This window comes from Rhinoraja longicauda, chromosome 8, assembly GCF_053455715.1.
Source record: "Rhinoraja longicauda isolate Sanriku21f chromosome 8, sRhiLon1.1, whole genome shotgun sequence".
Classification (NCBI taxonomy): domain Eukaryota; kingdom Metazoa; phylum Chordata; class Chondrichthyes; order Rajiformes; family Arhynchobatidae; genus Rhinoraja; species Rhinoraja longicauda.
In genome coordinates, this window is record NC_135960.1 from 34,082,461 (window position 1) to 34,144,685 (window position 62,225).

Consider the following 62,225-nt stretch of genomic DNA (forward strand, 5'->3'; position numbering starts at 1 on the left):
GGCCACTATCGACTCCACAGTCAAAAAGGCCCAACAGAGGATGTACTTCCTGCGTCAACTGAGGAAACACAATCTGCCACAGGCAATGATGGTCCAATTCTATATACCGCTATCATTGAGTCCGTCCTCACCTTCTCCATCATGGTCTAGTTTGGCTCAGCCACCAAGCATGACATCCGGAGGCTGCAACGGATCATTCGCACAGCTGAGAAGGTTGTTGGCTGCAACCTTCCCCCCATTGATGAACTATACACTGCAAGGGCCAGGAAGCAAGCGGGCAAGATCATCTCTGAACCCTCTCACCCTGGCCACAAACGTTTTGAAGCACTTCCCTCTGGAAGGCGACTCCGGACTGTCAAAGCAGCCACAGCCAGACGTAAAAACAGCTTTTTTTCCACGAGTGATGGTTCTACTCAATAACCAAAGTCTGTAGTCTCTTTTTTGCTCTGGTTTATTTTCACCCACATGTTTAGACCATAATAATAATAATAATAATATTCATTTATTGTCATTGCAACGAGTACAACGAAATTAAAAAATAGCCAATCCTGACGGTGCGTACAAACATATATGCAATAAATGCAAAAACAAATAAATACATAAATACAATTAAATACAATTATATTAAGTACAAGATTTTTTAACGGTGTTGCCTAGTGCAAAGGTAGTGTTCAGTTCTCGTATGGCCCTGGGGTAAAAACTGTTCTTAAGTCTGTTTGTTCGGGATTTGATCGACCTGAAACGTCGACCAGAGGGCAGATGAACAAACAGACGGTGGCCGGGGTGGGATGGATCTTTTATTATTTTGCCTGCTCTACTGAGGCAGCGTAGGCTGAACAGGTGCTCCAGGGAGGGCAGTGAGCAGCCGATGATCTTCTGGGCCGTCGTGATGACCCTCTGAAGGGCCTTCCTGTCCTTTTCTGAGCAGCTGGCATACCATGTGGTTATACAGTATGCCAGCACACTCTCGATGGAGCAGCGATAGAAGGACAACATGAGCTTCTCCTGCAGGTTGGTTTTCCTGAGGATCCTCAGGAAGTGGAGTCTCTGCTGTGCCTTCTTTACTGTGGTGATGGTGTTGGTAGACCAGGTAAGATCCTCTGCGATGTGCGTACCCAGGAACCTGAAAGCTGGTACCCTTTCCACACAGACCCCATTGATGTAGAGTGGGTCGTAATCTACACTGGTTTTTCTAAAGTCAATTATAAGTTCCTTTGTTTTGGAGGAGTTCAGGACCAGATTGTTCACTGAACACCATGCTGCCAGCCTTTGGATTTCATCCCTATAGGCTGTCTCATCTCCTTCTGAGATGAGTCCAACCACAGTCGTGTCATCCGCGAACTTGATGATGGTGTTGGTGGGATGGGTGGGGGCGCAGTCGTGAGTGTAGAGGGAGTAAAGGATGGGGCTCAACACACAGCCCTGTGGTGAGCCGGTGCTCAGTGTAATGGTGGAGGAGAGGTGAGGGCCTATTTTGACGGTCTGGGGGCGGTTGGTCAGGAAGTCCTTGATCCATTGGCAGATGGTTTGGGAAAATCCAAGGCCGGAAAGTTTGGTGACCAGTCTGCTCGGGATGACCGTGTTAAAGGCAGAGCTGATGGTGTATCCTTATGTTTTGATGTGTTTATGCTTTATTCTTAATTGTTAACTGTATGTTTGTGTTGTCATTTGTGAGTGGAGCACCAAGGCACATTCCTTGTATATGCACATACTTGGCCAATAAACTTATTCCTTCATTCATTCATAAATAGACCGTTTATGAGGAAGGTTGAGAGGAGGCCTGATAGAAGTATATGAAATTATTAGAGACATAGATAGGGTAGGCAGTCAGAACTTTTTGCCCGGGATGAAAATATCAAGTACTAGAGGGCATAGCTTTAAGGTAAGAGAGCAAAATTTAAAAAAGATATGAAGGGCAAGTTTCTTTCCACTCAGGAAACCACTGCGGGGAGTAGCGGTGCAGGAAGATACAATGGTAGCATTTAAGAGTCTATGGATTATGCAGGGAATGGAGGGATATGGATTATCCGCAGGCAGATAAGAGTTGGTCTTGGTAACATATTCGACAGAGACGTTGTGTGCCGATGGGCTTCCTGTGTCGTACTATTCTATGCTCTATGTTGGGGACTATTGGAGGATATAACCTTGCTTCCACCAAAAAAATGACATTGGTAACTGAGGAAATGAAAACATTCATTTACTTCAGGGAGAATATTTTTATGTCTTTCTCTAAGCTAGCTTCAAACTGTATTCTCTTGACACATGATAGTTATCTTCTGTTGCAGAACGTCATGATGCCCTATACGTGGTGGGATCGTTGGATGAGACTCTAGAACTGAGAGGAATGCGTTACCATCCAATTGATATTGAGACCTCGGTGCTCAGGTCACACAAGAGCATTGCTGAATGGTAGGACATAAATATTGTGAATTATCTATGGAACTGGTGGATTGGTAGAAGTTAGCTTGATTCACCAACTGCTTTGCTTGAAAATTCTTGTTTCCAATTTATTTGCAAAGTGTATGCAATGTGGGATAACACTTTTTAGGTTGACGTTAATTTAATGAGTGTGTCATTGTTACAAGAGAGTAATGAATTGGGAAAGATTTGTAGGAAATTAGTATTTAGAAGGAGAAAAATAAAAGATGACACTTATGGTAATGGGGAAAAGTGATGAATTGAAAAGGTTCATCAAAAAGTAGCTGAATCGACCTGCAGAATCCTCGTCACATAGGTGAGACAGATGTTAAGAGAAACATCATGAATGTTTGCAGAATATTTGGAAGAATCTCAGAGGCACTAGGTTGGGAGGTAGTCACCTTGAAGATTGTCACCTTGAAGTAGTCATAAACAAATTTCCAGGTTTGCATTCCTTGTGGACCGGTGGAGGATATTGTCAGGGAACATCGACAAAAGGGGTTCAATGGAACCAGACACCTGTGGAAAAGTGGAAAGTTGATCTTATGCTACCAGAATTTAACCCTACAACAAGGACTCCTAGAAGGAATATGGTCTTTAATGGAGGTGCAACAAGGCCTCCAGGTGTGGGTTCAAATCAATGGATTTGACATCCCCACTCGGGGATGAAACCAACTCTGCAGCTACCTTGTCCAACAGTGAATTAATATTGTCTATTTCAATTAAATCAGTAAGATGGAATCGTTCTGAAGGGAACAAAGTTGAAGCTATGATAAGAGGAAGCAATTGGATTATTGCAAAGCAGAGAAATTAATTGGCGTTGGAGTACAACCTTGTAAAATGGGAACTGACAAAATTGGATGAAAGTAAGCACAACAAAGAATGAAAAGTCTTGAGTGGAGGGGCAAAAATGAGCTTACACAAGCTAACCAGCTGGTGAATTGAATGTTGTCTGAAAAAAGGTAGAATCTCAGTGTTGACAGTAAATAAATTAAATTGGTTTAGAAGATGAGAGAGTTATTTTCCAAGGGTACAAAACAATATCAAAATAAATTGAAATACAGTCAAAAAGATTAATAACAGATATTGTCTTCCAGAATAAATAGTTACATTTGAGGAGATTAAATGCCAGTCAAAATCAGGCATATGAATCCTTCAGCCTAGTTCAGCAAAAGAGCACACTTGTGCCATAGAGGTCTGGGCATGAGATGTGATCTCAATGGATGGCGTGACAGCAGAGAAGTAGTCAATCATGAATTACCTTCTACAAGCCAACATCTTAATTATTTACGATAAATTAAAGAGGTATCATAATGTGATATGGATAATTGGTGTTTAACTCCATGGGCTTAACACAGGGTGGGCAGCACAATGCTTCAATTCCATTTCTAATTGTTTTTGTTTCTTCTTCTGCAGTGCTGTCTTTACATGGACCAATCTGCTCGTTGTTGTGGTTGAATTGGACGGTTCTGAGCAGGAAGCACTGGACTTGGTTGCCTTAGTTACCAATGTTGTTTTAGAAGAACATTATCTGATTGTAGGAGTGGTAGTTGTGGTGGACCCAGGGGTGATTCCCATCAACTCGCGTGGTGAGAAGCAGCGGATGCACCTTCGGGATGGTTTCCTAGCTGACCAGCTTGATCCCATTTATGTGGCCTATAATATGTGAGCCGACTGCTCTGATTGCCTATTGCTACTCTGCCTGAGTGACAGTATTTGCCGGTGCCATGAATGTCCACATCGATCTTGTATGCTGCACTAAGAATGAGAACAAAGAGAAAGCCAGACCATGCTGGGAGGCGGTGCTGCGTGCATTAAAGCCATACATCCAGTATGATCTGTCATCCATTTCTCATGATGATGTGCTCTGCAGAGCTCCAGTGACAGTCGTGTTAAAAGGCAGCAGACTACCCTACTACACCACTGCTGGTGCCATATTAAATGTGAAGTAGTGTTCTAGAAACGCCACTGATTCACAATACATTAAAAAGACTACGCAACTGTAACAGGGACATATCTTCATACATCAGACTTCCTGCAAGACTGGGAGGCAACTGAGTTTTGAGTCACCAATGTTACCGTTTTCATAAATCCCTGCTTTTCTTCGCAGTTTGTGGTATCACGCACACTGTGTGGCTGTGGATTTGGAAATTCTTTTTAAAATCTATTTATTCTGTTAATGAGTGGATATAGATGGATGGATGGATGGGCAGGTAATCTATCCATGAACCGGGGCGGGGTTGGGGCAGGCATTTTAAAGTTGTGCTCATCTTCAAGCTAATCCACTATTCACGTCGCTAAGAAGTAAGGGGAAAATGGTTGAGGATATTGCTTATGTTGAGTTCTAGGTTGTCCTGTGATGTTCGCACTAATGGCTTAGAGTGGAACTCTAGAGGAGTTTTTAATCCTACCATTGTATTGTGATCTGCAGAGCTGGTGAGGATCTTGCCAACTTTTCATTGTTGTAATTGCCCACTAACCATGGTAATCTGGTCCAAGCATCAGAAAGCCGCAATCAGTCCACCTTACCTACATTAGGAGCATTATCTCTCCAGGAAGAATAAATAAGTATCCTGTTGTTTTAATGAATATCCTATTCTGATATTTTTTATAAAATATTTTTCATTCCATGTGTCATTTCATCCATGGAATCCAACTGCAGTACTGCCATCGTAAATTATGGAAGGAAATAGTCAATGTTATGTCAGACCTTGAAATGCTATGGGAGTCGATCCTCTGTCATATGGATATTCAGATCTATTCTTGAGTAGCTTTCCTCAGAAAGTTATAATGGGTTTGAATATGTGTGAAATGAAACCTTACTGTTTGATTATATCCAACATTTGCCAGTTGCTACAATTTGCACCATGTTGCTGGCGTGCACTTGCATACCTGGCTGGCTTTTCTTGCATTCTTGGTCTTGAGATATAACACAACTTGGTGATTGCATAAATAAAGTTATTTCACACATTTCCAGATTTTGCCAAAAACTTTATTTCCAATGGGTTCAAAGGTTTCAAGGAGTCATCTGGTTTATTTGTTTGTCATGAGTAAGACCACCTTAAATTTTTACCCTTGTACTGAAAATCATTTTGTAAATCATATAAATGAATAATCGTCACTGCATGAAATATCGACGCCTCACAATGTTCTGATGTTTGCAATTTGGTCAGAGCATCCTTTCCTTTTAAACCAAGCGATCTATAATTTGAAAAGAAAGGAAAAACAGCAAAGATTCTAACTGCAATATAAAAGTGTTGAAATTCAATGGGTATATCCCAGACAGGCTAACTCAATTGTTTAAGCAGGATTCCTGTGCATGTTTATAGATCAGCTGTCAGATGCAGTCCATTGTTGAAGTTGCTCGGCAACTTGTGCTAACAAAAGGTAGGAACCCTACAACAGGACTTGAAAATGCATCTGCAGTGCAGGCAGTTTAAAAAATGCAACTTAAATTAACAATAACTACTAGCCTTGCCAGAGAATCATCTGTACCACACAGGTGCAGGAAATCAGAAACACAGAATTCTGAATCAGCCAGCTAGGAAGCACCTATTGAGTGGAAAAAGAGTCAACATTTGAGGTCAACGATACAAAACAGAAAATCTTTGAACTACTTAGCAGATCAGGTCATGTCTGTTGGAAGAGGGATAAAGTCAATGTTTCAGGTCAAAGACCAACATTTCTGTTTTTACATGGGATATTTCCAGTATCCGTAGTTTGTTTTTGATTCTCATTTATTTTCTGAGGTCAAAGACCCTAATGTTCACATTTCCTTTGAATCTATTTCCTTCTCTATACACTTCTTAACCTGCTGCAACCTTCCCGATTTTCTGTTTCTATTTCAACAAGTTCAGTTTTAGGTTTGTCATTAAAGGCAATATAAATTTATTTAAAACACATTTTCTGAGTATGGTGGTTTAATTTCAATTCATGGATGATTTGTTTAGCCAGACTTTGTGGTACAGATGATTCTCTAGCAAAGTTAGTATGTATTGTCTCTCTCCCATCAGAACATCAGAACATTGTTGATTACCCTTGAGAAGGTGGGGGTGGGGCGAGGGGGGGCAGTGCCTTAAACTGCTGCATCTCCCTGGTCTTCCTTAACTAGGGTTTAAACTAGATTGGCAGGGAGACTGGATCCAATGCAGGAGTGAGGCAGATGAGGCCAGTTGGGAAGGTGATGAAAGCAGGTTCAGTGGACAGGATAGATACATGTGACTGGGACTTTAAAGCTGTTACAGAAACCTGGCTAAGGGAGGGACAGGACTGCCAGTTTAATATTTCAGGATGCAGATGCTGTAGACATGACAGAGGTGGGGGGTAAAAAAGGGGAGAAAATTGCTTTATTGATTAAGGACAATGTCGTGGCAGTAGCCAAGATAACAATATGGGCGGTCTGTCCACTCAGACTATATGGGTGGAGCTGAGAAATAAAAAGGGATGATCATCTTGTTGGGAGTGTACCATAGACCCCCCCAATAGTCAATGGGAATTAGAAGAACAAATATGTTAGGAGATTGCAGGTAACTGCAAAACTAATGGGTTCTCATGGTTAGGGATTTTAACTTTCCCGATATCGACTGGTACTGCCAGAGTGCCACGGTCTTCGAATGGGGTCGAAAATGTCAAATGCATTCAGGAAAGTTTGCACCAGGCAATATGTAGAGGGCCCTGTAAGGCAGAGGACAAAGCTTGACTTATTCTTATGAAATTGGGAAGGGCAAGTGACTGAAATGTCAGCGGGTGAGCCTGTTGGGACCAGCAACCACAATTCTACTAGCTTGTAAAATAATTATAGATAAGGACAATTTGTGCCCACAAGTTCTGAATTGGGGCAAAGCCAACTTCGATGGTATTTGATGGGAACTTGCTTAAGATGATCGTGGACAAAGGGGAAGTGGGATGCTTTTAAAAGAGTAAGAGTTCAAGGCATGTATATTCCTGTTGGAATAAATGGCAAGGCAGCTGTATGGCAGAGTAAGAAACCCTGGATGACGAGAGAAATTGAAGCATTGGTCATGAGAAAGGAGGCAAGGGCCAGGTATAGGCAGCTGGGATCAGGTGTATTCCTCCGATGACCAGGAGATAGCTCTGGAAGTAAAAAATAAGGAGAATTCAAAGAGATTTCCTAAGTGCATTAAGGGAAAGACAGTAACTAGAGAGAGAGAATAGGGCCCTTCACAAACTAAAGTGGTCATCTGTATGTGGAGCCGCAGGAGATGAGCAAAGTCCTCATTGAGTATTTCCCCTCATTACTGTGGAGAAAAATATGAAGGCGAGCAAAGTTGGGACAGTTAATGGAGATGTCTTGAGGGCAATCCGTATTACAGTCGAGGAGGTTCTGGACATCCAAGGATGTATGAAGGTAGATATATTTTCCGGGCCTGATCAGGTTTATGGGAGGACGCTGTGGGAAGCTAGAGAAGAAATTGCGACGCCCCGGCTGAGATTTATGAATCATTGTTAGACACGGTGAGGTGCTGGATGACAGGAGGGTGGCTAATGTTTTGCCTCTATTAGGGAAGCAATGGTAATTGAGAACTGTAGACCAGTAATGGTAATTGCTTCCTAAAACAATGGTAATTGAGAACTGTAGACCAGTGAGCCTAACATCTGTGGTAGGTAAATTACTGGAGAGGATTCTGAGGAATATGACATTTATGTATTTGGATAGACCTTACCGCTAAAACCTTTTTCAGAAGTTGTCTTAGATTTGATGGATGTAGCCTTGGTGAGTAAATTATACTAAGTTATGTAGATGGTGCATGTTGCAGCAATAGTGTGCAGGGTGGTGAAAGAATGAAATGTTTGCACAAGTGGATTAGGTGCAAATAAAACTACCTATTTTGTCCAGGGTGGTGTCAAGCTGCTTCAATGTCAGAGCTGCAGTTATTTGGGAAAATGGAGAATACAAGATCACACTAGAGATGTGCCTTGTAGGTAGATGGAAATGCCTTATTGAGTCAATTGTCACAGGATATTGGCACTGGCTGCCTCATTATCTAACATGCTGTTCCAGTTTACTTTGTGGTAAATTATAACCATGTTGTTGCGGGACAATGTGTTGCTTCAGAACATTTTGTTGGAGTTACCTAACATCTGGGGCACAATGACTTGTCTCGTAGATGAACTGGTTTAACTGTCCTCAGATTTGGAACATGGGAGAAGCATAAAATATAGAAGAGAACAAGATCAGCTTGGACACGAGGAGGTCTCTGTGCCGAAAACAATCCCACAAGATGTCTTCAGGGAGCACTTCTACCTCAACAATGCATGATCCAACTGGGGCTGGGAGCTTGGATGCTCGCTTGGTTAAAGGATTGAAAAGGATCATTTTCAGCTCGTCTGTTACTGAGATCATTTTTTAAAAAATCTATAATGAAAATGAAAGAATATTTTGCTGATGGTACGAAGGATGACGAAAGTGAGCTATAAGTGCATTTAAAAGTTCCTGCAATGGCCATATTTGAGGGAAACCACAACAGATTGAAGTTCTACAATACTGCTGCATCCAGACATTGGTGGTGTTGGATAATAAAACAACAAAACAGGAGGATTTGTGTCATCCTCTAGAAAGGCCAAACTCAATCTGAAAGGAAAAGGCAAAGCTAAAACATTTGCAAATGCCTTTAACTAAAAGTGCACAGTGAATTACCAGTTTTGGCATTGTCACTGAATCTCATCTTCAGCGAATACAATTCAACCCATGTAATATCAAGAACTATCACACTGCACTGCATACAGTCTGAGCAGCAAGCTCCATGGTTAGCCTAACCCTATATGGTCCAGTTGTTCCAGTACAGATAAACCTCTTGACCTACCCGACAAAGTAGAGATTGCAAAGTTATGTCCTGTCCACAGAAGCAGGCCAAATCTTGTCAGTTGCCACTTCATGAATCAGCTCAATCATCAACTAACTGATGGAAATAATTGACAATGCTATCAAATTACACATCAACAACATATGATGATGGTCCATCTGGGTCTTCCAAGATTTCCTTATAACCACCTAAATATGAACAAAAGTAAGAATTCAATGGTGGTATGATAATCTTCAACAGCAAGGAGCGCATACCAATTGAAGTTAGAGGGGATCTGGCAGAATCCACTTACAATAAAGAATTGATTGTAGTTGTTAAAGGCTAATCATCTCTGCCCATGATTTTCCTCAAAAGATTATTATAGATTGTCATAATCTGCTGCCTCATCTATCATCTTGCATTCGTCACAAGGTAAGAAATGCGGATGCATATTTATGACTACAAAATGTTGCGACTGAAGCAAGTCTGAGACTCGGTATTCAATCGCAACTAACTCACTCCTTGACTCAAGTTCTCACCATCTGTAAGTATCTGGGTGAGTTTTAGTTCAACAACACTCAAGTTGTACCACATTGTGCAAGAAATTGTTGCCTGCTTTGTTGTCACACTATTCAAATTCCTAAACACTTATTCCTTCCAAAAAGGTTGTTCAGTGACAGCACTATATTATCTACAAAAGGCACTGCTGAAACCCATTCAGACTTCTCCAACAGCACATCCTCAATCTCTCAGAGAACCCCATCCTTTTTTAAATAAAGGATTGCCCATTCAAGGTAAAGGCAGCATTTTATTTCTGAGGGTCATTAGTCTTTGGAATTCTCATCCTCAAAGGGTGGTGAAAGAGTTTTAAAAATATTTTCAGGCACAGTAGGCAGATGCCTGATAAGCAGGCGGAATGTGCAGCAAAAAAACTGCAGATGCTGGTTTAAATTGAAGGTAGACACAAAATGTTGGAGTAACTCAGCGGGTCAGGCAGCATCTCAGGAGAGAAGGAATGGGTGACGTTTCGGGTCGAGACCCTTCTTCAGACTGAAGATGACGGATGACAGGCTTGTGCAAGTATAAGAAAATAGGGAGTTGAGGTTGGATTCAGATCTTGTTAAATGACAAACTAGGCTTGGGGAGTTCAATGGCATTATGCTAATAATTCGCATATCCTCAAGCCCGCTTGCAACATGCTGGATATTGAAGCAATATGTGTTCTGATGAAGCAAGCACTGGTATGTTCAATTTGAGCTAATTGGCAAGATTTAATATTCTGATCAAACACGTGACAACTGGCTGCCTCCAACAGAAAAAGTTCCTTCTTCCCATGACATTCAATGGCATTACTTTATTGCCAAATATCTAACCAATATCTTTTAGTACCACTGATTTTAAAAATCAAGTAATGACCAGCCATACAAAATACCGTGGCTTGAGATATTTAACAGGGACTGCCTCATTCCCAGTCTCTGCAAAGTCTGTACAGCCACGAAGAGTTGGCATGGAATAGTCTCTGCTTGTTCAGATGTTTTTGTCAAATAACACTAAAGAATTTCCACAACACCTAAGAGAATTTAGCGTGCTTTACTGAAGCATCATTCAAAACTGGTCATCTCGGGTCATCTTGATCCGTCTGCAGAAGCTGGCAGAACGTGTCTACCCAGAGTTACAGTGCGGTTTCCGAACTGGAAGGTCAACAGTAGACATGGTCTTCTCCCTTCACCAACTCCAGGAGAAGTGCAGAGAACAGTGGATGCCCCTGTATATTGCTTTCAATGTGCTGTTATGTTTGTGTGCTACTGTATGTTTCATTTTTTTCCTTAGTACCTAATCAGATGTACAGCACTTTGGTCAACGTGGGTTGTTTTTAAATGTGCTATACAAATAAAATTGACTTGACTTGACTTGACTCACCAAGGCGTTTGACTTCGTCAGCAGAGATGGCCTATTCAACCAAACAAATCAATATTAACTCTCTCTGACCTTGATTCTTGTCGAGGGGGGAGGGGGCGTGGGGGTGGGTGTGTTATGCCTGCTTCTAATGGGAGGTCGTGTAAGTAACCATCCAGCATAGTTTGAGTGCAATCAGCCACAAAGTTATAGATGTATAATTGCCATATTCTTGAGAGTGATATGCCTCACCTTGGAGCATATAAGGGGGGTTTTACTGGCTAAAAACACGCATAATTGTTCTTTTCCCCCCATTCCAAGCCCCTAATCTTGGTGGTGATTGCTCTGGCTCTGAATTTAACTAACATTCTTATTTGAAAAATGTATTTGAAATTATGTGCTTAAAATTAATTACTGCAATAAGTCACATTTTTTGGATAAATATAAAACATTCTGTTGGGTGGGGGAGAGGGGGAGTGCGGGTGGGGGGGGTGAGTGGGGGGAGGGGAGGGGGTAGTGGGGGTGGTGAAGGGGAGTAGGGGGGAGGGGAGGGGAAGGGGGGACGAGGTGGGGTAGGGGGGCATGGAGTGGGTGAGTGGGGGGAGGAGGGGGGATAAGGGGGATTGAGTGGATGAGTAGGGGGGATGAGGGTGCTAGACAAATACAGGAGAGGCTTTGGGTCCTCGGCTTGCTCTGACCCAGGAGAGGCCCGCGGGGAGGGGGAGAGGAGGGTAGGAGTGGGGGTAGGGGTGGGATGGGGAGTGGGGGGAGGGGGAAATGGGGCGGGTGGGGGTGGGGGGAGGGGAGGAGGGAGTAGGGGTGTGGGGATGAGGGAGATTGAGTGGGTGAGGGGGGCTGAGGGTGCTAAACAAATATAGGAGAGGTTTGGGTCCACAGCTCACTCCGGCTGCAGCGCTGGCGCCATGGGGCCAAGGTGAGTGGCACCCTCTCCCCTTCCATGTCTCCCTCTCCCCTTCCCTGTCCCTCTCTCCCCTTCCCTGTCCCCCTCTCCCCTTCCCTGTCCCCCTCTCCCCTTCCCTGTCCCCCTTTCCCCTTCCCTGTCCCCCCTTCCCTGTCCCCCCCTTCCCTGTCCCCCTCTCCTCTTCCCCCCTCACCCGCCCACAGCCCAGGAGACACTCCCCGCTCGGCAGCCCATTTTTGGAAAAGACCTCGGATCCATCTTGGCCTCTTTATTTTACATAGGATCTCTATTTTATTGATTTTATTTTGAGACAGAGGTTCACCTGCACATCCTCCAACCTCATCTATTGTATCCGCTGTTCCAGATGTCAACTTCTCTACATTGGCGAGACCAAACGCAGGCTCGGCGATTGTTTCGCTCAACACCTTCGCTCAGTCCTCCTTATCGACCTGATCTCCCGGTGGCTGAGCACTTCAACTCCCCCTCCCACTCCCAGTCTGACCTTTCTGTCATGGGCCTCCTCCGGTGTCATAGTGAGGCCCACCGCAAATTGGAGGAACAGCACCTCATATTTCCCTTGGGCAGCTTACAGCCCAGCGGTATGAACATTGCTCCTCTGTCCCTCTCTTCCCCTCCCCCTTCCCAGTTCTCCCATTGTTTTCCTGTCTCCACCTAAATCCTTTCTTTGTCCTGCCCCCCCTCGACCACGAAACGTCACCCATTCCTTCTCTCCTAGGTGCTGCCTGGCCTGCTGAGTTACATTTTGTGATACCTTTTATTGATATTCATTTTTTAAAAGTAATTTATTTTAAAGAAAGGGTGAGGGGTGGGGGCAGAGGGAGGGTGCAAGACCAATACAGGAGAGGCTTTTGTCCGCAGCTCGCTCTGGCTGCAGTGCTGGTGCCATGGGGCCGAGGTCAGTGGCACCCTCTCCCCTTCCCTGTACCCCCTCACCCCTTCCCTGTCCAACCTTGCCCCTTCCCTGTCCCCCCCTTGCCCCTTCCCTGTCTCCCCTCGCCACTTCCCAGTCCCCTCTCATCCCATCCCTGTCCCCCCCTCGCCCGCCTACGGCCACCCATTTTTGGAAAAGACCTTGGATCCATCTCGGGCGCTTTATCTTACATAGGATCTTTATTTCATTGATATTCTTTTTTTTTTTAAAGCTATTTATTTTAAAGAAAGGGTGAGTGGGGGGTCAGGGTGCTAGACCAATACAGGAGAGGCTTTGAGTCGTCCACGGCTCGCTCTAGCTGCAGCGCTGGCACCATGGGGCCGAGGTCAGTGGCACCCTGTCCTCTTCCCTGTCCCCACTCACCCGTCCCCGGCCCTGGGAGACACTCCCCGCCCGACCGCCCATTTTTGGAAAAGACCTCGGATCCATCTCTGCCTCTTAATTTTACGTAGGATCTTCATTTCATTGAGATTTTTTGTTTAAAGCAATTTATTTTAGAAAAAACGTGATTTTCTCAAGTCACAATGGGAACCCAACGAGGAATGGGCGCAACGGGTCCACTTGTCTAATATATATATCTATATACTAAAACTCGTGTTTGTTTGTTCCTGAACTGCATCCAAAACAGTACACGATAGCCCGACAATTTTAGGTCTACCTTACTCACCGTCGTCCCTTTGGTGCTAAGGGGAGGTTGGGGGGATGGAGTGGGTGAGTGGGGGGGGGGGTTTGGGGGAATAGAGTGGGTGAGTAGGTGAGGGGGGGATTGAGGGGGGATGGAGTGGGTGAGTGGCAGGGGAGAGGAAGTGGGGGAGGGGAGGGTGCTACACCAATGCAGGAGAGGTTTGGGCCCAATGGGGTCCACAGCAGCTCGTATGTTAAAATTGATCAAATGTATTTCCAAATAAATGCTACCCAATTAGAGATTGATAACCATCTATAAAGTGAATGCACAATGTTTCCATAAAATTTATATTGAACCTTGGGATGTTGGCATCTCTGAAAAGGTTCCATTATCTATCCTCATTGTCTTGAAAAAAACTGTGTTCCTTCTGCCCGAACAATTGAAGACCTTATGATTATTGTTCCTCTTTCAATTAAGTGGTTTGTTCAGTGTGAATACTTGTAAAACTGAACAAAGGTAGTGTTCAATCCCTCGGTGGTTTGAACCATCTCGCAGTACCTCCCTCCTCCTTTCTCCCAATCTCCTTTTGTCCTACTCTCCGAGGTATCTGTTCTTTTCCTTTCTGGCTTTTTTTTATCACGTTTAAATTTGATTGAAGCAAACCTTGAGTTGCCATAGGCCCGAGTTCTGGAATTTATTTTCCTGTATTTCGCTGTCTCTCATTGCTCATTTAGGCATGCCTCTAAACCACCACCTTTGACCAAGGTTTAGCCACCTGCCCTGTTATGTGAATTTCTGTCAACCTTTATTTGTTGATGCTGCCATGGAGTACCTTGAATTTGTTACATTTTAAGTGCTAGGTAAATTTGTTGTCATTTTAACATGCAAGCCCCAACTTCATACAGTTCTGTGTTCTGAAGGTATCAGTTAAATGCTAAACTGTTGTGATTTAAAGTTGCCTTAAATTCAAAGCTAGTCCTTTGAAAATTGCCCTTGGAAAGGAGTTATGGCTTACATAGTGAAAGGATATGATGGACACCTGTCACCTTCTGATTTTGCACATCTCAACCATGACAACAATGGAAATTACATTTTAAATAATATACATTAGATCATAACTGTTCTATAATTCTGTCTATCTTAGTTACGTGTACCATAAAACCTTTAACGAACAGACATCAATTTGTATTAATTTTGAAATGTTCTACTAATTATAACCTTGACAGCTTTGTGAATGAGGACTTAAAGCAAGAGAATTATTAGCACTGCTTAAAAAATACAATATTGCTGAAGTTATCATAAAAAGGTAATTTGGATCGAGTTTTTGGACAAAAATAAAAGCAGCAGAACACTGGTGTTTTTTAAATCAATATATACCTTGTGAAATTAATCTCAAAAAAAAAATAATTGGCTTTCTTTTTTTCCTATTATTGACAAAGCATAACCTAGTCACGATTTATTTTTAATATTTAATAATGTATCCTACGGAATGTAAAAAAGAATAGCTTCAGAACAGGACTGTGGTTAAAAAACATAAATTAAAATAGCAGTCACAGCAAGATAGGTTAATTAATGGCACCTAAAATAAATGAGTCTAATCAGCTATCCTCAGATGTTAATCAATGAACTTCTCTCCATTATTAGATAAGAAATGAACATTTGCATCTAATTTTGGTTCCTTTTGCACTTCCCCACACATTTTGCAGCTACTCATGCTCAGAGGTGATATAACCAGAAGAATATTCAGGTTAAAACAGTCCACTTATTTCACATCAACTTAACCATTTGCTCCCTTTATCAGTGATTATCAGTGATTTCCATCTAATGTGAATCTTTTTTTACAGCACTCATAATACTGGTCAGAAGACACAGTGGTACAGCCAGTAAAGGAGCTGCCTCAGAACTCCAATGACCCAAGTTCAATCCTAGCCTCCTGTCCGATCTGTGTGGTGTTTGTACATTCTTTTTGTGACCACATAGGTTTCCTCCAGGTGCTCTGGTTTCCTCCCACATCCCCAAAAAAATCAGGTTTGAAATTGGATATTGTAAATTGTTTCAGGTGTAGGTGAATTGTACAGTCTGGAGAGGAGTGGTTGATGGGAAAGTAGGGAGAATAGAAAGTGGACAACGTAGGATTAGTGCAAATGGATGGTCGCTGTTTGGTGTGGACTTGGCAGGCCAAAGGCTTTGTTTCCAACCTGCATCTTTCTTTGACTCCAGCGCCATTAAAACCCAGGACCTTTATCACTTTGTGAAGAAAAAAAGGTTCCCAGGAGCAATATCACAAAAAATTCCACAAGCAATTAAAAATATATTGCTGTATAAATTGGTACAGCTTGATCCATGTCCAGTACAAAAAATCTTCAGTTTAATAGGACAGGACAGCAAGAAACAGGCCCTTCAGCCCACAATATTCATGCCGAACATGATGCTAGCATAAACTAATTTCCTCTGCTTGCTTTGATTCATATACTTAATTCCTTTAATATATTGATGCCTATTTACAAGAAGGGAGATCAAAGCCATTATCTTAACTACCAACTATATTTTCCTTTCCCTAACCAACCATTTTCTGCCCACTACTTGAATCTAATTAGTTTGCCCATAATTTTGATAATTTTGATGTTGCTGCGGTTCTTAACCTGTGTTATTTGCATTGTTAAACAAAAACTGCATCTACCTAGCATTAACCATCTTCATCCTGCCTCAAATGTCTATGTCTACCTCTGGTACCTCTAAACTTGACAATTCCAATGTTCTCTGGCCAATCTCACACCTTGTACCTGTCATAAAATTTAACTTGTCTTGAAGTCTGCTGCCCATATTCTAACTTGCTTCTAAAACCAGCAAGGCTTCCAGTTTTATGTTTATCTGTTTGCATATCCTTCCATGACATTGCCCTTTTCTGTCTCTGTTTGTGCCTTCAGCTGTTCCATAACCAAACCCCTCTAATTATTGTCCCTTGAACCTTCCTGATTTTTACATCAACATTGAACATGCCTTCAGCTGTCCAGGTCCTAAGCTCTGAATCTCCCATTTGAAATCCCTCTGCATCTCTCCCCACTCCTTTAAACAAACTTCTGATTTGGCTTTTGGTAACCCATTCTACTAATATCATCATATATGGTTTCTTTTAATCAAATGTTATTAATCACTTGAAGCACCTGATATGTTATACCATGTTAAAAATGCAAAATAAATACAAGCTAACTTTGTCTTCATCTAGTCATATCATGGTTGCAAATGAGGTTGATATTTTAGCAAACCTGAAAGGGAGCAAATAATTTCAACTCTGCTGACTTGCCCATTTCTCATAACTTTACCCTGTCACAGGTTGGGCAATCGCAATATTTGTGAATAACCAAGAGTGCAAAATTATAAAGATCTTGGGCAAAGACATTCTGATGTTAGATTGTAGCATAAAGGGCCTTTAAAAAAAAAAGTTGAATGTGCTGATATTAGAAAGGCTACAAATATTACACCAGAAACTCTTTTACAATTGATAACATTTTTTGTCATATAATCTGTTAAATGTTTCTTTTCAGTCTCCCCCATCCATTCATGCCATTACTAGAGGCTGTCTGTGTGTCTGTTTTTCTGCATTCCTTAGATCATGTACTCTGTGTCTTGTTTTACATGACAGCTTTGTGCTCACTGAATACAACTGGTGGTTCTATTGGGAAGAATAAACCATTGTTTCGAGCAAAAACAGGCCATTGGCTCACAGTCTCGGTGTAATGCAAGGCTGTCCTCTGAAACTCGAAGCTGCATATGTTACCTTCCATCCACTTACTGATTTACTTACCATTTGGTTCTTAGATAGCAACCAAGGGAATAGGGATAGGAGAGCTAAAATGAACAACCATGGAATCGCAGCAAGAATTGTATTTGATTATTTGTGGTGCAGTCGAAAGAAACATTTAGAGGAGATAAGATAGCCTACCAGATGCCATGCTGTGAATATGTGACTCATTTAAGCAGCATAACTGGATAGTTTAGTAGTTTGTAGATAAGCATGTTTGATACTTAGATTGATAATTTGCCCTATTTTCATCCTCATGTGTCATGGAAACTCCCTCTTATGGCTAGAGAGAGAATAACAGCACTTTCCTTTGACATAACTATCATTGGCTGGGCACTTGTCTAATAAAAACTTGCAGTTTGAAAGTTAGTGGTCAGTCAAAATGGCAGGTTCTCACAACAAATAACAAAGGCAACTGTTGTGCAAAAGGCGTTATTTGGAAATTTGACTACTTTTGTTCTTGGGTCTTGTTGAGAGGTTGAAATGAGACCTCCATTCATAGTGTCTTTCACAACTTCCCAAAAATGCATCCTAACCAATGAAGTTCTGTTGAAATATTACCATTGTCGTTACATAGGGAACACCACTGACAGATCATGCACAGCAATGTGATAATTAACTGCTAATGTTTATCCTATTTAGAGATATGGTCAAGATTTATAATTTTCAGGAATTTATTCTCCGTGGCAATGTCCAGAATTAATCAGCATATGAAATATCAGTATGTAAAATACTCTGCTTGAATCTATAATCCTACCAATATTCTGAATCTAGCCATGCTTGCTCCTTTATGCTCAGCAAACATATTAATTTTCACTTTCATGACCTTCATTTGTGGAAATGTCAAAACAAGGGCTCTCAATTGTATTAATAATAAAGGACTCATGAAGTAATAAATCCTAAATCTTCATGTGCATATTAGAAAGGCCTTGAATTCTCTGTGCATAGTTACCTGATGTTTGCTACAGCAGTGATACCGAACCAGAGTTGGTTTCAGTATCCGCAGCTAAGAAAGAGGAAAAAAAATCATTTGTTCTTAATCATTGTCAGGTGTTTCCACTGAGAATGTTCATATTTGTACATGTTTTATGATAGGTGAATTAATACAATTAATAAATTATAAGATTAGTAAATTTGCAGATGACTTGTGACAGTAGACAGTAGACAGTGACAAAGAAGGTTATTTCAGTTTACAACAAGATTTAGTTCAGTTAGGAAGGTGGGCCAAGGAATGGCAAATAGAATTTAATTCTGACAAGTATGAGGTGTTGTCCTTTAGAATGTAAAACTAGGGCAGGACTTGGGAGTGCTGTAGAGAGTATTGCAGAAGCGATCTGGGAGTACAGATGCATAGTTTCCTAAATGTGGCGAGTCTGGTGTACTTGCATTTGGCGTTTGGCATGTTTGTCTTTATTGGGAAGGGTATTGAGTACAAAAGTGGTGACATTGTGATGCTGCTCTGGAGGCCATTGGTGAGACTACACTTGGAGTACTGTGTGCAATTTTGGTCACCCAGCTGTAGAAAGAATGTCATTAAATTAGAAAGGGTGTAGAAGATAATCACTTGCATCTTTGGAGTTTGGGAAGAAACTGGAGCACCCAGAGAAAACCCATGCGGTCGTAGGGAGAATGTACAAACTCCGTACAGACAACACCTGTTGTCAGGATCAAACCCGGGTCTCTGCGCTGTAAGACTGGAACTCTACCAGTGCACCACTGTGCCGCCCTAGGATAGGCTGGGACTGTTTTCCTTGAAGCATAGGAGGCTGAGCGGTAACCTTATGGAGTTGTGCAAGAGCATGAGGGGCATGGATGAAGTGAATGCTCTGTCTTTTTACCAGGATAGATGATTCAAAACTAGACAGCATATGCTTAAGGTAAGAGGGGAGGGATTTAAGAAGGACCTCTGGCAACTATTTCACAGAGGGTAGACATTTGGGGATATATGTGGATAGGATGGGTTTTAGTGGTATGTGGGCCAAATGCAGGCAAATAGGACGACTAATATGCCAACTTGGTTGCCATTGACAAAGTGGCTGAAGGGCCTGTTTCCATGCTGTGCTGCTCTATGTACAGATGAAGCCATGGTCCTTCTTGCGGTCAAATAGCTTGCTGAATTGCCATGCTGTATCAGCACATGAAGAGCAGGCCCTGTGGTGAGGCAGAGTGAGAGGCGATCCTCATGCACCTGCAGATTGGCATGAGCCACAATCTTTAGATGAGCAAAGAAAAATTGAAATTCATGATCGTCATGTATGGAGCCACCTCACTGTAAGTAGCTGCATTTTTAAATTCTACATCTCTGATGAAAAAAACAAAGATCTGAGAAATCTTAGTGGAAGAATAGCTGAATGATTTATTGTTTCTGATCTCCATTCATCTCTCCTCCCACTAAGCTTTAGCATTGGTTGTCTAATCATATAGAACTGCACAAGGTTTATGTAATTGGACTGGCTATGAAATGTGTTGGTACATTCTGGAGTTCAAAACAATGCTAATAAATGCCCGTGCCCTCCATGCAGTTGTGTTACTGCAATCTCTGTCTCTGCTGAAGCTTTCAAATACATACAGATGCCTTTAGCAGCATGTCTTCTGAAAATACATTTATCGGTAGGGTCTGTAGAGAAGCAGTCAGGCAGTTGCCTGGGCTTAAACCAATGGTGCTCAACATACCAGCCCTTGCTATCTTCATAGCTCTTGAGATATGTGGATCCATTGCAGACCAGCAACCAATTTGTGCATAGGATGTTGGATCCAGCGATGAGGTAACCAAGGACTCCTGGTTTTGGGACCATGTCAGTCCTGTCCAATCTTCTGGACCCTGGAGTGCAGATCCAGTGTAAAAGACAATTCCAGACCTAGGCATTGGTGGCATTGAGTCAGGTGGCATTGAGCATTTGTTAGGTCGACAACAAGCCTAATACTGTAAGATAATGGAATACACATTAGTTGGCACAAGTTAATTACTTTCTAACTAATAATTTGTAATTTTCTTACGAGAGCTCAGAAGGGCACTTGGTCCATTCGGTTCATGCTGGATCCGAGCAAAATGTAATCCGATCAATCCCATTCCCCCTCTGCGTATAGCCAAGAACTATACTGCTGCGCCACCCTGCAGTACTATTTAATTGGACAGCCATGCAAACAAGGTTTTCTCTGTATCTTGGTACATTTGACAATAATAAATCCAAATATAAATCCTGGAAAGTGGTAGGGCTGGATTGTGTTTCAGACATGGGAAGGCAGAAGCTATGGGGGTACTTGAAAACCATGTCGATCTGATAGCTAATTTTTCCAAATAAATTGGTGCAAAAGATGACCACAAATTCCCTGTGCAATTAACATTCGTACTATAAAAGTGTGTAGCAGTAACCATATCCAGCTCTGATAGTCTAATCACCCACCCTTTACAGATATGGGTGATAATGGGTGAGACACCCATTATCAAAACCCCAGGCATCACTATTGGCCAGAAATTCAACTGGACCAGTCATATAAGTACTCTGGCTGCAGAAGTAAGTCAGAGGCTAGTGGCTTCTCTCTTGACAGCCTGAAGCCTTTCTACTGTCTGCAAGGCACAAGTCCTTACAGTAATGAATGTATCCACTGGTCTGGATACATGCAATATTGTTGCCTACTTGATTGGTGCTGCAAATATTTATTCCCTATATCACTGATGCACACTGGCTATGCCATCTATGAAACAGAATGCAGTTACTCATCTAGGCCACTCCAATAGTACTTCCCAAATCTGCAACCTCTGGCAGCAAGAACAAGGACAGCTGATGCATGTAAACACCACCACTTGAGATGCATCTTCATGTATTCTTCTTCGAGGTATATTGCTGTTCCATTGTCGTCACTGGGTGTAAATCCTAGAATTTCCGCTCCAACTGTTCTGTGTGAATATCCCCACCAGAATGTCTGCAATGGTTCAAAAAGCAGCTTACCAGCATCTTCTCCAGGATAGTCAGTGATGTGTAAATGTAGACTTTGGTAGCAAAGAGCAGATCCCAACAAAAATAAAACCATGGCTCGTTATCAGAAATTTATAAACTGTTTGCTGCGAGCAGTTAGCTGTGGCAAGATGTAGAGCCAGGTTTTGCTCACGATTTCTCATTTTTTAGAAAATTGTCCTTGTTAGGGAAAGAAAAGAAATAAGATTAAAAAATTGAGATAGAAAACTTGAATGTCTGGACTGTAGTCATTTTGTATATAGATGTAAAACCTGCACTGAAATAAGTCATTCTTTAGATCAAAATTAGTGATAATCAATCCCCAAGACTAAGACATGACATGCTTACCAGTTTTTACCTTGATTTCTGGAGATGAAATCTGACCTTGTATAAAGCAATTACTAATTAGAATTTTAATGATTTTACATTACTCAAGAGACTATGCTTGCGACATTTAGCACCCATTTATAGTTGGCGGGTCAAAAGCTTTTCCGCCATGCATTGTAAATGAAAAAATAAATGTATATAAATGGCTGCAGATTAGAAACCTGACATAAATTTAATAGCTTCTAAAATTACTCTTAGAGCAATTGGAGGAGTGAGTTGCTGATTTAAAATTATGCTTAATTATTGTTCGTGAAAGCTGTTTTTTTTTATTAGCTCCAGAGGTTCTCTAAGCTCTTGTGAAACTTGCTGGTGAAACTACAGAGCAAGGCAGCATGGGTTAAGAGCTGACACTAAAATCTAGCAAAAAATGCTAGTTCACTCTTGGGAAAACTTTAAGCCTGTCAAATTTTGTTTGTTTTGTTGCTCAGTTTAGATCTATTTGGAAATGTTGAGTTGTATTCTGCAGCAATCAGGGCTCCATGGAAACTGCGTGCAAAAAAACTGATAATCCCGATTCTGATGATTAAGAAATCCTGATTTTCCGGAATGTTAGCCAGTGGTCCAGTGTGCAAATAAGGAGCACAGCTAGGTGGCGTCTGGAAGACCAGGAGTCAGGAATATGGAAGGGTTTGGGGTTAGAGCCAGAGAATCGAATGCTTGTATATTTGGTTAAAGTCTGTGGCATCATTGGAAAATATATAATTCTACCGTGTAACACTTAATAAAAAAGAAAGTGAACTACAAGTATGTTTGAATATTAAAATGAGTTACTGCCAATAGTCTGGAAACTGCTGGTCTGTCGGTCGGCGCTAAAATCCTGAGGGCTGAGAGTTTTATTGCATTGAGTGCTACTCATCCAACAATGCTGAGCACTCAGAGTTCACATGCAGTGTGGAGATCACAAACAGCTCTCTTGTCGGCAATGTCTTGAATTGAGCAATACAATAAACCCTCATTGTACAGACCATAAGGCGGGAATGGTGTCCGTTAATGCTGATTGTAACCGAGTAAGGAATTACCGAGTAATAAAGTATCATTAAATAAATAGAAACAAAGAACCGCAGAGGCCGGTTAATACACAAAAGGACACTTTTGTGGAGTAACAGCAGGTCAGGCAGCATCTCTGGCGAACATGGATAGGTGACGTTTTGGTTCGATGCCCCTTCTCGGTCTGGAACTGGGCCTGGCATCCAGGTGAGTTTACAGCTCCAGCCTGCTGGTGGCCGGGGGAGAGGCGAGGCGAGGCAAGGATCGGTAGAGTTACTGGCACAAGGGTGGCTGGATTGCAGGTAAGACTCAGCGGTGGCGGCGGCAGGCACGGCTTGGAGAAGACGGCAGGGGAAGAGAAAAGACATTCTTGCCTTCCATCACAGCGAGGAGGTGACTGGAGGAGACTCACTGTGATGGATGTTTCTTTTTGTTTGATTGTGTGTGTTATTGCTTATTTGTATTGCTCTTGTTGTTGGACTGTGGGTAATCTTTCATTTCACTGGGCATTTATGTGTATGTGACAAATAAACTTGACTTGACTTGGAAGTGGACAAAGAAGCTGTGTGGGCCAGTGTCTACAGCCCAGCCTGGCGGTGAAGGTCGGTAGGTCTGACCTGGAAGGGGCTGGGGAGGTGGTGCCGGCAGCCAGCCTGGCAGTGAAGGTTGCTAAGTTCGTCCGCTATCACCAAAACCCATTATAAAGAGGTCCGTAATAATGAGGGTTTACTCTGTTCGAACCCAGTGAAGTAGCTGGCTGAATGGCTATCAGTGCTTCAAGAACAGTGACCAGTAACTTCTGACCATTATTTAGTTGCAGACAAAGGAGGCTGGTGATAAAGGTACTGCTTGCAGGAGGTCATTCCTTGCACACAGGATGTAGAGATCGAGTTTCCACCCTGTGCAAGGTAGACCATGCCTGAGGCACTGATTGAATTTTTTTCTGCTTCCTCGAATCTGGTTGGATGTTTTCTGAATTTAATGAATAAGCATTATGGGTGACTATAATCTTAAATTTCCATTCTTCCAGGGAGACCTATGTAAGATTTTGAAGTCAGTCATGCATGAGGCAGATAATACCTTTCTTTCAGGGACTGTCTTATACACATACCGCTAGCCAGATAGAATACGTAAATATAAGAAAATAACTGCAGATGCTGGTACAAATCGATTTATTCACAAAATGCTGGAGTAACTCAGCAGGTCAGGCAGCATCTCGGGAGAGAAGGAATGGGTGACGTTTCGGGTCGAGACCCTTCTGAAGAAGGGTCTCGACCCGAAACGTCACCCATTCCTTCTCTCCCGAGATGCTGCCTGACCTGCTGAGTTACTCCAGCATTTTGTGAATAAATAGAATACGTAAATACCTGGTTTAAATAACGTCTTCCTACTGGCTGGCTCCCGTCACGTGCAAGAGGTTATTGGCTTTCCTCATGGCTATAAAGAATACCCTATGGCGAGTCCGAAACTTGCTAGTTGTAGACGAAGTTTATTGCAGCCGCAATACACGAATACAGAATCAAAACAACAAGTTACAGGACAACCAATATAAACTTACTGTCTTCCTTGAAGACTTCGCCGAACTGGCTAAATCGGGCGCCAAACGCGCACCTGACATCGCTGGCCAATCAGCGATGTCGTTTGCTGGACCAATCCTCATGGTCGCGTTCCCACGTGACCTCGCTGGCCAATCCGAGGGTTCGACGACCTGGACCATTCTCTATGGTCGCTACATGACCCCCCCCAGAACCCGAGGTGCGGAACCTAGCAGGGAGCCGGATTTCGCGACCATAACGAGTACGGAGAGGGACAGCCTGAACCACAGGAGCCGGAGGTTCCGGACTTGGTGGAACAGCCGGAACGGGAGGTTCTGGAGGAACTACCGGAACAGGGGGTCCTGGAGGAACTGTCGGAATGGGGGTTTGTGGACTGGGCGGAACTAACGGAGGTCGGCCTCTTCTAGGGGTTTGACCGACCAGGACTGGTTGATCTGGGTCCAAATGGGCAGGTTTGAGCCGGGACACCGAGACGAGTTCACTCTTGCCGCCCATGTCTAAGGTGAAAGTAGCCGTTCCCTTACGTAAAACCCGAAACGGCCCTTGATAGACCCTCTGCAACGGGGCGCGATGGGCATCTTTACGCAAAAAAACAAACTCACAGTCCTTCAGGGAAGACGGTTCATGTACCATGGGACACCCATGACGTGAAGTCGGCACTGGAGCCAGGGAGCCCACCCGTTCCCGGAGAGCTGCTAACGCTGATGGGACTGTAGGGAGCAGGGCTGAAGTGTCCGGAAACAGATCTCCAGGTACTCGAAGGGTCGAGCCATATACCAGCTCTGCGGACGACGCACCGAGATCTGGCTTAGGAGCCGTCCGGATGCCCAACAGAACCCAAGGGAGTTGGTCTACCCAGTCTGGGCCTTCAAGCCTTGCACAGAGGGACGCCTTAAGTTGGCGGTGGAACCTTTCTACGAGTCCATTTGCCTGGGGGTGATATGCAGTTGTGGGTTGCAATTTGGACCCGTACAGTTCCGCCAGCGCGGCCCAGAGGGACGAAGTGAACTGTGGTCCTCTGTCAGTTGTAATAACTGCCGGGACCCCGAAACGAGCTACCCAGTGAAGGGCCAAAGTCCTAGCACAAGACGCTGACGAGATATCACACAATGGGAAAGCCTCTGGCCACCGGGTGAACCGATCCACCACCGTGAGGAGGTGGGTGTAGCCCCGGGAGGAAGGCAAAGGCCCGACCAAATCCACGTGGATGTGGAAAAAACGAAAAGCCGGGACTTCGAAATCCTGTACGGGGGGCTGGACGTGGCGCTGGACCTTAGCGGTCTGACAGGGCACGCAGGAACGTGCCCATCCCGCTACCTGTTTCCGCAGGCCATGCCAGACAAACCTCGCTGCCACCAAGGCAGAGGTGGAGCGGATGGACGGGTGTGCCAGCCCATGAATGGCATCGAAAACCCGGCGCTGAAGGGAGGGCGGTACTACCGGCCTGGGGCGAGGAAGAGAAACATCGCACCAGACTTTCGTGCCCTCCGACCCACAAGCTACCTGGGCCAACTTCAATCCCGAAGTGGTGGACTGGTACGTCGAAACGGTATCCGCCAGGAGCTGTGCCTCCGCGAGCTCCTGGGGATCCACTTCGCAGTCCACCGCCGAAATAGGGGGAAAAGCAGGTCTGGACAGGGCGTCAGCAACGGCATTCAGCTTACCCGCGATATGACGGACATCTGTGGTAAATTCTGAGATAGCAGTCAGGTGCCGCTGCTGGCGGGCCGACCATGGGTCAGACAATTTCAAAAAAGCAAATGTTAATGGCTTGTGGTCCGTAAATGCCACAAATGGGCGGCCCTCGAGGAAATACCTGAAATGACGGACAGCTAAATGGAGAGCTAGAAGCTCTCGGTCAAATGCGCTATATTTCAGCTCGGCCGAATTTAGTTGCCGGCTGAAAAACGCTAAAGGCTGCCAACGGCCACCAACCTGCTGCTCCAGAACCCCGCCCACCGCCACGTCAGAGGCGTCAACCGTCAGGGCCGTGGGGGCGGAGGGGCTCGGATGGACCAGCATGGTGGCGTCTGCCAAGGCTGCCTTAGCTGCCGTAAAAGCCGACTCTGCGGCCGGGGACCACAACAACTCTACCGGATTACCTGCAAGGCATTGGAAAAGTGGGCGCAGGACTCGCGCCGCTGCCGGAACGAATCTATGGTAGAAATTAACCATGCCTACGAACTCCTGCAGCCCTTTTACTGTGGTAGGCCTGGGGAAAGCCCGGATAGCCTCCACCTTCTCTGGCAAAGGGACAGCGCCGGCAGAGGTAATTCTGTGACCTAGAAAATCGAGAGCAGGCAGGCCGAATTGACATTTGGAGGGTTGAATAATGAGCCCGTGGTCTTGGAGCCGCTGGAACACGGTCCGCAAATGGGCCTGGTGTTCTTGCACTGAGGGGCTGGCTACCAGGATGTCGTCTAAATAAATAAACACAAAGGGTAAACCCCTGCCCACGCGGTCCATCAGTCGCTGGAAAGCCTGTGCCGCGTTCTTTAAACCGAAAGGCATACGCAACCATTCAAACAACCCGAACGGAGTAATAGTTGCAGTTTTTTGTATGTCCTCCGGTCGCACCGGAATCTGATGGTATCCTCGCACCAAATCGATTTTGGAAAACACCACCGCTCCTTCCAGTCCAGATGAAAAGTCCTGTAGGTGCGGTATGGGGTAGCGATCAGCCGTGGTGACAGCATTGAGACGCCGATAATCGCCACATGGCCTCCACCCCCCAGATGCCTTGGAGACCATGTGTAACGGCGAGGCCCACGGGCTGTCAGACTGACGAACAATTCCCATTTCCTCCATCTTCCTGAACTCCGCCCGTGCCACCACCAGTTTGTCTGGCGGTAGTCTCCTGGCCCGAGCGAAAACGGGAGGGCCTTCAGTGCGGATGTGATGGACTACACCGTGCTTAGCTGAAGGTGCGTCAAAACGTTGGACGAGCAGCTCTGGGAACTCTGCCAGAATCGCAGCATACGAGTCGGGGGCCGCGACGACGGCCTGGACAGTAGGGCTGGGCGAGGAGGCGATTGCCGGAGCGACGTGCTCGTCTTCAGCAGCGGGTCGGAGGTCGTTACCGCGGACATCAGGAACCAGTGAAAAAGCCCAGAGAAAATCTGCGCCCAGGATCGCTTGTTTGACGTCGGCTATGATGAATGGCCATTCGTACGTGCGGAGGCCTAAAGCAAGGGACATCTTCCGTGTGCCGAAAGTGCGAATTGGGCTGCCGTTAACCGCGATGAGGGTGGGACCTGTCTTACCCGATCTGGTTTCGAGGTCGGTCGGCGGCACTATGCTGACGATGGCTCCGGTGTCTACCAAAAATTCTGTGTCCGTGAATCGATCATGGACATAGAGGCGCCGGTTCTGGCCAATCGTAACTGCCCCTATGTACGATCGGCCGAGGCATTTCCCGCGAAGGTACAAGGCAAACGACAGTTGCGGGATTCGTTACCCCATCGTAGGTGATAATAGCACCAGCCGCGCTTGTGCGGATCTTTTTGGCGGGCTTTCGGGGAATTGGCGGGAGACGTGGCGCCATCTTTCCGTCGCTGTGGCGTGGTCACCGATGTCGAGACTTTGTTGATGGAATCACTGGCCTTGTTTTTTCCCGCTATGAGCGCGTCCGCTTTCGCTGCATATGCTTCGGGGTCCTTAAAAGAACAATCCGTAAGCAGCAGTCGGACATCCTCGGGAAGTTTCTCGCGGAATGCCTGTTCAAACATCGGGCAATCCGTATGCTCACCGGCTAGCACCATCATTTCAGCCATGCGGACGGAAGGCAGTTGGTCTCCAAGCTCCGGTAGGTGCAGAAGTTTTGCCGCACCACCATGCTTATTTAACCCGAAGGTTCGCAGTAATGCCTTCTTCATGGTTTCGTATTTGTCTTCCGCAGGTGAAGTTATGATAAACCGCATCATGCGCTTGGTTGTGTCCGGCGATAGGGCGCTGACGAGGTAGAAGTACTTCGTGGAATCGTCCGACACCTTCTTTATGTGGAATTGAGCCTCGGCGTGGATAAACCAAGCTTGCGGTGCGTACGTCCAAAATAACGGAAGATGAACGCCTGCCGCGCCTGACTCCGGTGTGCCCTGCTCGGTCATCGTCAACGAGGCGTCGGGTTCCTGCTCAGTTGGTGATCGTCCAGATCACGTTCGGGGTCACCAATATGGCGAGTCCGAAACTTGCTAGTTGTAGACGAAGTTTATTGCAGCCGCAATACACGAATACAGAATCAAAACAACAAGTTACAGGACAACCAATATAAACTTACTGTCTTCCTTGAAGACTTCGCCGAACTGGCTAAATCGGGCGCCAAACGCGCACCTGACATCGCTGGCCAATCAGCGATGTCGTTTGCTGGACCAATCCTCATGGTCGCGTTCCCACGTGACCTCGCTGGCCAATCCGAGGGTTCGACGACCTGGACCATTCTCTATGGTCGCTACAACCCCAGTATTAATTATTAGTTGGAAAGGTTTAATTCGAAGAGCTTGTTGATCTATAATTATTTTATCTAGATATGTGCATGAGATCCAAGCATCATTTATGATTCATTTGTGGGGGGAATGGATAGTCTGAAGAAGGGTTCTGAACTGGAACATCACCTATCTATCCATTCCCTCCACAGATGTTACCTACCTTAAGCCTGACTTCTTGAAGGTGCTGGGGATCTGGTTCGGGGGAGCTGAGGCATGTGACAAGAATTGGCTGAAGCGGATAGCCAAGGTGGAAACTGGAGCTGTGGAACAGGGCTCCCTCTCTATAACAGGGAACAAAATCTGGTCATGAGGTGTAAGGTGCTCTTGGGGCTGTTGTACTTGGCGCAAGTGTGGCCTGTTCCCCCCCCCCCCCCCCTTCTATGCCACAGGGATCACCCGAGCCATCTTCCAGTTAATCTGGGGGTCGAGGATGGACCGGGTATGACGGGCCACAAACCACAAGTCGGCAGGCAATGGGGGTAAAAGCGTGCCCAACATCACCCTCACCCTGATGGCCACCTTCATGTGTGGCTGCATCAGGCTGAGTGTACAGCCAAGGCACGTGAGCACCAAGTGTCACTACTTGCTGAGGTTCTACCTGTCGTGTTGCGAAGGATGGGCCTGGCGCAGATGCCATGCAATGTGCCAGTCAGCTCGACATTGCCGCATCATCTATCGTTCATGGAAAGGTCCATCCAGACCAACACCTGTGACCACTAGTCCGTCAGGCAGTGGTCAGCATGGAACGTCCTGCAGGCACTGCAGGGAAATTACTCCATGGATCCTGTGGCGTGGTTCCCAGAGCAGACTGCCCAGCTTGTCTGGCGAAATGCCTTATCGCCAGAACTCACTCACAAGCACCAAGACCTGGCTTGGCTGGTGGTGAAGGGAGCCCTCCCAGTCAGATCCTTCCTGCACTGTCGGAACCTCACTACCAGCGCATGCTGCCCTCAGGAGCTATGGAGAGGAGACGGTTGCCCACCTCTTCGCAGTGTGGATTGCAAAGAGAGTCTGGAGAGGTTTGTAAGGGTCCCTGTCACGATTTCTTCCGAGCAGCTCCGTCACAGAGGACTCGGTGATTTACGGACTGTTCCCAGGGACGCTTTCAGAGACTGACATCGAGTGCTGCTGGAAGGTCATCAACTCGGTGAAAGATGCTCTTTGGTCTGCCCGAGGTTTGTTGGCCTCCCAGCGGAGCGAGCTGTCCATCGGGGAATGTTGCCGGCTGGCCCGCTGCAGACTGCAGGAGTACGTGCTGGGGGACGCACTGAAGCTTGGTGCAGCCAATGCCAAGGCTCTGTGGGGGAGGACCACAGTCTAGGGTCCTTCCGCTGCTGGACATGGGGGGTAGGATGTGGTGCAGACGCCCCTCAAAATAAGGAAAGAAATTCCACGCCCGTGGGCCATATGAGTGGCAAGGGTGGGGGGTAATTTTGTGTAATTGGTGTATTGAATGTATGTATTGAATGTAGCCTTCGAGAATGTCGGATGGAGTTTAGGAAGGAACATGTTTTGTATATGTTTATTTCTCGAATAAAGTATATTTTGAAATTTAAAAAAAAGTTATTCCAGCACTCTCTGTTTTTGTCAAGATTCCAACATCTGCAGTTCCTTGTTCCTATGTTTCATTTATCCTTGACCTCACACTTAATCTCCCAACAGCGCGTGCATATGTCCAGGGCAGCCTTGGTTCTTGTGACCCTCACTCAGTCCTTGTGGAGACAAAATCCCATTTTCAAGTCCACTAGCAATATAATTTAGTTGTGTTAAATAGAACTGAGTTAGAACCGATCCAAGTGATTTCCAGAGTCAATGCCCCAGCCCTCTATGTTCTCTGCCTGCCGGTGCTCATAAAACACAAAGAAGTGACGAGTGGAAAAGATTGGGCATGTGCAAAAATTGGTGGGGGGGGGGGTGGCTGGGGAGGAGAGTCAGTCTCAGTGTATCCGATAGAAGGGGGAGGAGTTGTACAGTTTGATAGCCACAGGGAAGAAGGATCTCCTGTGGTGTTCTACCCCTCATCTTGGCGGTAGTCCTCTGGTTGACCAGTGTTCTATGGAGGGGGTGAGCTGTATTGTCCAGGATGCTCTGCAGTTTGAGGAGCATCCTCCCCCCCCCCCCCCCAAGACCACCTCCCATGAATCCAACTCTGCCCCAAGGATGGAGTCAGCCTTCCTGATGAGTTTGTTAATCCTAGTGTCATCCATGGCCTTCGCCCTGCTTTCCCAGCACACGGCAGCGAAGAAGATGGCACTGGCTACCACCGGTTGGTAGAACATCTGCAGCATCTTACTGCAGACATTGAAGGAGCGGAGCCTTCTCAAAAATTACAGCCGCTCTGTCCCTTCTTGTACAGGCCCTCAGTCCTGTTTACTGGCCAGGTACACTCCAAGGTATTTGTACTCCATGGTAAACTGCACATCCACACCATTGATGGAGACAGGGGACAGGGGTGTTCCTCTCCTCCTAAAGTCCACCATTAGTCTTGTCGATGTTGAGTTGCAGGTGATTCAGCCCACACCATTCAACAAAGTTGTTGAACACACCTCTGTATTCAGTTTCCCTCACCTCACTGATGCAGCCCACAATTGCAGAGTCATCTGAAAACTTCAGCCTTGTATGCTGATCCATACTGTAGCTGTTATGGTGCCATGGAGCCATACAGCATTGCAACAGGCCCTTCAGCCCAACTTATCCATGATGGCCAGTTCCATTTGCCTGCATTTGGCTCATATGCCTCTAGCCATTTCCTATCCATGTGCCTGTCCAAGGGCCTTTTAAATGCTGTTATAGTGCCTGCTTCAACTACCTCCATTCCATATCCATATATGTTCCATATACTCATCGCACTCATCCAACTATTTATTTTTTGCCCTAAGTTTGGGTACTGGAGCCATCTACTCCAAGTCCCATTTACTTGCCTTTTACCTGTATTTGACATTCTTCCTTTCAATTGCGTATCCAATTCCATATTATAGCTCTTTGTGAAAAACATGAACAATCTACTGGGTGGGAGAAAAGTATAGCTGTAATCTAGAATGTATTCCCCTTTCCCCCTATGTACCAACCTGTTGAGATTAGTGATTCTCTGAAAAGTAATGAAAACATACCTTCCCTCAAAATTCTCTTTCAATTTAAAATTGCTGAAATATTGTAAGTCTCCCAATAGTTGTCTTAAAACCTATAAAATTATCATCATTGTCCCAGAATGTTTTGATCACTGGCAGGCTCATTCTAGTGAATGATGTCCAGTACTGCCCCTTCCCCATGGCAAACTATTTATATATTGTTTAAAGAACCCCTTGGGGAAGCACCGAACAAATTCTGTCCCATATAAGCATTAAGGGAGCCCCAGATATTGACGGAAGTTAAAATCACCCACTACAACAACCATGCTTTCATATCTTCCATGATCTGCCTACATATGTTTTCCTCTGTCGCACTGCTTCACAGTATAACCTCATAAAGACATACAGCACGGAAACAGGCCGTTCGGCCCTACTTGTTCGTGCTGACCTCCAAAGTGACTGCATCTTATTCCTGAGTTGTACCCATATGGTTTGCCAGATGAATCCTTCAAGGTGATCTCTAAATGCAGCATCCCTTTTATTAGCAAACTAAAGATGATCATTGTGGACAAATTATACTTTTGCAAGGTGAATGGAAAAATATCATCACGTTTAAATTTTCTGATGGACAATCTACGTTCACCACTCCTGCAGGTACCCAGTATTGTTCTGCATATTCAACTACCTCTGAGCTCCTTCTGCATCTTACAACATTTGTCTAAATCAGGTTTAGAGTGCAGAATATAGTTCTCAGCATTGTCGCGCATTATAGCGCACCTTTGACAAAGTCCAATGTCTTCAACGGAATAGAGGTTAATCATCGATACCCTTGCCATGCGAGGACCATTCAGAAGCCTGATAATAGAGGGGAAGAAGTTGCTCCTGAGTCTGGTGATGCGCGGTTTCAAGCTTCTGCATCTTCTGCCAGGGACAGTTGCAGGGAAAAGGAGGAATGGTGGAGGTGGGACAGGTCTTTGATTGTATTGGCTGCTTTTCTGAAGTGATGTGAAGTGTTGATGAAGTAAATGGTGGGAAATCTGGTCTGTGTGATGGATTCAGCTGTACCTACAACTCTGCAATTTCTTGTGGTCAGCATGGAACCTGAAGCTCTCAACCATTTCCACATCTGCGCCATTGAAACTGATTGAGGCACGTACTCCACCATGCTTCCTGAATAACAGGCTCCTTTCTCTTGCTGACATTGAGGGAGATTGATTGTCCTTACATCATACCACAAAGTTCTCTAAGTTTAAAGTTTACAGATAGTGTGGAAATAGGCCCTTCGGCCCATGCAGTCTGCACCGACCAGCGATCACCCCATTCACTAGTTCTATCTTACACTCTGGGGACAAGTTCCAGAAGCCATTTAATCTACAAACTTGCAAATTTTTTGGAACATAGGAGTAAACCGGAGCACCCGGAGAATCCCACACGGTCACAGGGAGAATGTCCAAACTCCGTTCAGACAGCACCCGCAGTCAGGATCAAAGTTGGGTCTCTGACACTGTAAGGCAGCAACTCTACCGCTGCGTCACTGTGCCGTCCTTTCTGCAACATCTCCTTGTCGTGTTTTGTTTGACCAGTGAACCAGTGACTTGGCTAACCAAGTCTGCGAACTTGTAGAAAGAGTTAGGGCTGAATTTGGCTGTACAGTTGTGTGTATGGGGAGTATAGTAGGGGACTGAGAATGCATAATTGTAGGGAACTCGTGTTGATAAAATCAATATATTGTCATATACATCAGGATGTAGTGAAATTCCATATTCACATAACGCTGGCAGATTAATCATTATACAAACAATAATGATAAATACATCAATAAATACAACCACAATTGCAAAACTGCAGCATGATGTAAGGTTTTAGTGCAATTTTGATGGTGGTGAATTCGGAAGCCAGGTTGCTTAACATACTTGTAAGCTACTTTTCAACCTTTTTTGTGTAACTGTCTAAACTAAACACACCTCCCCTGGCTCTCAGTCTGAAGAAGGGTCTTGACCCAAAATGTCACCTATTCCTTTTCTCCAGAGATGCTGCCTGACCCACTGAGTTATTCCAGCTTTTTGTGTCTACGGTGTAAATTAGCATCTGTCATTACTTCCACACAGCAAGTTATCCTATAGGCAGGTGCTTCGTCTCGTTATTTTGCAACGCTATGCGTGAGAAATGAACGACTGAGACAGATTTTCAAAAGCTGATGATGTAACCAAAGATACTAGAGGAGCAAAATAGACCACTCGACTCTAAAAACTGTAGTAGGTCATGGGTAAATTTCAACGCCATTCTGTGTAAGCAGATTCTGTGTGCTCGACTGGGTAGTGTTCACAACTCTCTGCGATTTCTTTCTATATAAAATGTTTGCAAACAATTATTTTTGTTCATCTTCTTGGATAACTTGATAGTTGACATTTATAACTATTTCTTGAAGTGTTGCTGCTTCGTGATCTTTAAACTTTGGATGTACCTGATTGAATATTTGCACTGGAGATCCACTGTATCAGGCCAATTGATCATATTTAATGAACTGTTCTTCTTTGCTTTCTCTGTTAATTTTAATTTCACCTCCATGAGCTGTATCTCGTTGTTTTATTTTAAAAAGTCATGGAAGCAGAGATTAGGCATTTGTAATCAATAGAACTCTACTGTATACACAATATAATTGAAAAGACATTTAACTTTATACTTAGAGCCAAGAAAATTTGAATTGGTGAATTGATTAGTTAAAATCCCTCGACAGCCACTAAAATGACCAATGCTGCCTGACGTGGTACAGAAGCATGAATCCAATTCAAATAGACACAGTGGTGGAGTAAATCACCAGGTCAGGCAGCATCTCTGGAGAAAAAGGATGGGTGATGTTTCAGGTTGGTACCCTTCTTCAGACAAGGGGGAAAAGGTGAAGAGCTGGTATAAATCAGGACCTGATCTTTTCATTGGTTAGCTGATATGGGAAACAATGCAACCCTGTATATCTCACACACAAAATGATGCAAATCTTACCATGATTGACAGAAAAAAAGTGTTATCCTTGTTTATGAAGTTCATTTTTGAATGATGTAAAATTGAAGGGGGTTGGTGCAATATACTGCTAACCCACAAATGTGTCGTTATGAGATATTCACAATTGAAAAATCCATAAATCACAAAATGTTCATCCATAAAATCCACAAATCACAAAATCACACTATGTTATTTGACCAACTTATCGGTTGAATATAAATATGAAATTTTTACAGTTTGTAGGGTAGTGGATAAGGATGGTGTTAATGCATGTAACTCATTTTTCACAAAAGTGAGGGTTAACACTGTATTGCACCAGTGTTAATTAAATGTTAAATTCAAAACTAAACTATGGTAGCAATGTACATTATGTATGTCTAAACCTAGCACTTCTGTATCAGTGTAGGTATGTATGCATTACATTTTATTACACTAATATAGAATAAAAGAATGAAAAAATATCTTGACATGTGTTCATAGTTATTTTATTCACAATATTAGGATTTCTGGAAATAAGTTTGATGTCACTGATTGCGAATGTGTATGGGTAGGCCCTAATGAAATCTATGTGAGAGAACAGTGATCATGATAGGGAGAACCATGTACACAAGAAAGAAACTAGAGATACATATATATATATATATATGTGTGTGTATATACATATATATATAAACCATAAAGGTCAAATCGTCTTTATGGTTTATGTACATCATGTGAAAAATAACATAAAGCGAGAAATAGAGCATTGCTTTAAATCAAAGTTGCTTCTGATCCATGAGAAGGAACTTTGAGATCTATTTATAGACAATAGGTGCAGGAGGAGGCCATTCGGCCCTTCGAGCCAGCATTACCATTCAATGTGATCATGGCTGATCATTCTCAATCAGTACCCCATTCCTGCCTTCTCCCCATACCCCCTGACTCCGCTATCCTTAAGAGCTCTATCTAGCTCTCTCTTGAATGCATTCGGAGAACTGGCCTCCACTGCCTTCTGAGGCAGAGAATTCCACAGATTTACAACTCTCTGACTGAAAAAGTTTTTCCTCATCTCCATTCTAAATGGCCCACCCCTTATTCTCAAACTGTGGCCCCTGGTTCTAGACTCCCCCAACATTGGGAACATGTTTCCTGCCTCTAACGTGTCCAACCTCTCAATAATCTTATATGTTTCGATAAGATCTCCTCTCATCCTTCTAAATTCCAGTGTATACAAGCCTAGTCGCTCCAGTCTTTCAACATATGACAGTCCCGCCATTCCAGGAATTAACCTAGTAAACCTACGCTGCACGCCCTCAATAGCAAGAATATCCTTCCTCAAATTTGGAGACCAAAACTGCACACAGTACTCCAGGTGCGATCTCACTAGGGCCCTGTCCAAATGCAGAAGGACCTCTTTGCTCCTATCCTCAACTCCTCTTGTTATGATGGCCAACATTCCATTGGCTTTCTTCACTGCCTGCTGTACCTGCATGCTTCCTTTCAGTGACTGATGCACTAGGACACCCAGATCTCGTTGTACATCCCCTTTTCCTAACTTGGCACCATTCAGATAATAATCTGCCTTCCTATTCTTACCACCAAAGTGGATAACCTCACACTTATCCACATTAAACTGCATCTGCCATGAACCCGCCCACTCACACAACCTGTCCAAGTCATCCTGCAACCTCATAGCATCTTCCTCACAGTTCACACTACCACCCAGCTTTGTATCATCTGCAAATTTGCTAATGGTACTTTTAATCCCTTCATCCAAGTCATTAATGTATATTGTAAATAGCTGCGGTCCCAGCACCGAGCCTTGCGGTACCCCACTAGTCACTGCCTGCCATTCTGAAAGGGATCCATTTATCCCCACTCTTTGCTTTCTGTCTGTCAACCAATTTTCTATCCATGTCAGTACCCTACCCCCAATACCATGTGCTCTAATTTTGCCCACTAATCTCCTATGTGGGACCTTGTCGAAGGCTTTCTGAAAGTCGAGGTACACCACATCCACCGGCTCTCCCCTGTCAATTTTCCTAGTTACATCCTCAAAGAATTCCAGATTAGTCAAGCATGATTTCCCCTTCGTAAATCCATGCTGACTGGGAACGATCCTGTTACTACTATCCAAATGCTCTGCAATTTCGTCTTTATCTCTCTCTCTTGCCTCTCACACACATACACACACACACACACACACATATATATATATACGTGTTAAATTTCTGCAGAGTGTTCGTTTGAGCAATACAAGGGAAACTGCACAAAGGAGGGGGCTTGGGAGGAAGGATGGGCAGAAACAGTAAGGAATAATAAAATAGACAATAGGTGCAGGAGGAGGCCATTCGGCCCTTCGAACCAGCACCACCATTCAATGTGATTATGGCTGATCATTCTCAATCAGTACCCCATTCCTGCCTTCTCCCCATACCCCCTGACTCCGCTATCCTTAAGAGCTCTATCTCGCTCTCTCTTGAATGCATTCAGAGAATTGGCCTCCACTGCCTTCTGAGGCAGAGAATTCCACAAAATCAGGGGAAACATTTAAAAATAATAAATAACAAAAAGATGTGAGTTGATAGATGAGATATATTCTGCATTTTAAAAGGTATCATCACACATACTTTTATTCACAAAATGTTGGAGTAACTCAGCAGGTCAGGCAGCATCTCGGGAGAGAAGGAATGGGTGACGTTTCGGGTCGAGACCCTTCTTCAGACTGACACTGTTCACCCGCAACACTGATTACACTGCGAGAGGCTAAGCGATTGGTGGGTTTTGCCTACTAAAATGGTTCCTTTTGCGTACTGCACCAGTGCACGCGATTTGTCGGAGTTGTCCATCTTGTTCCTCTAGTGTCTCTGATGAGAACGAACCCCTGGCGGTCGCTGCAACTTGTTTGTTCCTCAGTTTGCGCGGCGACGCGGCCAGACCCGCCCTCGGAAAGTCAATGGGAAGGTATTTTTGTGAAATGGCGGTATCGCCCATGGCGGGATGCCTGCTCTTTATTGTTGCATGTCTCCCGACAGGAGCCGAGGGCGGAAAACTGTTGGTGGTGCCTGTGGATGGAAGTCATTGGCTCAACCTCAAGATTCTCATGGACGAACTTGGGAAGAGAGGTCATGAGGTGGTCGTGGTTGTGCCCGAAATCAGTATGAACATGGGTCCATCTCCTCATTACACCACGAAGGTTTACCCCGTCCCCTACAGCAGGGAACTGATGGAAAGCGTGAAGCCAACCATTGTCACCAACACGTCCTTCTTCCAAGAAATCGGGCATATCTTTCGGAAAGCGGGTAGTCTCAGGGATTTCTTCCTGACCACCTGTGAGAGTCTGCTGTACAACTCAGAGTTGATGTCGGAGCTGGCCGAAATGAAATTCAACGCGGTGCTGACTGATCCATTTGTCCCCTGCGGCGCGATCGTTGCAGAGTACCTCTCCCTGCCCACCGTCAATTTGCTGCGAGGACTTCCTTGCGGGTTGGACTATTCAGCCACTCACTGCCCCAGGCCACTCTCCTATGTGCCCAGATTCTTCACAAGAAACACCGATCGAATGACTTTTCTGCAAAGGTTAAAAAACCTGCTGGCCAGTTTATTGGAGCCGTGGCTCTGCCGTTTTCTGTATGCGCCGTTTGAAGAGCTGGCCATCAGGTTTCTGAAGAAGGACGTAACTCTGATTCAGCTACTGAGCCAGACCTCCATCTGGCTGATGCGATACGACTTCATCATGGAGTACCCCAGGCCCCTGATGCCAAACATGATCCTTGTTGGAGGCATCAACTGCAAGGAGAGGAAACCCCTGCCCCAGGTGCGAGCAATTTGATATCCCCCCACCCCGACCCCGAATTTCTTCCCCGCTAGTCACAACAGAAACCGGTAAAAGGGAAACATTGCAATGAATATCTAGACTTGCTGAGCCACATTCACATTAGTCGGTCATACAATACAAAAACAGGCCCTTCGACCCATCACGTCCATGCCGGCCGTTTTGCCCATTGACATTAATCTTATTTAACCGCTTTAAGACGGTATCCTTTCTGTCTTGACTATTTTAGTTTCTAAGTGTCACTTAAACACAGTAATTGTATCCGATTGCATCACCTCTGGCAGCACGTTCCGGATATCACTTTATAAAAAATACAATGTTATAGTGGACGATTTATGATAACATTTTGCTTTGAAGGCACTAGTGATCATTTCATGCCTGAAAATGTTACAGCAGCTGCCAAAATATATGAGACTGCAACTCTTTTTGAACATTATTTGTCAACCAAATCTCAATTTTACAGGAACTGGAAGAATTTGTAACCAATTCAGGAGAGCATGGTGTGGTAATCTTTTCCCTGGGGTCAATGGTGTCGGAAATTCCTCATGTAATAGCCAATCGTATTGCAGATGCATTGGGGCAAATTCCTCAGAAGGTGAGTTGGTAACACTGAATCGAAATACTAATTTCTGAAAATGGGAAGCTTTAAAGACAATTGTACTCATTCTTTACAACCTAATTTAATGTCTCGGTTAATTTACAGTAACATCGTTACTGATTTATTACTAACTAATGTTATTTCTAATGCATCTAATACCATAGAGACATGGGTAGCAGACTCTGACAGTGCAGGGTTGCAGCACCATTGACAATGCTCTGGGAGAATATTCTCACTGCATCTTCCTGTCATGCTCTTTAAGAAACATGCATCTTACAGTGAGATTGTTTTCATTCTTCTAAACCAATGGAACATAGAGCTATTCAATCCCTCTCACAGGACAAACCTAAAATTCAGTCCATTTAACTACCCGTATTACTGTATTCACTCAAAAGCAAGCATAACTATTTTTTAGGTAAATAAACCAAAACTAGTTCCCAAAGTATAATCACTGTAAGCTCCTGGGTAATTTATTTGCATATTTACATTATGCAGAGAAATGGAGCTGTGCAATAGCATCTGAGGCTTGCAACTGTGGTGTGTGGGAGCCCAGACAAAACCTTTTTCCATGCCCACTGCTGGAGGATGGGTTTGTAACCTTGCCGGGCTTCATGGGACAGGTGTGGTACATTGACGGAAGAATACTGAAGAATAGGTTTGCTCCTGAACAGCATGGATGAGGAGGAATGAGAAAGAAGCGATGATGAGAAGAGAAAGGATGGGCAGGGAGAAAGAATGTTGAAAAGAGAAAGGAGATAGAAAGGATGAGGAGAGATGGAAGTTGTGGGGGAGAGGGAGAGAAGTGATGTCGGAGAGAAAGAGGTGGCATGAGAAAAAGGATGAGGAGGGAATATATGGAGGGCTTAAGGAGAAGGTAAGCAGAGGATGATGCACAAGTGAGGTGAGAGGAGGAGATGTGGAAGCAATTCTGTGTTCTAGAAAGATAGAAACATTCTTCTGGAATTCTTTGAGGATGTAATCAGGAAAATTGACAGGGGAGAGCCGATGGATGTGGTGTACCTTGACTTTCAGAAAGACTTTGACAAGGTTCCACATAGGAGATTAGTGGGCAAAATTAGAGAACATGATATTGGAGGTAGGGTACTGACATGGATAGAAAATTGGTTTACAGACAGAAAGCAAAGAGTGGGGATAAATGGGTCCCTTTCAGAATGGCAGGCAGTAACTAGTGGGGTACTGCAAGGCTCGGTGCTGGGACCGTAGCTCTTTACAATATACATTAATGACTTGGATGAAGGGATTAAAAGTACCATTAGCAAATTTGCAGATGATGCAAAGCTGGGTGGTAGTGTGAACTGTGAGGAAGATGCTATGAGGTTGCAGGGTGACTTGGACAGGTTGTGTGAGTGGGCGGATGCATGGCAGATGCAGTTTAATGTGGATAAGTGTGAGGTTATCCACTTTGGTGGTAAGAATAGGAAGGCAGAGTATTATCTGAATGGCGTCAAGTTAGGAACAGGGGACGTACAACGAGATCTGGGTGTCCTAGTGCATCAGTCACTGAAAGGAAGCCTGCAGGTACAGCAGGCAGTGAAGAAAGCCAATGGAATGTTGGCCTTCATAACAAGAGGAATTGAGCATAGGAGCAAAGAGGTCCTTCTGCAGTTGTACAGGGCCCTAGTGAGACCGCACCTGGAGTACTGTGTGCAGTTTTGGTCTCCAAATTTGAGGAAGGATATTCTTGCTATTGAGGGCGTGCAGCGTAGCTTTACTAGGTTAATTCCCGGAATGGCGGGACTATCATATGTTGAAAGACTGGAGCGACTAGGCTTGTATACACTGGAATTTAGAAAGATGAGAGGAGATCTTATCGAAACGTATAACATTATTAAGGGGTTGGACACGTTAGAGGCAGGAAACATGTTCCCAATGTTGGGGGAGTCCAGAACAAAGGGCCACAGTTTAAGAATAAGGGATAGGCCATTTAGATCTGAGATGAGGAAAAACTTTTTCAGTCAGAGAGTTGTGAATCTGTGGAATTCTCTGCCTCAGAAGGCAGTGGAGGCCAATTCTCTGAATGCATTCAAGAGAGAGCTGGATAGAGCTCTTAAGGAGAGCGGAGTCAGGAGGTGTGGGGAGAAGGCAGGAACGGGGTACTGATTGAGAATGATCAGCCATGATCACATTGAATGGCGGTGCTGGCTCGAAGGGCCGAATGGCCTCCTCCTGCACCTATTGTCTATTGTCTATAAAATAGGTGCAGGAGGAAGCCATTTGGCCCTTTGAGCCAGCACCGCCATTCATTGTGATCATGCCTGCTTTCTCCCCATACCCCTTGATTCCGCTTGCCCCATACCCCTTGATTCTGCTCGACCCAAGAGCTCTTTCTTTTGGAGAATGCAAATCAAACTAAAGAGGACCTCTCTGAAAGCTGGTTTACTTTGACTCGCCATCCTCCCACAGGCCAAGGAGAGGCTAAGGTGATATCAGGTCTGTATCTGTCCAAATTCAGTTTGGTTGCAGGGCTGGCTCTCATTCTCAGCACCTTCCAGTGAAAGCAAGGGTGAGAAAATGTAAACAGCTCTAAATCTGCATAACCAGGTTCCTTACCCCACTTATTCCCTCCTTTCAGCTCCCTCCTAATCTCTCTCGTCTTCCCTCTGCTCTCTTCACTATCTTGTGACCCATAACGCCAGTTTGCTGATATCCTGGCACCTCCTCTCCTACACAATGCCACATGCAACTTGGCATTAGTTTATTTGTTTGATAACACTCCTCTAGTGCGCTCTGGCAATGCTTGCTACATACAATCTATCAGATCATTTGAAGTTGCAGATGTTCTTTAATGCTTGTTATTTCCTTTACTACCTTGCCAACAGATATGTTCACTTTTATTGCTCCTTCTTAATTTGCTTTGTCTCTACCTTTATCTTCTCCTTTGTTGGTAAATCAGCATTGTTTTGTTAAAGGTCTCTTTTGTTAAAGGTCCTCTGGAGATATACTGGAGAGATTCCCACTACACTGTCACCAAACACAAAATTAATGAAATGGTTACCACAGAATGATCTACTGGGTAAGATTTTATTTATCTGGATTTAGCAAATTGGTCATATAATTTGGTTAAACATTTTTGATTGGCAAAGGGGAGATTCAGGTTGATCTTGAACGTCCATAGGGTGAAGAACACATGGAGTCAAACAGCACTGAAACAGGCCCTTTGGTCCAACTCATCCATGCTGAAAAAAGTTTCCCCTCTAAACTGGTCCCATTTCTCACTCTACACCCAATCAAGTACCACTGTAGAATACTCAGTGTTATAACATACAAAACTGCAATTTATAACTGCAAGGGCCCACAAACAACAACAACAATCTCATTTGCTCTTAACTTCTTATGACTTAGAGGGAGGCCATTCAGCCAATCGAGTCTCTTTGGGTTTTCAGAGCATACCCATTAGTCATATTACCCATTTATTTCCCATCAATCTATTTTCCCACACGTATCAAGAAACTGCACCTGATTCTATCACCTTCTGCCCTATGTTAGGGGTAATTTAAAGTTGCCAATCACCTGTTAACTTGTCAGTTTGCCAATCAACCAACTCAACCTTGGGATGTAGGACTAAACTGAGTGCCCTGGGGAAACACACACAGTCACGGAGAATGTGCAAATTCCACAGAGACCTGCACCGCAGGTCAGGATTGAACCAGTCAACAGTCCCAACAGCAACAGTTCTGAACATTGCCTTTCTATCATAGATCAGAAACTCAGTCATTTTAACATAACAGGTATAACAGAGCTTTATTTGTCGTTCGGTACCGAAGTACCGAACGAAACTACATAGCAGTCATAGAAAAAAAAGAACACAACACATAACCTCAACACAAACGTCCATCACAGTGACTCCAAACACCCCCTCACTGTGATGGAGGCAACAAAACTTCCCCTCTCTTCCCCACGCCCACGGACAAACAGCTCGACCCCGACCGACCCGCACAGTCCCCGCACCGGGCGCTAAAATGTCTCGCGGCCGAACCGGGCGATGAAAGGCCCGCGACCATTTTTTGATGATGTTCCTTCTACCACCCCCTGCCCCATCAGTGGCCGAATTAGCCATTTCGGAGCACGCAAAGCTAGAGTAGGAATACTACGTTCTCAATTTCAAGGCACTGTCTAAGATCTAAACTGCAAAGTCCAGCTTTATTTTGGCATAACTAAGGTCCAATTTTCTTTTTTCACAATAAAGGGATCGGGTAAAATCCCCAGTGCCTTGAATTAGTGAAGCTGTTGGCTGAGAAAGCTAAACTATTGCCTGTCACTTTTCATAGCCTAGCCTCCTTCTGCAATAGATTTGGTCAATTGTTGATAAATTGCCATGTAGCCAAAATTTAATGGGTCACATTAATCTTTGATGCTATTTGTTTCACTCTTCTATGAACCAGGACATCCTAAAACACGAGCCTTCATCACCCACGGAGGGACCAATGGAATCTATGAAGCCATCTGCAATGGTGTGCCATCTGTCATGCTGCCACTGTTTGGGGATCAGGACTATAACGTGAAACACATGGTGGATCATGGTGCTGGTATCTATTTGGATATAAAGCATATAAGCTCTCATGACCTGGTCAATGCTTTAAATACAGTTATCAACAATACCAGGTCAGTGATGTGAATGATTCTGTTCTACCACTAGAAACGTGAAAGATATGTATATATTTCTTGACTTTCATAATCTCGGGGCATCCCAAATCAACAATCGATGAGGCTCTTTTAATTATCTATATCTATCTATCTATATCTATATCTATATCTATATATACTACTAAAATTCAGATCTTGTAGCGTTGTATATATAATCCACTGATGTCGGCTGAATACGGCAATTCCGGCAAAACGGTGAACTGTAGCGCCACGATTTTTGAACCGCCTTAATCAGCATGCGGTTCGCTGCTGGAAAATGATATTTTTATTTAATTCGGACGCATATTTTTTAAGTTACAGAGGTCTAAAAGTGCTGCCCCCCCTCATTTATCGAAGTTTTGACAGAAGGGGGGCGCTGCGGTCCGGCAGTGCTCAGTACGCATGCGCGGAATCTCCTCACTCTGTACTCAGTACGCATGCGCGGCATCTCCTCACTCGCACCAAAACAATGGACGCCGTTAGCGGCGCCAGCCCGCGATCACCGGCTCACCTCTCCTCTCTCCCCTTGCTTCTCTCCTCTCTCCCACACCCAGGAGAACATCTCCCCGCTATCCCACCCACCCCGGGCATTTGAATGATGAGATCTCCCGAAGCCCCCCACCCACCGGACTTTTCACAGATCCGATCACCCGCACCCCCCCCCCCCCCCCCCCCCCCCCGGGCGTAGGGAGGTGGGGTGGGTGAAGGGGATGGGGAGAGTGGGGGGGGATGGGGGTAGGGAGGGGAGAAGGGTAGGGAGGGGGGAAAGAAGGGGGGAGGGAGAGAGGGGGAGGGTGGTGGAGGGAGGGGTGGAAGGGTGGAGGGGAGAGGGGAAAAAGAGGGAGGGGGAGGGGGAGGAGAAGAGAGGGTGCTGCACCAGTGTAGGAGAGGTTTGGGCCCAACGGGTCCACTTGGTCTAGTTGTTAATATATAGGAAATAGAAAACCATATTAAGGCAACCCAAGTGGCATGGTGGCGCAGGGTTAGAGTTACTACTTTACAGCGTCAAAGACCCAGGTTCAATCCTGACTACGGGTGCTGTCTGTACGGAGTTTGTATGTTCTCCCTGTGACCACATGGGTTTTCCCGGGTGCCCTGGTTTCCCACTATACTTCAAAGGCGTACAGGATTGTAGGTTAATTGGCTTTAGTAAAAATTGTAAATTGTCTCTAGTGTATAGGATAGTGCTAGTGTATGGGGATCGCTGGTTGACATGGACTCAGTGGGCCAGAGGGCCTGGCCTGTTTCCGTGCTGTATCTATAAACTAAACTAAACTTTTTAAAAAGTGTCCTGAAATGACAATGTAATAATGCTCAAGTAATTTTTTTTCATATGTTGCTTGCGGACTATTAGCTTGGGCATTAGGGAAAACCTACTCTTCAAATAATGTCATGGGACTCTTTCTGTTGCAGCAGCTTCCAGTATTGGAGTGGTTGACATTCTGGATTTTTGTTTCTATAACTTTCATTTTAAGTCCATGGCTACTATAAGAATGCTTCCCACTGGGCATTGGGTTTCACGTGAAAAATCTTGGTGATTCACATGTAAATCGAAATATATCTTTGGAATATGACTGATTGATAAAAGCAGCTTTGAATTTACTAGAAGCTGTTTAACTATCGTGGAGTAAGTTATTTATCTTCAAGTGCAAAGTGAGATAGATGTTTCTGCAAATTTCTTTATCTATTTCTCTGAATTAAAATGTGTAAATTAATCCCAAATTTAATTTAATCTATCCTGAGTTTTGCCACTTTTGATTGTTGTAGTTGACTTACGAAAGAAGAAGAGGAATACTATATCAATATAGCAAGAGTATCACTCTGTAGGTTCCTTGGTAGGTATACAGTTATGATATGCAATAATGCTTTTGTTAAATTATCTTTCAATGTCTGCATTGACAAAAAAAGTATTTTTGAACCTTAGCCAGAAGAGAAAGGGACTGAAATGTACTTAATCTATCATTCATCTCCAAAGTATAATCAATGCAACATAATTCTGCTGTGCTACATTACAACAAGATCCCCTGGTCGCCATGGTCCATTTTTGGCTTAAAGTCGTCACTTGTTTGTCAAAAGGAGCTTTATGGTTGCAATCTATTATATCTTTCTTGTGTTTCAAGTACATTCCGTTCTATGCCAATCGTATATACATTGCTTCAAGTTAATATCGATTGTCCTTCTCTATTATAGGTACAAAGAAACAATTATGCAGTTATCTGCAAGGCATAAGGATCGGTTAGTTGAGCCAATGGATCTCTCTATCCATTGGGTGGAATTTGTGATGAAGCACAGAGGGGCAGAACACTTACGTCCTGCAGCTCATGACCTTAACTGGATCCAGTACCACTGTCTAGATGTTGTTGGTGTGTTGCTGGTCTCTGTAGTGACCTTCATATACTTAACAGTTAAATGTTGTTCATTGTGCTGTAAGAGATATTTGTATGGAGGCAGAAATCTGATGAAGAGAAAATCAGATTGAAGTGGACATTAATCATTCCTTTAGTATTTGAAGATTATCTTTATCATTGGTTAAAAGTTAACTAAATCCATGAGAAGCAACATCTGCTTATTCAACTCAGTTCGGGAATGGGAGTTGAGAGGTTAGTAGTGGGAGGAATGGATGGTGCATGGGGAAAGGCAATAGTAGGATGGTGGTAGGAGTGGTGACTGAGAGAGGTTGGTCATTGTTATTTGTACTATTTTAGGCATCAGGATTTGCTTTGTTCTCACTGGATTTTGCTTGTTAAAAAATATTTTCTAATTTTTATTTAAACAAAATATTTTGGGAATGTATGGAATGAACACAAGATATATTTTTGTGGTTGTTAATCTTTGACATATAATTCACAAGATTATTGCAAACAAATAAGTTGAAAAGCAGGTTCATAGTAAAACCATCTTTGAGAGTGAACAAGTTCAGCAAATTCTCATTTTGTAAAATTTATGTTGCATTTGACTTTCATAAGATTTTGTTCTCCCTTTACTTCTTAACTGCACCATTGGAAATGAATTAATCGAGACTCCATAACGCCTCTCTAATGTCCCTGTGAGATGTACTTTCAACATTGTTTGTATATTTTTTTAATGCATTTGGCACTTAAGGCACAAAGGAATGATGGTCTTTTTGTTTAGCTGACCCACTCCTGTTGTACTGTAAATGACGAGGCTGCTTCAGTACGCTTGACTGAGGTAAAATTTAAACTCGAGGCCAAAGTATGAAATTACAGAAATAAATAGAGTTGTAATGGAAAAATCAGAAATGTGTTTATTATTTAATAAGTATAACTTATATCTCTATATCTTTATATAAGATATAAACTTATATCTCTGTTTATTTTTACACCCAGATCATAAATGAAAATGGGTACACGGCTAGGTACAATTCCTTAAAAGCAAATGGGGTAGCGCTTATTAGCTTTATTTTTGAGCAGGGTGCCATATACCTGGTCAACTACTTTCTTTAATATATGTGGTAATGACCTAAATGTCATTGTCAAGGTCAGCATTTCTTTCCTTTCTCTAATTGTTCTTGAGAAGGTGGTAGAATAAGGGGTAAGCCATTTAGAACTGAGATGAGGAAAAACATTTTCAGTCCGAGAGTTGTGAATCTGTGGAATTCTCTGCCTCAGAAGGCAGTGGAGGCCAATTCTCTGAATGCATTCAAGAAAGAGCTAGATAGAGCTCTTAAGGATAGCAGAGTCAGGGGGTATGGGGAGAAGGCAGGAACGGGGTACTGATTGAGAGTGAATGTACTTCCACAGAGGTGATGGGGAGGGGCATCCAAATGCATTGTCTTTTCCCCAGGGTTGAAACTAGAGGGCACGGATTTAAGGTGAGTGGAGAAGGATTTAACACAGAGGATGGTATGTACATGGAATGAACTGGCTGTGACAAGTGGTCGAGGTGGGTACAATTATGACATTAAAAGACACTTGAACAGGTACATGGCTAGGAAAGGTTAGGAGGGCTATCGGAGAGCCGCAGTCAAGTGTGACTAGCTTGGTTAAGCAATGTGGTCAGCATGGACTAATTGTGCTGAAGGCCTGTTTCCATGCTCGATGAATGACAATAGACACTAGGTGCAGGAGGAGGCCATTCGGCCCTTCGAGCCAGCACCGCCATTCAATGTGATCATGGCTGATCATTCTCAATCAGTACCCTGTTCCTGCCTTCTCCCCATACCCCCTGACTCTGCTATCCTTAAGAGCTCTATCTAGCTCTTTCTTGAATGCATTCAGAGAATTGGCCTCCACTGCCTTCTGAGGCAGAGAATTCCACAGATTCACAACTCTCAGACTGAAAAAGTTTTTCCTCATCTCAGTTCTAAATGGCTTACCCCTTATTCTTAAACTGTGGCCCCTTGTTCTGAACTCCCCCAACATTGGGAACATGTTTCCTGCCTCTAACGTGTCCGACCCCTTAATAATCTTATATGTTTCGATAAGATCTCCTCTCATCCTTCTAAATTCCAGTGTATAGAAGCCTAGTCGCTCCAGTCTTTCAACATATGACAGTCCCACCATTCCGGGAATTAACCTAGTAAACCTACGCTGCACGCCCTCAATAGCAAGAATATCCTTACTCAAATTTGGAAACCAAAACTGCACACAATACTCCAGGTGCGGTCTCACTAGGGCCCTGTACAGACATCGTGAAATCATATGTCAGCTTTTGTGAGGACAGTTGCATCTATACACTAAAACTGTTGTTTGTTTGTTTGTTCCTGAACTACAGCCAAGACGGTACACGATAGTGCGACAATTTTAGGCCCACCTTACTCACCATCGTCCCTTTGGTGCTAATGGAAGAAGTTTAATTGAAATCGTTGTTATATTTTTAGTTATTCACATTTTAAAGTTTAAATCTAACTCCTAGGGGGAGAGGGGGGGGGGGGGTTGGAGGGAGGGGGGAGGAGGGAGGATAAGGGCAGTCGAGGGGGATGGAGTTGGGGGGAAAGGGGAGGAGGAGAGGGTGCTGCACCAATGCAGGAGGTTTGGGCCCAACGGGTCCACTTGGACTAGTTCCCACTGGGACCTGGATCAGTTTCAACAATGACAAGCCCTGGTTTACCCCTGACGAGCAGAACTCAGACAGCTCTGCCAGTCTAAAGATGAGGCCTACAGGAGCGGGGATGCAGACCTCTACAGGCAGGCCAAGTATAAGCTGGGAAGAGGAATCAGAGCTGCAAGAAAAGGTACACTGAGAAGTTGAGGAGCAAGTTCTCAGCTAATGACTCATCTTCAGTGTGGAAGGGCTTGCAAGAAATCACCAGCTACAAGAGGAAAATTCCCCGCTCCTTATAGAATCGTCAGCTGACCAATGACCTGAACAAGTTCTACTGCAGGTTCGATAGATAAAACCATAACCCCGGTACCCCCCCCCCATCACCACTTCACACCTACTCATAGCCTGACTCCAGTCTGCAAAGACTGGGCCCTCGTCCACTACCCACCCCCTCCTTACTGCCCAACATCAGTCTGGCCACTTCTCCATCACTAACAATAGAAATTGAGGAGGTGGAGAAGCTATTCAGGAGACAGAAAAGCCGAAAATCTCCAGGACCAGACAATGTTTCCCCCTCTACCCTCAAGCTCTGTGCCGAACAGTTGGAAGCAGTCTACACAGATATTTTTGACCAGTCCCTGCAAACCTGCACTGTCCCTGCCTACTTTAAAGTCTCGACTATTGTTCCTGTACATAAAAAGCAAAGGATTACTGGTCTTAATGACCACAGGCCTGTCACAGTGACCTTTGTAATCATGTAGACCCTGGAAAGATGTGCTGGCCCAGCTGAAAAATATCACAAACCCCATGCTGGACCCCCTGCAGTTTGCATACCTGTCGTATGTTGAAAGTGGAGCGGCTGGGCTTGTATACACTGGAATTTAGAAGGCTGAGAGGGGATCTTATTGAAACATATAAGATTATTAAGGGGTTGGACACGTTAGAGGCAGGAAACATGTTCCCAATGTTGGGGGAGTCCAGAACCAGGGGCCACAGTTTAAGAATAAGGGATAGGCCATTTAGAACGGAGATGAGGAAAAACTTTTTCAGTCAAAAAGTTGTAAATCTGTGGAATACTGCCTCAGAAGGCAGTGGAGGCCAATTCTCTGAATGCTTTCAAGAGAGAGCTAGATAGCGCTGTTAAGAATAGCAGAGTCAGGGGGTATGGGGAGAAAGCAGGAACAGGGTACTGATTGAGAATGATCAGCCATGATCACATTGAATGGTGGTGCTGGCTCGATGGGCCTATTGTCTTTTGTCTATTTAGATCAGTGGATGACGCAGTCAATATAGGCCTGCAATTCATCCTCCAGCACCTAGACCACCAGGGGACCTATGCAAGGATTTTGCTTGTGAATTTTAAAACTGCATTTAACACCATTGTGCCAAGCTACCACACTCCAAACTCTCCCAGTTGACTGTGCATGAACCCCCCTGATTGGACTGATCCAGGATGGGGAGGAATCTGCCCACAGGCAGGAAGTAACACAGCTGGCGTCCTGGTGCCATCACAACAACCTGGAGCTCAATGCTCTTAAGACAGTGGAATTGATTGTAGACTTTACGAGAGCTTTCACCCCACTCACCATCAACAACATCACAGTCACATCTGTGGAGTCATTTAATTTCCACAGTCACATCTGTGGAGTCATTTAGTTTCTACAGTCACATCTGTGGAGTCATTTAATCTGCCACAGGCAATGATGGTCCAGTTTTATACTGCCATCATAGAGCCTGTCCTCGCCTTCTCCATCATGGTCTTATTTGGCTCAGCCACCAAGCATGACATCCGGAGGCTGCAAGCAGGGCCGTCTTAATGCATGGGCCTGATGGGCACTTGCCCGGGGGCCCACGAGCATAGGGGGCCCATGCTGATCTGTGTATGTTAAGTGACTTGCAATAAATAAATACTACTTTAAAAATGTAGGTTCAATAAGTGCTTTTTTCGCAACATTTTCGGTCACTAAGTGCTTCTCACAGCAATCTGTAAGTGCTTTTCGCAACAATGTAGCACCCTAAGTCCATCGCTAAGTGCTTTTCGCCGGCACGACAGGGGGGGGCTGGTAGGGAAAGGGGGGTGGGGGAGAGTAACGGTAGGGCCCCAGTACACTGCTTTGCCCGGGGGTCCATAATGCTGTAAAAACGGCCCTGGCTGCAAGGCATCGTTCGATCAGCCGAGAAGATTGTTGGCTACAACGTCCCCCCCATCGACGAACTGTACACTGCAAGGGCCAGGAAGCGACGGGTAAGATTATCCACAAACTCTTTGAAGCACTTCCCTCTGCAAGGCGACTCCGGACTGTCAAAGCCGCCACAGCCAGACATAAAAACAGCTTTTTTTCCATGAGCAGTAGCTCTACTCAACAACTAAAAGTCTGTAGCCTCCTTTTGCTCTGGTATTTTATTTCATTCTTCACATGTTTCAATTATAATGTTTTATTCTTAATTGTTTACTGTATATCTTGTTGTTACTTGTGAGCAAAGCACCAAGGCAAATCCCTTGTATGTACACATACTTGGCTAATAAAATTTATTAAATTCAATTCAATTATGTTGGAAATTATCAGCAAATCATCCAATATCTGTAAGAGAAATTCTGTGAGAGAAATAGAATAAAGGTTTCACAATGACTTTTTATCTCTCATTTGTTAGATCTCCAGCATATTCATTGTTCCTTTCAATTTGTAATCTTAATGTTTATAAAAACTATTCTTTAAAATCAATGAATAACACACTCATCTTGTGCACAACCTGCGCTGAATTCGTGTTGGAATGAAAGTTAATTACAACTAAATGGGATGCTTGTGATTTTGTCAATGAGGGCCAGTGGATGGTACCACCAAATTTTCAGTCTATTCCTGTATACATCTGCTTCTGCCATCATATATGTTCCACTCACTGCTTCACAGATGCTGACCTAACCAGTGCTGTTCATGAACTTAGTGCAAACCAGAAAGATGGCCGATATACGTCTGAGTGTAACAGTAACAGATAAATGGCAGAACAAACTGTACTTTGTTATTAAATTACTTTTCTGCACAAACAACATATCTGTTTTTACATTACTGGTAGTTTCATTTTTAAAAATGTAAATTTTAATTGAAGTTATTGTAACCCAGATTTTCATTGTTTGTGAGAGCTGCTTTCAATCTGCTGGAGGAATTCAACAAGCACCATTTGTGAGGTGGTGGGTGGGAGAAGGGGGGGGAGGGTGAAACTGATAATTCCTTTCCCCCTCTATAGGTACTGCATAACCCACTGGGTTTAACCAGCAGTTTTTTTTTGCTTTAGATTCTAGCATCTGCTGTCTCTTGCATTCACATACTTAAGGTTAAAAGTACCTTCCCATGAAGGTATCTGAGGTGAGCTGATAATGGCACAGTGAGGGCAAGAGAGCTTAGATAATGATGCCACCAGCCATGTATCACTTAACTATTGAAATTTGTGAATTGAAGAAGGAAAAGGAATAATGAAGAAAGAAATATGATGACTTACAGTCAATTAGAAAGTGAAATAAACGGAAAGAAAAATTGTGAGAAGAAAAAGGAAAAGAAAGATTTTTAAACTTTCAAATCCAAAGCAAGAAAAGAACCTAAAAATATGACATCACTCATTTAATTATTCATTTTCTGTGCAAGAGAAGAGGTTTGACAGGCATTTAAAAAAGATTGTGTACTATTATTTCTATTAACTGAAAATCATGTCCATGCAGGTTCTACGTGAAAGTCCTAAACCTATCCGTGGGTTGTTCAAAACGGGCAGTAATTTCCACTAATTGAAGGGGCATCTATTTCTTTTCAAATTGCTAGTCGGCGTATGTATTAATATGGGGAAGCATTTTTGCAGTGCAATCACTTGACACAATGGTTTCTGTTGTCTTTCTCTGAATCTCAAGCATCAGCCTGAGCTGAGGCTCACCTGGAAAGAGTAAAGAAGGACAAAATCATATGAGTTGCAGCAACTGAAACTTGCTCAGCACGTAACATCGGTGAGGAGTATGAAGCTGTGTGAAGGAGTGTGAAGCTGGAACAATTGTGTCAGTTGAATGAGATTAGCAAGCCTCATTTGGTTATTTATTGGCCTGTCATAAAGGTGAAACAAACTTAATAGGCAACAAAAGTGCCATTTATAACACCCTGTTTCTATTAAAAGGGGGGATTGCTTTGACCACTTTCATTCGATTTGTATTGAGCATTGATAAATAACTACATCAGGTAGGATTTCCTTCGCTTGTGCCTGAGAGCAATAAATTTTCAGCTCCCTTTGTAATGCAATTTGGGATTAAAAAAAAGAAAATACTGTGAGCAATACTCGATCCCATGAATGCAGTGAATAATGGGCGGCCAAACTGATACAGCAAACCCTTCCCAATGTTCAGCCATGGTCGGTGGTGCTGGTGGTGGATAATTATCAGAAAGGGGGGAGTTACTTTCTCCAGCAGATTCTAAAACAACTTTATGGTACAGTGGTATGTAGTGTGCATGTTCTCCCATGGCTCTTTTTTTCCAGTCGCTCCAGTTTCTACCCACATCCCAAAGACATGGGTAGTTGTCAGGTTTGTTGACATCTGTTAATCTCCACTTCGGAGAGTAGTGGGTGAATCCAAGCTAAATTAATGGGCATGTGAAACAGAATAGGTTACAGAGAAATAAGTTGGATAATGAGATTGATGATTTGCTTTGAGAGCCAGCATAGACTTGATGGACTCATATTTCCCAACCATATGGGATATATGAGACATTAGACTAACAGCCCTAGGATAACGATCAGGGAAGAATGAAGAGCACAGTGGCCAGAACTTGGTTGCAAGGCCACAAAAACGACAATCAGAGTTGCTAACATTATAAACACACACTTCTCTGATCCATTTCATAGATGTTTACCACGTGACCTCATACTTGCAACCCAGGGGCGCAGCGGTAGAGTTGCTGCTTTACAGCGAATGCAGCGCCGGAGACTCAGGTTCGATCCTGACTACGGACGGCATCTGTACGAAGTTTGTACGTTCTCCCCGTGACCTGCGTGGGTTTTCTCCGAGATCTTCGGTTTCCTCCCACACTCCAAAGACGTACAGGTATGTGCGTTAATTGGCTGGGCAAATGTAAAAATTGTCCCTAGTGTGTGTAGGATAGTGTTAATGTGCGGGGATCGCTGGGTGGCGCAGACCCGGTGGGCCGAAGGGCCTGTTTCCATGCTATATCTCTAAATCTAAATAAAAAAACCTTATCTTCACCCACAAAAGGGTGTCAGAGTGATGCAGCTTCAGTGCCAGACGACATGGTTCAATCTTGTTCTCGTGCATTGCTGTGTGGATTTTACATGTTCTCCATGCGACTGAGTGAGTTTCGCCCCAGGAGCTCTGATTTCCCCCCGCATCTCAAAGACATGCAGGTCGGTGGATTAATTGACCACAATAAATTACTCTTGGTGTGTTGATGAGTACAAGAACCTGAGAGGAGTTACTGGGAATGTGATCAAAAGTGCAAGTGTAGCAAGTGCAGGCGTAGCATCAGACTGGGGTAGCCAAGGTGAATTCCCACAGTAGATAGTAGTAGGGATAAGTTCATAAGTCAGAGGAGCAGAATTAGGCCATTCAGCTCATCGAGTCTACTCTGCCATTCAATCACGTCTGATCTATCTGGAACTCTCAACCACATACTCCTGCCTTCTCCCCATAAACTTTGACAGTTTCTTGATTAGTAAAGATGTCAATCTCCGTTTTAATAATACTCAATGAGCCTCCAGAACCATATGTGACAATAAATTCCATAGATTCACCAACCTCTTACTAAAGAAATTTCCCCTCATTTCCTTTCTAAAGCTATGTTCATTTATTCTGAGGCTGTGCCCTCTGCTCCTACACTCTCGCTCTGGTGGAAACATCCTCTCCACATCCACTCTATCCAGCGTTTTCACTATTCAGTTAGTTTCAATGAGCTCCCACCCCATCCTCAACTCCTGCAAGTACAGGCTCAGTGGCATCAAACGTTCATCATATGATAACCCAATCATTCCCAGGATCATTCTCATTAACCTCGATGACACTTCACCATAAGGTTTTCCAAGTCTGGGGAGCAAGAGCTCGCCAGTACTGTGACGTTTGAGCGCCATGCGGAGTTAATTGCTCATATTGGAGCAATCTCATCAGTTCCATTCTCCCTCTACTTATTTCCTGGTAATTAACTCTCTCTCACATGCCCGTCAACTCCCCTTTTATTTTTTGGCCATTTTGCTCCACCAAGGGGAAATTTACCGTCTCCACTTGGCCTATGAGCATGTCCTTGGCATATGGGAGGAAGCTGGAGCAACTGTGGAAAAGCCCACTGGTCACAGAGTGAATGTGCAAACTGCACACTGACAGCACCCAATGTCGCAGTCGAACCCAGGTCCCTGGAACTGTGAAAGCAACAATAACTGCATGTTGCAGCTAAGCATTAAATTGATCAGATTAGCGCTTTGCATGCTACCAGATTCCTAAGTATCTTTCTTGGCTGCAATCCAACAGCATGTGCCAGTTTGATCTATTTTTATAATAAATCAGTAAATGTTATGTTTATATCGGCGAAACCAAGCGCAGGCTCGGCGATCGCTTCGCTGAACACCTGCGCTCGGTCCGCATTAACGCAACTGATCTCCCGGTGGCCCAGCACTTTAACTCCCCCTCCCATTCCCAGTCTGACCTCTCTGTCATGGGCCTCCTCCAGTGCCATAGTGAGGCCCGCCGGAAATTGGAGGAGCAGCACCTCATATTTCGCCTGGGCAGTTTGCGGCCCGGTGGTATGAACGTCGACTTCTCCAACTTCAGATAGCTCCTTTGTCCCTCCCTTCCCCTCCTCCTTCCCAGATCTCCCTCTATCTTCCTGTCTCCACCTATATCCTTCCTTTGTCCCACCCCCGACATCAGTCTGAAGAAGGATCTCGACCCGAAACGTCACCCATTCCTTCTCTCCCGAGATGCTGCCTGACCTGCTGAGTTACTCCAGCATTTTGTGAATAAATCAATGTTATGTTTAGAGCCCAGTTCATTTTACCTATTGCTCAAGATCTGCAAGATTCCATTCAAAAGTATACAATATTGATGTCTGACAAACAAGGCTTGGTGCTTGGACCTTTCAAAACAACTGGATCGGTGCCAGTTCCAAGATGCATGTTCGTGATAGTATCATAAAATCCCCATTTCTAAAATGTGTGTCCTTATGTTCTCTGTTCATTCAGGTTTCTTAAACACGGCCAACCTAAAAAACAGATTAGACTTCCAAATAGAAGATACGGGAGCAGTGGGCACAACATTTTGATTGCTATTACTAGTTGTTGAGGTACTATTGGCAGTCACACTCAAAGCTGTAAGATACGCTTTGGACTCTTACTACATCATTACTTTATTGCTCCAGGCTATCCCCTTACAAATTATCGTGAGACAAATGCTAGCGTGCAGTGCGATTGCATGATTTGTTTTGGTTCAACTCCTGCGTGCAGATTTCCAGCCTTACTTGCACTACCCTTCTGTGTTTTCCATTGTAATTGGGTGCTCATTGTTCCTAATTACATTAGTTAAAACCCCACGTTATCATATTGCATGTGGCTGTTTTCTAAACAAAACATAATGATATGTCAAGAGATCTTTTGGAGGAATTTAGGCACTCCTATAAAAATTAACAGTATTGTGCAAAGCTTATCACAGTCCTTCAATAAACGAGTAATTGGTTGTGTGACAAGCAGTTATGGGAAACCTGCTCTTGGCATGAGTGGAAGAATAGTTGTTTTTATACAACGTGTAATGTTTTGAGTTCCCCTAATTATGTTGTGTTATGTTCCTAAATTACAACTGTCACTAAACTTTAATAGTAAAGTAGCTGAGTTAGATTGTGGATTTTAGTATCACCATTAACTTTTAGCACAAGAGTTGAAGGAGTGCTAAACTGTTGGAGACTTCTGTTTAAGCTGAGAGATTAGACACGGATCTCTATTGCGCACTCAGTCGGTCAATTTTTCTAGGTGTCCAAATCATTAAGGTTAGATCTCGTGGAATGCTAACCACACGGATACAAAGGTAGCGAGTGGAAGGAGCCAGGGAGAGGTAGTGGAGGGTTATTTATCGGATTCTAGGCCTGTGATCAATTGCCAGTATACCACAGGGATTGGTCCCGTTTGTCATATATATTAACAAATTGGATGATAATGTTGGTGGCATAATTATTAAGTTTGCAGAAGACTCCAGAAGTGGTGTTGAAGTTGATGTGAAGAAGGTAGTCTAACGTTGCAACTGGGAAAGTTTGTAATGGAATGGCAGAAGAATCCCAACACAAAATGTTGCCCATCCATGTTCTGCATAGATGCTGCCTGACATGCTGAGTTACTCCAGCACTTTGTGCCTTCAATGGCAGATGGAATTCAACTCAGACAAGTACAATGTTAACCTAGAACAGGACAAACACAGTAAATGACAGGACCCAGGAATGCTGTGGAGCAGAAAGGCCATAGTTTCGTGAAAGTAGAAAAGGCGGTGAAGAAGGTGTTTGGCATGCTTGCCAATGGCTTGCCTTCATTGGATGGGGCATTGAATACAAGAAGAGGGAGGATATCTTGCAGCTGTTCAAGATTTGATGAGTAAGAATGCAATTAAGTTAGAGAAAGTGCAGAAAAGATTCACAGGTATGTTGCCAGGACTTGAGTTATAAGGTGTGACTGGATAGGGTGGGACTGTTTTCCCTGGAGTGACGAATGCTGAGGGGTGACTTTATGGAGACATAAAATTATGAGGTTAGATTATAAAATTATAAGTGGAAGTGGCGGCGCCTAACAGCTGCGGCTCGCTAGCAGTCTGTTCGTCTTTTTTCCTTTTTTTTTGTTGTGTGTCGGTGTTGGGATGGTCTTTGTATTTTTTTTGGTTGTGTATGTGTGGGGGGTGGTGGTGTGGGTGGGGGGGTGGGGGAAACTTTTCTCTTCCTCACGGCGCGGGGTGCGGCTCGGCTGCGGGGCCTAACATCGCCCGGTGCGGCTCGGCCGCGGGACTTTACATCGCTGGTGCTGCTTGGCCGCTGGACTTAACAGTGCCCGGTGCAGCTCGGCCGCGGGACTTAACATCGCCCGGTGCGGCTCGGCCGCGGGACTTTACATCGCCCGGTGCAGCTCGGCCCGCGGGACTTAACATCGCCCGGTGCGGCTCGGCCGCGGGACTTTACATCGCCCGGTGCAGCTCGGCCGCGGGACTTTTCATCGCTGGTGCGGCTCGGCCGCGGGACTTAACATCGCCCGGTGCGGCTCGGCCACGGGACTTAGCTGCGCAAGGCTTGGTCGCGGGGCCTTCCATCGCCCGGCTCGGCCGCGAGACGTTTCAGCGCCCGGTGCTATTCGGCCGCGGGGACTTCCATCCCCTTGCGGGGACTGTGCGGGTCGGTCGGGGACGAGCTGTCTGTCCGTGGGCGTGGGGAAGAGAGTGGAAGTTTTGTTGCCTCCATCACAGTGAGGGGGTGTTTGGAGTCACTGTGATGGACGTTTGTGTTGGGGTTATGTGTCTTGTGTTTTTTTTTTCTATGACTGCTATGTAGTTTCGTTCGGTACTTCGGTACCGAATGACAAATAAAGCTCTGTTATACTGTTATACTGTTATGAGTGGTATAGAGAAAAGGATCTTCACAGTCTTTCTCCCAGGGGCTGGGATGTATAAAGCTAGCGGGCATAGACTTTCACTCAGAAGGTGATGGGTATTTGGAACAAGCAGTTACAGGAAGTGGAGTTTATTGTGGAGAAGTGTGAGATTATGAACTTCAGTAAGAGGAATCATAAGATGCATTGTAATCTAAATAGAGAGAGACGGCAAATGAATGGGATTTAGGGTTCAGAGGGATCAAGGTTTCTCGTGCTTGAATCACTAAAATTACAAGCAGGTCTAACATGTACAAGAAGACAAACAGCAATTCAGCCTTTATTTTGAAAGTAGACTGGAGTAATTCAGCGGGTCAGGCAGCATCTCTGGAGAAAAAGGAAGGGTGATGTTTCAGGTCCGAACCCTTCTTCAGACTCTTTGTCTTAGGGGTCACCCTTTTTCCCCAGAGATACTGCCTGACCCCCTGAGTTACTCCAGCACTTTGTGTCTACCTTCGGTTTCAACCAGCATCTGCAATTCATTCCTACACATTTATAGGTGTTGGAGTTTAAGAATAGGGAGGTTTTGGTGCAGTTGCTAGGAGGTTGGTGAGGTCACACCTGGAATATTGTGCAGAGGTCTGGTCCCCTTCTCTAAAAATTGAAATGGAGTGATGTGACTGAATGAGCCAGTGGAGACTGAAGCTGTAGATGTAATTCTTTATTCAGCTCAGACAGACATTCTAGAGGAAACCTGGTGGAAAGTAGCTGACTTTCACTGGATGAAACTGTACTCCTGGACTATGATTGCAAGCAGAATTACCTTAACATGGATAGATACAAACTTCTGGAGTAACCCAGCGGGACAGGCAGCATCTTTGGAGAGAAGGAATGGGTCGAGACCCTTCTTCAGACTGAGTCAGGGGAGAGGGGAACTGGAGATACGAAGGGTATGGTGTGAAAACGAAAGATCCAAGCAGATCGGTGATCAAGGAGATGAATGTTTTATTGTTGACTGAGGGGAAATTGTTACTTTAACATAGATAGCTTTAGCCTGACCTGGATGGTTCTAAGCGACTACCAGAAAACGGGGAACACGGCAAACTGGAGTTGACCACTCGGCCCCTCAAGCTTGTTCCACCATTCAGTGTAATGGTGGCGCAGCGGTAGAGTTGTTGCTTAACAGCGCCAGAGACCCTGGTTCGATCCTGACTATGGGTGCTGTCTGTACCGAGTTTGTACATTCTCCTTGTGAGGTTTTTCTCCGACATCTTCGGTTTTCTCCCACGCTCCAAATACATTCAGGTTTGTAGGTTAAACTAGACCAAGTGGACTCGTTGGGCCCAAACCTCTCCTGCATTGGTGCAGCACCCTCTCCTCCCTTCCACCACTCCCCCTCTCCCCCCTCCCCCTCTCTCCCTCCCCCTCCCTCCGCCCCTCCCTCCTTCCCACATCCCTCCACCTCCCTCCCCCCTCCCTCAGCCATGATCACATTGGAATAGCGGTGCTGGCTCGAAGGGCCGAATGGCCTACTCCTGCACCTATTGTCTATTGTCCCTCCCTAGGAGATAGATTTAAACTTTAAAATGTGAGTAACTTTAAAAATATAACACCGATTTCAATGAAACTTCTTCCATTAGTACCAAAGGGACGACGGCGAGTAAGGTGGGTCTAAAATTGTCGTGCTATCGTGTACCGTTTTGGCTGCAGTTTAGGAACAAACAAACAAACAAACGAGAGTTTTAGTATATAGATGGCTTGGTATAAATGTAAATTGTCGCTAATGTGTGTAGGATAGTGTTAATGTGTGGGGATCGCTGGTTGATGCAGACTCTGTGTTTCCACACTGTATCTCTATGCTAAACTAATCATAGATGATCTACCCCATGCCTCAACTCCTCTTCTGGAATCAGATTCCCAAAACCTTCAAATCCTTGATCCTCCAGAAAATTCATCTCCCTCATTTTAAATATTTCCCACATTCCAACGATGGAAAGTTGGCTTAAGATGATGAATGTTATCTTCCTTAGAGAGGAGAGATGCTGCCATAATGAAATGGATGCTCCTGGGCAAGGGCTGCATATCAGCAACCCACATGATCTGCTGGGAGCAGATGATTAAGCTGTCATAATACACTGGCCAAGGGTCAGGGGTTATGAGGAGAAGGCAGTCGAATTGGATTGAGATTGAAAGATAGATCAGCCATGATTGAATGGCGGAGTAGACTTGATGAGCCAAATGGCCTAATTCTGCTTGTAGAACTTGTGAACTTGCACCCTCCAATTCACAGCTGACTGCAGCAGCATGAGCGGTTGATTACGCTGCTGTGGAAGCAGTAACACAGTGCATCGTGGCCAAGTCGGTAATTACTTGAAATAAGTTGGCCATCGCTTCCCTGTGCCAAAATTATGTCGGAATTCTGAATTTTGACATTAGTTAGGCATTTTGGCAGACTTTCCGACATTTTCCCATGTACATTTTTAAAGCATACTCATCAGCTTGCTTTATTTGGCTCACCAAATCTGAATCCTCTGCACAAGGACGCATGTGACCCACACTAGCTCTGTTCACTCTCCTTATTCCAGGTCCAAGCGATTTATGTCTGACATCTTAAAATGTCTCTCCTCCTGCCGAGCTCTTCTACCAAGGCTTCCAATATGTCATCTGCAAAACCTGGAACCTACTCTTACCCATTCTTCCCTATTTTCCAGGTCAGCTGCTGCATTCTCCAATTTCAAAGCTGTTAAGAAATGCAGTCTGCCTTTAAGCAGGACAAGATGAACTTTAAGTGTGGCTACTCACTCATGATAGTGACACTGGGTAATCAAGTTATGAGGAGAGAATGGATAGACTGGGACTGTTTTCCCTGGATCAAAAGAGTTTGATATCGCAGGGAAGATGTTCTTCTTGAAGCTGGTGGGATGTGCTTTCAAATGGGACTATCTCAGGTAGGCACCTTGGTCGGTATGAACAAATTGAGCCGAGTGCCTGTTTAATCTATGACTCCATATTACCCTTCCTCGCCCCTTCCCCCCTGCTGACCAACAAACTTGACAGCATGGTTTCAGCGTGCTGTGATATTACGATGAATTGGCACGAGTTAATCAATTCTGATGTGTCTGTGCCCATTTTAGGGGAGGATTGAATTAACCTTTGGAATATTTGTGACGTAAAATTTGTGATGAAAGGGAAAAGGATTGGAGCAGTGGGATTGGAGGTTAAAGTTTAAATGCAACCATATGTTGGCACCTCACTTATGTTTTCATGTTAGAATGTGGCAGTGCAGAAAACATGAATGTGATTAACTCTGTGGAAAAGAAACTGGAACAGAATGAATTACTGAGCTCACAGCTATATTCCAAAAAATCCAAGTTACATTGCAGACCAGCACAAGTTGTGCAAAGTGCCCTACAAAGATCTGAGGTCAGTACATGACAATAAAACACTTGATGATTAATTTTTAACCCCAGCCGAAAGTGGACTCTGGTTTTGATTCAGCCTCTCCTTGATTTTCTGAAGATAGCAAATAGGCCAGAGAGGGGAGGTATCAGATCAGCTGTTCATTATGTACACAAGTCATCCTTTCTGCTGGTCTAAAGGTCAGGATTGTTCTGCAGGCTGGAAATGGGTACTGAATCTAATGCAGATGGTAAACATAAAGCAACCTAATGAGCTACATACAAACAAGAGATGGTGATTATCTTCAAACTGATTTTTAAAATAA

At 44.4% G+C, this 62,225-nt stretch overlaps 2 protein-coding genes across 5 annotated transcripts in view; both read left to right on the forward strand.

The window, feature by feature from the left end:
- LOC144595842 (disco-interacting protein 2 homolog A-like) overlaps nucleotides 1-6,258 on the forward strand; it is a 193,529-nt gene extending 187,271 nt beyond the window's left edge. For all 4 annotated transcript variants that reach the window (XM_078403596.1, XM_078403598.1, XM_078403597.1 and 1 more), the window contains 2 exons: nucleotides 2,286-2,409; nucleotides 3,835-6,258. In XM_078403596.1, the coding sequence (XP_078259722.1) occupies nucleotides 2,286-2,409; nucleotides 3,835-4,087 (377 nt within the window). In that variant the 3' untranslated portion in view covers nucleotides 4,088-6,258. The remainder of the gene's footprint in view (nucleotides 1-2,285; nucleotides 2,410-3,834) is intronic.
- A 31,473-nt stretch (nucleotides 6,259-37,731) lies between these two features.
- Nucleotides 37,732-47,151, forward strand: LOC144595838 (UDP-glucuronosyltransferase 1A1-like). Its single transcript, XM_078403588.1, has 5 exons — nucleotides 37,732-38,652; nucleotides 39,134-39,265; nucleotides 42,215-42,302; nucleotides 43,672-43,891; nucleotides 46,103-47,151. Exons 1-5 carry the CDS (start codon nucleotides 37,792-37,794, stop codon nucleotides 46,389-46,391), a joined length of 1,590 nt encoding a protein of 529 aa, XP_078259714.1. The 5' UTR covers nucleotides 37,732-37,791; the 3' UTR covers nucleotides 46,392-47,151.
- The last annotated feature ends 15,074 nt before the right edge of the window (nucleotides 47,152-62,225 follow it).

Excerpts from the sequence above, each read along its gene's own strand:
- LOC144595838 (XM_078403588.1), top strand. The coding sequence starts at position 37,792 with ATGGGAAGGTATTTTTGTGAAATGGCGGTATCGCCCATGGCGGGATGC. Across the intron at positions 38,653-39,133 it reads AGAGGAAACCCCTGCCCCAG|GAACTGGAAGAATTTGTAAC; the intron begins GTGCGAGCAATT and ends TCAATTTTACAG. Across the intron at positions 43,892-46,102 it reads ACAGTTATCAACAATACCAG|GTACAAAGAAACAATTATGC; the intron begins GTCAGTGATGTG and ends TCTCTATTATAG.